Consider the following 72,089-nt stretch of genomic DNA (forward strand, 5'->3'; position numbering starts at 1 on the left):
TTTAAAGTAAGAATAACTATATTGTCACAGACAGGCTAGGAAGTGTGTGAGCCTGGGAACATATACCACTCTTTTTAAGCTCTGCATGTGTGTCTATTTCTTGCCCCAAACAACTGGTCACTAGTATTTCACCCTGAGATAGTGAGCCTTTGCTAAGCATGGAGCCACTGTGCCAGTCAGAGGTGAATTGATTCCTGTGGCTTATTTGCCCTTCTTTTGATTCCTCCTCTGGACAAACAGGGTGGCATTGGATATTCATTTTTTCTTATTCTGTAAACATTTCTGATAAAATTTTCATACTTAGGAAGTTATCTTTTCTCTTTTTTCATAATTTTATTTTTTTCATTTTTATTTAATTATGGGGGTGACTTGTTGACAAAAGTCTACAGGTTTAAGTGCACAATTCCACAACACATCATCTGTATACTGTATTGTGTGTTCACCACCCCAAGCTTTGGCAAGTTTTCTTAAAAGACTCCTGACAAACAAATAACAAAAGTATCCATTGTCATTACTATGCTATGCTAGATTTTATAATTTGCCTACTAGCATTTAATTAATTTCACTTACTTTCAAATAAAGAAAAGTGGTCAGCAAATTGCAGCCTGCAGGCCAAATGCTGGCAGTTTTTATAAATAAAATTTTATTAGAACTCAGCTCATTAGTTTATATATAACCTACGATTGCTTTTAGGCTACCATGGAAGATTGAATGGCCAGAAAGCCTAAAATATTATTTTAAGAAGTTAACCTACCCATGATCTAAGCTGACTAGTTACTTTCACTTTAAAAATGTCATTTCCTAGCAAAACCAAGGAACCAAGATTGGGGTGTAGGCAAATGCCTGTACTCACCACCTCCCACAGCCACATCAAAATTACAACTAAAATACAGAACAACCATCACTCAGAACCTCCTGAAAGCTGGCTGAATGGAAGTCCTACAACTAGAGAAGTAAATTAGAAAGCACACTGAGACTGGTAGGAGGGGCTAAGGCACGGAATGGGCTGGTCTGACACCCATGTGGGCCATTTTTTTCAAATCAGGAGGGATAGCTCAGCTGCAGAGGCCCCTCAGGAGGAACAAGGAGTCCCAGCCCCACACAAGGCCCAGGGTTCCAGAGCTGGGAAGAGAAGTCCGCATCATTATGGGCTGTAAAAATCAGCAGGGATTGGGGCTGAGGGACACAGAGACTTCTGGGGACTCAGGTGTCCCTCTTAAAGGGCTGGTCATGAACTTACTTGGACTCCATTCCTCTGGGTTCCAGCACTGGGGCAACAACTTCAAAGAAACCAGGGACAAACAGGGAGGAACTGGATTGTTTGGCATTAGTGCAAGAACTTGGGATTGGCTTTCTCCCAGACAGGGATGTTCCCAGGGCTCATTGCTCCTGTGTCGAGGCCTCCCCCATGCAGAACAGACTGGAAAACATATCTGAGTCTCCATCAGCCTGGCTTACCCTGTCCATTCAGCCCTGGTGACTCCCTGAGACCCTACCCTATCCATCTGCAGCCCCATCCAAGCTGTTTGTAGTAGTTTTCCCATATTAACGGCCTGTCCTGGCTCAGACTTCAGACTTCGCTAAAATCTCTCAAACAAACATCAGCTGGTGTCAGCATACCCCAAACTTAACAATAAAAGGCTCAAAACCCAGCACTAGCATCAGCCTACCTTGTTTCACAGCTGGGCCTTGCCTGGGAACTTCCAAGCACAAGTAGCAGCCATCTGTAGATCTCTCTGTAGCTCCTGCAAGGTGGCCCCAGGCAGTGGCTGACTTTACACCTCCCGGGAGGCCCCGGAGCCAGTACACCTGGTGGACAGCTTCAGACCATAGCAGATTACAACTCTACATATCCACAAGTAACACACTCAAGGGGCAGACTCAGTGAGCACCAAAGCCCCACTAAAGCAAGTCCTGCTCCATAGGGGTGTCTCCTGCACAACAGCCCTTCCGCTATAGCCAATTGGCCTGGAGGTCAATTCCTCCCAGTGATGCCAATAGCAATCAAGGCTCAACTACAACAAGACTATGCACACAGCCCACACAGGGGTGCACCAAGAGTACCCAACTCAGGTGACTTGGGAGGCTGAGTCACTGGGCCCTACAGGTCACCTACTACACAAGACCACTCTACCAATTCCAGGAGAAATAGCAGCTCTACCTAATACATAGAGACAAACACAGGGAAGCAGCCAAAATGTGTAGATAAGGAAACATGTCATAAATTAAAGAAATAGAAGAAAGCAAATTACTGGATACATAGTTCAAAACAGTGGTTATAAGGTTGCTCAAGGATGTGAATGAGAGCTTTAAGGTACTTAAATGAGTCTTTCAAGGATCTTAGTGAGAATTTCAACCATCATAACAGAATAGAGAGCCCAGAAAAGTAGAAGCAATTCAATGGAAAAAGAATAGCCTTTTAAAAAATGTGAACGGATAAACAACCTTTGGAACATCAATACAATAGAATATTATTCAATGACCAAAAGAATTGAGCTATCAAGACACAAAAAGACATGGCTGAATCTTAAATGAATATTGCTAAGTGAAAGAGGCCAGTCTGAAAAGGCTATACACACTGAATGATTTCAATGTCATTTTTTCCTCTTATTTCATTTTGGTAAACAGCATCTTTTGCATCTTAATGCCTCTTAATTGAGACTTCAATTTTAACATCTTACTTCAAATGTATATGAGTACTTATTCAGAGACTGAGAAATATCTAGCCATAAGAAACAATTCTAAATGAAAACCTACTAACTTTGTTAGTTCTCTAATTAGATTATAAGTTCCTCAAGTGCTGTAATCATATCTTCTACTCTTTAGTAACACACACACACACACACACACACACACACACACACACACACACTCACACATACACACACAGAAACATAACTTCTATTCCAAGACTGACTCAATAAACACTGGTAGCTTGCTGATGATTTATCTGTGTATATTTAATTCTATAAAAGTAATCAAGCATGAATCTGCGGTCAAAACACATCATTTGGAGCCAGAACTTGGACTGCCGAGTTTCCAGTTAAATCACTGGTTGGCCAGTTGCAAAGCTAACATCGGTTAGTACAACCATCGTCACCTAAAAAAAGATCCAGATTAGACAGTCAACCCCAAAGATCAATGGAATGACGCGTGTTGCATCCAGAGAAAACGGAACATCTAAATCACTATCAAAATGCAGCATGCAGGTAAAATGTTATTTTGTATCTGGTGATTTATTTGAATCTGTAAAATGAACAGCACTTTCAAATGGAAGTTCAGCCCCTCTAGAATTAGCAGGCACCAAACTTAAAATGCAGGTGAAATGCTTTTTTACTGACAAGCTCCCAAACCAGCTCAGTTCATACTGAGTGTGCAACAGGGGGAGCATGCCTAACATTTCCTTGGGTCAAAGGGAAATCCCACTGGTTCTGAATCATTTCTCCTTGGCCAGGGGTGAAGTTTTCCTTTTGTAACTCCTTCTTCACATAAGATGCTTCAAATCCCTCCCCCTCTTCCCAGGGGCTTGCTGGGATCCAGGACTGTGAGGTGACAGGCCGTGCACAGCGGTGGATGAATTGGTGGGTGCATTGGTGGGTCCTGGGACCAACCACTGGCTCCATCCCTTATCCTCACCAAGCCTGGCTTCTTCCCCACTTCAAACACCCCAACAGCTTTGTTCCTCTAGTTCAGTGGTTCTCAACCTTGGCTGCACATTAGAATCACCTGGGAATCTTTAAAATCCTGATTTCTGGGCCTTATCCTCCGGAAATTCTGTTTCTTTGTTATGGGGTGGGGCCACAACATTAGTAACAAAGAAACAGAATTTCCGGAGGATGAGGCCCAGAAATCAGGATTTTAAAAAGATTCCCAGGTGATTCTAATGTGCAGCCAAGGTTGAGAACCACTGTGTTAGGCAAAGTTAAGGTCACAATTGATGGCAAGGAAAGTAACTATAGGCTGACAGAAGCCATACCTGGTGTCCAGGCCAAAGTGGGGACTCACACCAGTGAGGTGCACTTCCCCTTTGGTCCTAAGAGAATGAATCGGAGCTGCCAGAGGCTGAGTATTGAAACTCAATCAGTCAGGACAGATGTGGCCTCTAGAATAGCTCCACAGATGTTCTGATATGGAGCCTGCTCTGAGAAAGTTTTAATCAGCATGAGTTTTAGAATCCTTGGTGGACTTTGAGTCTACGCTAAGAAGGCTAGCAAGGGACGTTTAGGCCAATCGTAGTCCCCCACTCTCACCTCATACTGCATAGAAACCTATTAAGACCTAATGCCATGTGGCTTTTTATAAATTGCTTTTGATTAAAATAATTGCTGTTGGGAAAAAATTCGTGTTTTATACCAGAAACTTTCATAACTGCCCCGTAATAAAGGTATATCCAATTTATACTATAAACCTTTCTTTTAGAGAGCCCTGTGTCCCTTTTGGGACAAATTATTTTTAAAAGGCTTATAATGAGTATATTTCTTTGTCTCAGTGGCATATGGACATGACGTAGTTTTATTTTTTTTCTGATTACTACTGTCAACCAAGCTCAATCCAATCTGCCCTTTGCATTCCTTAGTGGCATCCTAGGTAGATTTCAAAACTTTTCTGTTATTTCCTAGTATTAAAACTCAGTGCAATTGAAACTCCATTTACATATCACATTCTCTCCTCCCATTAGCACTGCTTGGAGTTTAGAGAGGAAGATGCCAAGGGAAGCTCTAGCTGCCTTCCCTCTCCTCCCTTCAAGGCCCACTCTCTCAGTATGTTGGCAAGAGGAGGCAGACAGAGGTGTCTGCAATTTAACTGGCCCTTGTGGTTCCTCTCCCATTGGCGGCTCGCTTCTTAGGGTAACACTAACAACCTATAGACACCCCCACATGATTGGTGTTCAGATACCTGCCCTCGAAGAGTCCCTGTGGGAGCTCTTGTTGGAGCTACTGGGCCTCTGCCCAGCACACTCCCTGACTCCGGAGATGTAGCTCTGGTCCTACCCCTGCCACCCCTCCCCCACAACCTCCACCATCAGAGGACCAGGCCGCAGCACCGTGGCCACTCATTCCCAGATATCCTGTCCTCCAGAGAAAGTTCTTTTAAGTGATACAAACCCAGCTACATCCCACCGTGTCTTCTGGGCCTATAGGAGACACATGTGTCCTCACCAGGACCAGCCCTCTCTCCGTCCCACCATCTCCCAGCCTCCTTTTCCTGCTCAGATGGGAGAAAATGGGATCTGTGAAGGGCAGATCAGCAAGTCATCCAGTTAGAGACCCAGGTTCCCATCTCCTCACTTCCGGTTTCTACAGGCCATTTTCCTGAAGCCTCCCCAAGTTGGGCTTTGGCATGAAGAAGGGACCACATATAACTCACCCCTCTCCCAGGGGGTGGGGAAGAAATCACTTCTCACCACAAATACTGCACACCCAGGGGTTCCCCCACCCCTCCTTCACTCCCTCTGTAGTTTTTCTGTATACACTTGGGGGTTGGGGGGTGGGGCAAGTAAGTACCTGAAGAAGGTGACTTCCAGGGGCCCCCATGAGTTGGTGGCTCTTGACACAAAGACGGGTAATTCCTGCCGGTTGTTTCAGCCGTGGGCCCTAGAGCCCGTTTTGAGATCACTCCACATCCTTTAGCAGGCGTCAACGGAAAAATGCACACGCTTTACAATATAAAACAAGAAAGGCAATATTTTCACCACAGAATCTGTCTGTCACGGGTGAGTGAGACTGCGTGTCTTTTTGCGTAGGCACAGAAATCCTCTCCTATCCAAAAACCAAGTCTCTCTCTTGTGAACCGGTCAGGAAGGGAGGACCATTCTCCAGCCGAGGAAACCAGCAGCTGCTTTCCTAATGGGGACCAGACCCACGAGGCTGCAGGACCCTCCGGTGCCTCCTGACACAGGAGCCCGGGGGATTCCATTTATTTCCCCTCAAGTCCCCACTTAACCCCAAAAGTCAGTCCAAAAGCTACTGACTGGAGGGCAAAACTGAAGGACATAAAACACAGACATGGAGAGAAAGCTAAGCAATAAAGAGAGTTGTGGGCAACAGAGTCGAGGTTATTCCCTTTGTGATTTTTGGGTAGACCCCTGAGTAGATGTGAATTTTATTTTACAACTTGACATAGAGAACGGACGATTAATGTATCCAGGGGGCCCTTCACAGTTCTGCACCCCCACACTTACTCAGTGACTTGATACCTTCACAGTCCCTTCTGTCTGTGAGGAAAGAGCTGGTTCCTGCCCCAGCTGCTGGAACTGAAGGCACACACTGGAGTAACCATACCCAGCAGATACAAAACATGCCGCCGCAGTGTCTGGCCATCATAAGAGCCACTGATTAAATCTTTTAAATCAAACCGATTTCAAAAGTGTTATATCTAGCAAAGTCTCCAGACATGGAAAGAAAAAATAATGCCCCAAAGATGATGGGTTCCAAGGGAGGAAATGCCCATAGCAGGCTGATGGGGGCAGGGAAGGGGAGGGGCGGGGCAGGCAGGAACAAAGGGAAGCAGCCAGCCTTGGGCTGAAACACTGGTGTATGGTCTGGAGGCTCTGTGTCCAAGGATATGGTCAACTGGAAGAAGTTCAAGACCAGAAGAGCAGGCCAATAGTCTTCTCCCAGCTTTGTGGTCAGAAGTAGAGCCCTCCTTGGGAGCAGGAGGCATGGAATACCAAGAGAAAAGAGTAGAAAAGATGTAAACTGATATTTTTTTCACCAGGGCCGGTGAGATGGCAGATTGATCCTACCAAGGACTAAAATTTTCTTGGCTTGATCTAGTATGTAACCTGAACAGGCCTAATAGATAACAGCCATGCTACCACAGGGTAACAATCCTGAAGCAGGTCTCTTTGGTTATGCCCATTTTACAGATGAGGAAACTGAGTCATGTGTCTTATCTAAGTTTACATAGTTTTTAAAGTGGAGCCAGGTTCAAACCAACAGATCCAGCGCCTGTGCATGTAACCACTTGGCTCTGCTGCCTCACATGAAGGAGAGCGGAGTTCCCACCCCAGGATTTCCCAAAGAATGTGTGAGGCTCCAGGGCAATGGAGAAAAGCTTGGAACGTGGTTAACCTCCTCCAATTAGCAGCAAAGGGCAGGGGGAGGAGACAGAGGAATAGGCAGGGAAGTTAGGAAATGACCTCCTTCACAGGCAACCATGGAAAGAACTGATTGACTCCCAGGGTTTTCAGGAAGAAAGGAGTCCGTTGCTTCCATATCACTGCAGTTCCCCCCAAAATCCTTGCTATTAACCCAGCTGTCAGAGCGAGCCCTTTGATAAACTACGGATTGGCTTGAGTCACCACCTAGTGGCTGAAACTGAAAATACTCGCAAAGGACGTCAGGGAGGGAGAATCAGAGGGAGGGAGGGAAACAGATCTGTCCAAGGCAGGAAGAGAAAACAGAAAGCAAACATTACCCACACCCCAAGCCTTTCTCTTCTCCCTGTAGCCTCTAGCAGCACATGAACATATGTCTTTATTTATGCAGGCTTGTTCAAGGTTATCAGGAACAAAGCAAGAGTTAGAATCCAGGAGACCTCAACTCCAGACCCCTGTCACTTTCTCTCCAATAGACTGAAAAATTGTGCCTCCTAAATCTTTTCCCAGAACTGAAAACCATGCTGGATATCTGGGCACCTTACTCAACATTGGGAATAACTCACAGGAGTTATTGGTGATAATGAAGGATTAGAAAAACAAAGAGAAAATAGAACAGTTTCCAAGGAGCTTATACAAAAATCTCAGAGTCATCAAGAGGAGGGCCGTAGCATGCACTGGCTTCAGGAGTTATCCTTGATGGTTATCCCTGAGGGACCTGATCCAGACCAAGGCAGCTGACCTGAGACTGAAATATGACACAATTCTGTGGAGGAGGGATGGGCAGGTAAGGTCAAGTCCCTTAACAGAACTCTGACCTAGGTCAGGCATGTGACAGCAGAGAGTTATGAGAAAGGGAACAGCTAGGAGGTGCAGCTTGAAGGCATGGGATGTAAGTCCAGCTGCCGGAATTCTGAGCAATGTTTTGTACACCTGAGGCTGTAAACTGGTCACGTCAGGTCAGGGTGGCTGGAGAGAGGGTTTGTGGTAGGAGCCAGCCCCAGGAAACAGGGCAGCTGTCTGGGCTTCCCCGTCTCACCTCTAGAGGCGATGGAGACATGCCAGGCATGGAAGAGATCAGACAGGAGACGGGTAAACAGACGAAAGTAGATTTGGGAAGCAGCCAGATGTAGTGATAGACCCTTGACCCTAAAGGAACCAGGATTTTTCCTAAGAATGTGCCTCCAGGTGTCCCTTTCTGTCCTTTGTCTTTATTACATCCACTCGGTAAGCACTCCCGCTCCTGCAAAACAGAGCATTCAGACCAGGGCAAAGAATGGTATTGCTCCTATTTTATTTTATTATTTTACTAGAGGCCCGATGCATGAAATTCGTGCAAGGGGCTCGGCCCTCCAGAAGGTTGTCTGGAAGGACATCTGGAAGGTCATTTGGCTGTCTGGTCTAATTAGCATATTATGCTTTAATTATTATAGACGTATTGATTTGAAAGAAAGAGAGAAACATCAATTTTTTTTGTTCCACTTATTTGTTATTCCACTTATATTCCCTCTGGGGCTCTAACCCAGAACCTTGGAATATCCAGACAATGCTCTAACCAACTGACTACCCAGCCAAGGCCAACATTGCTCCTATTTTAGCCTCAAGAATTCTGGTACTCAGATCCATCTGGACTGGATTTCAGTCCACTCCTTCATCTTTGGAGGAGTCTCCACGCTCAGGTCCCTAAAGCTCCAGTCTCCCCTGGCTCTGTTCTCTCTCGTCTAGTCTGGCTCACCTTTATTCCCCCTTTTCAGGGTTGGTTCTGTCCTTGGGGAAGTGCGGCTTCTTCACCTATTGCTCTGAGCTGAGCTCAGCGCTTAGACTCCCAGTGGTCAGATGGCCTCACTGGTCAGGGTCATCGCGTCAGGGGCCTCTCCACTGCATGTCAGGCCCCTGCCACAGCGGCCACACCACGGTCTCTCCTTCCTTCAGAGGCTCGGGCCACAGAGGAGCTGGTTCCCAGCACCATTCAGGGTGGAGGGGTCACTCCCAGATCTTCATCTCCTTGTCAGACAGAGCTGGTTGGCATCCCTGCGGTCAGTAAAGGAACGAGCCTTCCTCTGTAGCCGTGAATGGCATCCCCTACTTATGTGTTTTCCCCGTTGTGTTTGCTTGAAAAGCTAACCTGCGGTAACAAAGAGACCTTGAATTATAGTGGCTCAAAAATAAAGTTTCCTTCTTGCTCATGTGACAGTTCAGAAAAGTTACAAGCCGTTTGCTGGGCGGAGTCATTCAAGGTCTCGTCTATTTTACCTCCTCCCTGTGTTGTAGAGAACTCTCCTACGTTCAGTGGATATCTGAGCACTTACTATTTAAAAGCGGCTGGGTCACATTTCACGAGAGATGCAGTCTCCGCCTCCTCAGAGTCCTGATCTAATGGGAAGACAAACAAGGACACGAAGAAGTGTGTCCGGAGAAGAAAAACAAACTCAACAGAAGGTCTGTAGGGGTGAAAAGAGGGAGGCGTCACCTTCAATTCAAGGGCAACAGCAGAGCCTTCACAGAGGAAGTTGTATGTGACATGGAATTTGAAGGATAAATAAAATTGTAGTAGATAAAAAGAGGATAAAATGTTACCCGTGGAGAAAACAGTATGAACCAAAGCTTAGAAACAATAAAATGCGGAAAGTCTAGGGAGCAGTGAGCATAAGCACATAGTGTATTAGCAGAGCAAGGCTGGGGGGCGGGGAGGGAAGAGTCTCATTGTAGAGGAGGAATGTGTAACCAAGCCTTCAGGTGCGGGGGAGGGGGATGGCGGATCTTTTGGGGTTTCAAGTTGAAGAGTGAATGGTCCGAGCTCTGAATTTGCTGAGAGAGGTAGGCTAAAGGGGGAGGTTGGAGATGAAGGAACTAAAAGGAAACTACTACTCAGTCGGGAGGAGACAACCCTGTCTGCAACCAGGTTACAAGTCAGAGAAAGGAGCCGGGAGGGAAGCCCACCATGGGGACAACACAGATGAGATCTGACACCTGTTCGCATGTCGGCAGTGAACGGAGAAATACCACACAACTCAGAGCGGGCACGGTTCAGCTCTCAAAAAATGGTGCGGCTGAGCCACACATGCCAGTCATTCACTTACTCCCGCCTTCCCCACTGAGCCAGGAGCCCCCTAAGAGAATGGACTTGTAGTCGCCTCACACACAGTAGGGATCCATTTGAAGAACTGAATGAGAATGAATGTGTATTCCTTCCTCGAGGGAAAGGTTGGCAGCTTGGAAAAGTGAATACTCTGCCACACAAAATCAATGAGTTCTTTCTTATTTCGTGGATTCTGAGATACCCATGTTTTCACATCGCAGCATCTCTGAAACGGAGTGATCCCTGCATCCAAGCAGGAGTAACAGGAGTAACGGCTAGTTGTCACTGCCTGACAGGCAACTTGGTCGTAGCTGCTCATGCTGCCACCTCAGTTGAGGTTAGTGTAAGGCGACCAGGGAATTTAATCCTCCAAACCAAGACTCTTTGGAGAGTGAAAGGGGACACCAGCCAGACGGGATGCCATGACAAACGTGGGACTGTCCCATGCAGACGCGGGGAGGGGGCCACCTCAGCCATGCACCCACCTTGTAGGTACCACGTATTTTGGATCTAAATGTCATTCAAAGTGTCTTCAAGGAGAGGACACTGTGATGGCCTTGAGGGTCACACCTTGAGGGTCACACTGTCATGTCCACAAAAAGCATAGAAACTGCAATGGGACATGAATTGGATATTAGGAAAGCAAATATTCATTTTTGGAGAAATGCCCCCAATTCCATATTTTCTTACAAAGCAAAAATTAAGTAGATACTTCAAGTCCACAGAGATGTGTGACATTTGGGGGGTGGGGGGAATACATTGCAAAAACATATTTTTGATAAATATATTTACATGCCAAACAATGTGACTAAAAGCAGGAAAAATCATCACAGCCCTCAAAATGGAAGACAGAAATGTCAAACCAAGAGGTTCTGTGACCATTTCCTTCACCAGGACTGTTGTCATTGACCTTTTAAATGGCCACTTCTGCTTTCTTTCTCAATGGCACACAAAATCGTGGTGTGTTTTGCTATCCTTGGCGCTGTAACTTCGAAAGATACAATACCTTGTCCAGATAAATGCAAAGACCATCCTCATCATCGCAAACCAGGCTGTACCTGACAGTAAATGTCTGCCAGGGCCCTGTATCAAGGCCTCTCCCGTCCTCCCAAGGTGTGCTTCGGCCAACATCAGGCCCGGCTCCTGCCAGAAAGCGAGACTCTCTGAGTGGGCTTACCTGCCCCTCATGCCCAATAAAGGTGAAGGAAACCCCTAGGCAGATCAAATCTACTGTCGACTTCTTGATGTGTACCGTCAAGCTCTCCCCGTCAACAGTCACATTCAGGATGCCTAAGGATATAGGAAGCTTATGATCCTAAATCCTGGCATTTTGCTAATCAAGGACTCTAGTTAGGAAGAGGGTTTATTTCAGTCCTCCCACCAGTGCTTCCACCCCTCCCCACACCATAGTTAAGGGACTCAGAGCCTCTTCCACTAAAGAAAGGGCATGAGAGTCAGAGGTGGGGGTGGACGGGCATCCACCAGCTGCACCACCACATCCGCTCACTTAGCGATTTCCCTGATCCCTAAATTCTTTCCTAATGGGTGCTGGGAATGGGCTCATGAAACTGACTGGTATCCTTACGTGCAAGATTCAGGGTCCAAGACCCTCTTCAGGCCCTATGCACTGCTGCTCAGCAAATAAACCCATCTGCCTCCCCTGCCACAAAGAGCAATCTCATTGCTTCCTGGAGGGGCCAGTGGGTGTCACCGAAGGGTATGAGAAATCAAGTAAAATCCCCAAAGGCTTCCTTAGGCCATCTCACTCATCCTCTCCCAGGGCTAGGGGTCAGCCTACCCCAGCATGCCCTTCCAAAGGCAGCCCCCTGGGGCAGACTTCCAGGCCCCTCATCTGTAACTCCATCATCTGTGCCTGTGATACCAAACAAAATGTCATGGTGGAGCCTGGCCAGGTAACTCAGTTGGTTGCAGCATCATCCCACACACCAAAGGGTTGAGGGTTCAGTCCCGGATGGGGAGCATGTGGATCGATGTTTCTCTCTCACATCAATGTTTCTCTCTCTCTCCTGTCTTCTCTCTCTAAAATCAATAAAAATATCCTGGAGTGAGGAATTCTTTTAAAGTTTAAAAAAACAAAGTCATGGTGTACTTAATCATTTTTCCAGGGGTGGTGATCTAGAAGCTAGGTCTAGCATAGTGAATTTTCCCATGCAAATTAAGGAATATAGGCTGCCTAATCTCCAATGTTTTTTCCAGTGGAAACTCTGCATTATCGACATTTGATTCTTCACCTGAGTGTCCACATGTCAAAAGGCCAGAGTATTTGCAAAACAACTATTTTGGGATTCCAGGGAAAGCTTGTGGCCATGAGACTGGCTGCGTGTAGTAGAATCATAAGAAGTGGCCAGGACGCCTACTATCAATGCCAGACAGGCCCCTCCAAATGACAATTCGGCTGGTTTCAAGTGGCCACATCTGGCATCTTCCCTGCTCTTCACGGTGCCTCAGGGCAGCCTCTGGCTCTGTTCTTGAGCCATCTTCACCCTCGAATGGCAAACTCCGGTGGTCAAGGCCCTCCTCCCTGCTCAGTCTTCATCAGGATGACTATATTCCTCCCCACACACACTCCCCCAATGAACTATGAAGCTAATGGAAAGACCCAGAAACGTGCCACTCCCTCAAGGGTGCCTGAGCCACACTGATCTTCACATCTCTCCAGGTGTGGGGAGGACAGAAACTTCCAACTTCCATCTGCATGTGAGAATTCCACTGGGCCCACTGGGCATGTGCTTGTTTATGCCTAAAAGGAAAACAAGTGAGCAAGTTCTCTACTCACAACACTTCTGACACCGAGCTTGTGGGTTTTCTCACACCAAGCAATTCTCCAACTCTTGGCAGAACCTGCCTGTGTGTCCTCCAATTAAACTCAATTCTGACACTAACCACCCAGAGTTAGTGTAGACCCCACAGATTAAGGGCTCAGTCCCGTAAGACGTCCTCCCCACTTCACATGCCAATCACAAGTCCCAGGTTGTCCCATGTACTCTGACCACTCGGCTATAACTCAGGAGTTCCCATGACAACCTCCTCAGGTTCAATAATTTGCTAGAACTGTTCACAGAACCCAGAAAAAGAGTTTACTTGCTGTTAACTGATTTATTATAAGGGATTCCACCAGGACTAGCCAAATGGATGAGATGCATAAGGCAGGGGATACAGAGCTGCCATGCCCTCTCTGCATCTCTGTGTATTCACCAACCTTTAAGCTCTCTGGAGACTATAGGTTCGGAATTTTTATGGAGGCTTCACCTTATAGGTATGATGAGTTGTTAACTTACTCTCCAGTCCCTCTCCCCTCCTGGAAGATGGGAGGCAGGGCTAAAAGTTCCAAGTGGCTAACCTGCTGACCAGCCTCCATCCTGAAGCTACCCAGGAGCTGCCAAGTGTTACCTCATGAGAACAAAGACACTCAGTCTCCCAGGTCATTCCAAGGGATTGAAGAGCTCTATGGAAGTAGCTGGAATCAAAGACCAAATATTAGGGGGGAAAAGATGCTCCTAGCACTCTTAACGCTTAGGAAATTACAAGGGTTTTAGGAGCTCTGTGTCAAGAACCAAGAGCAGAAACCAATATCTATTTCTAAGTTTGTCACAATGTCATTCTTTTCTGATGTAAGAGGCAGCTCATGTGCTACTAGCACTTTGCTCCCCTACTTCCCAGTAGAATCCTCTCCCTTCCTCTTCTCCTTGTAGTAAGCTGTCCCTGAGCCCCTGTGCACCGTGCGAATGGAGCCTGGCATCGCCCAACCCACGGAGCCGCTTACTGCTCCCTTCAGCTCTCCCTCATAGAGAGGCCTCAGGAACAGAAAGCCCTGGCACAAAGGCAGGGTGGGGGAAGCAGAGGTGCCTGCTCCTGGGTCCCTCACACTCCCCTCCACAACCACCCCTCCCCTCCCCCATGTCTGCCAAGCTGTCAGGAGCTGCCAACCCACACAGCAGGTGCCCAGCCACGGAGAAGACGACACAGAAACTTTGTGGTTGGGAGTATCTGAGGGTTGTTCCTGATACAAGGGGAAGGAGATGAATACTAATCCTGCCTGTGCTCTGCGGGTTTGTGTTTACTCTACCCAAACCTGCCTTGTTTCCCCCTCAACATGCTGCCCAGGCCACCACTATCCCCACTGAGACCCAACAGCCCGCTTGACTGCACATGTGCCCTATTTCAGAACCCACCAGCTACTGAAGCCGAAGGGACAACACCCACCGCCAACCCACATCCTTCCAGCAACCACCAGCCACTCAAATCTGCAGAAAACGTGTTTCCTTGGCCTATGAAAACAACCTTTCCTGGGATTTTTGTAAATGTGTTTAGTTCTATGTAAACAATTCTGGAGTTCTATGCAAATGAAGCAAGTGTATGGAGGGTGTTTTCAGCACAAGCACACGGACCTTTTGCAAATCAATTCCTCAGCTTCCATGCATTTCAGCTCTTCTGATGACATTTAACATCTGCAATGCTGCTGCGGGGTGCTAGGCATTTCTGCATCAAACTTCCTCTAGAAAATCATTAGTCTTTGGGGTACAGGAACGGTCTACAGGGCAATGGTTACAAAGTCTTCAGTGTTGCATTCAGTTTGTGGAAATATGAAAGGGTTGTACTTAATAACATTTCTTTACAAGGAAAACTGGTGGGATGCCCTCGGCTCTGTTTTATCTGCCATGTACTGCTTATACCCGAAGACCGCTGTCGCTGCTGGGTTCTATGGCAGGGTTCAGCATGGCTGGCACTCACTGGGGACCCACTATGCTCACAGCCCCATAAGCACAGTCAAGTGCTGTGGGAATACAGAGAAGCAGAAAGAGACTATTTGGCTGGGGATGGTGGACGGATATGCAAACCACTGACCAGAATGGAAAGCAGCATGAAATCAGCGTCATTTCAAGTAAGAAACACCATGAAATGGTCCATCGAATCTACCCTGGTGCAAACTATGTGGAGAAGGCAGCATTAGTGGTGAATCTGGAAAACCACTGAGTTCTTAGATAGAGCCAGAGCAGGGGCCATCAACCCTCCGTATTTATTAATAATCACATGGGTGGCAGTTATTCCATTTCTGGGCATTTGTCACAAGAAACCCAAACCGCTAATTCCAGAGAATATCTACCCCCTTTGTTCATTGCAGCATTACTTATAATAGCCCAAGTGCCCATCAGTAGATGAGTGGGTAAAAAAGCCGTGGTACCTTCACACAATGGAATATTACTCAGATATAAAAAAAGAAGAAAATCTTAGCTTTTATGACAGCATGGATGCACCTGGAGATGGTTGTGCTAAGAGAAGTAAGCCAGTCGGAGAAAGACAAATACCATGTTTCACTTATATGTGGAATCCAATGAACAAACAGTAGCAAACAAAATATAAACAGACTCACAGATACAGAGAACAGACTGACAGCTATCAGAGGGGAAGAGGTTAGGGGGTCTTTGTAAAAAAAGTGAAGGCATTAAGCAAAAACAGCAGCACACAGACATAGACACAGACAACAGTATGGTGATTACCAGAGGGAAAAGGGGATGGGGGAAGAGACTAGAGGGTACAGGGGGAATAAATGGTGATGGAAGGAGACTTACTTGAGTGGTGAACACATAATATACAGATGATGTGTTATAGAATTGTACACCTGAAACCCATGTAATTTTATTAACCAATGTCATCCCAATAAATTCAATTAAAAAAGAATCACATGGGTGGGAAGGGCAGGGATTTCCTTTAGAAATGTAGCAACTATAAGAGATGTATTCTATCAGTCAGAGAAGTGCCTACACAAAGCTCTCAAATCTGCCTGTGCATTAGAGCACCCCAGAAACTCATCAAAACTGCAGATGTCTTTCCCAATGAGCAGAGGAGCAGGTCTCCAACATCTTGCTCTCAGAACCCCTTTACTTTCTTATAAATTATTGAGGACCCCAAAGAGCTTGGTTTTAATATGACTTATTAAAGTGTGAATAAATTAAAATAACTAATTAATTTAAATGCACTTATTACATTAGAAATTAAAACTAAGAAATTTTAAAATATTTATTAGTCATTTAAAATAACAATAATGCACCATTTACATATCCACAGAGATAATCTTATAATAAAAAAAATAACAGTGCTTTTCAAACTGAAAAAGTTACTGAAAAAGGTTGGCACTGTTTTACAAATTTGTGAATCTCCTGAATGTTTGGCTTTGTGGAAAACAGCTGGCTTCTCTGCTTCTCCAGTCAATCTGTTAGTCCATCACAAGTCAGATAACCTCTAGAGACCTCCCCTGTACATTCCTGAGATGATGAAAGAATAAAAGGCAAACTAATTTGTTAGGAAATTAGCTTGGACTTTGCAGATCTCCTGAATCAGTCTCTGGGACCTCTGGGTATCTCCGGAATGCACTTTGAGAAACAAGGTTCTCTAGATGTTATGGTCTGAAACGGGGTTGGGCATGTGACTCAGAGCCAGGTTGGAGGACCAGGAAGATGATACCCATCTGAAGTCCTAAAATGTCAAGTGTTACACAAATCCAGTCAGACTAGAAAGGGGTCCGGGAACTCACTCTGTTTAGGACCAGGAGGCAGAAGCAAAATTAGGTTAAACAGCAATTGTGGGTAAAGAATGAGAAAAATGTCAGAAAATACCTAAAACGTGACTTCTTTTCATTTTGCTATAGAGGCGTTCACAACACTGACTGTACATCAATATAGATCCCCTTTCCCCCATTTTCAAATCATTTTCACTTTTCTTTTTTTTAATATATTTTATTGATTTTTCACAGAGAGGAAGGGAGAGAGACAGAGAGCTAGAAACATCGATGAGAGAGAAACATCGATCAGCCGCCTCCCGCACATCTCCCACTGGGGATGTGCCCGCAACCAAGGTACATGCCCCTGACCGGAATCGAACCCGGGACCCCTCAGTCCATAGGTCGACGCTCCATCCACTGAGCCAAACCGGTTTCGGCCATTTTCACTTTTCAATTACAGTTGACATACATTATTATATTAGTTTCAGGTGTATACCCCCTTGACTGAACATTACATAACTTACTAAGTGATCAACCCCAAAAATGTCACACCCATCTGACATCATACATACTTATTACAATATTATTGACTATATTCCCTGTGCTGTGCCTATTTTGTAACTACCGATTTGTACTTCTTAATCTTTTCACCTTTTTCACCCCTCCCCCAACCCCCTCCCATCTGGCACCTGTCAAAATGTTCTCTGTAACCATGATCTGTTTCTGTTCTGCTGGTTCATTTATTTTGTTTTTTAAATGCAATTGTTGATAGGTATGTATTTATTGCCATTTTATTGTTCATAATTTTTTATCAAAACAATGCCCTCTTTTAAAATATCAGAAAGTGTGGCTTAAAATACAGCTATCTTGAGCCTCTCTTCAAAAGATTCTGAATTAGAACAGGATAGAGACTAAGCAAAGGTATTTCTAACCAGCTACACCAGTGGTTCTGCTATGGAGCATATATAAATATGTATTATATAGTTTATACATAATGAAAAGGCTAGTCAATTATATTAAAATGGCATTCATTTTTATTCTGATTCCCAAACAAAAACGTTTTCCTAGGATTCCGCCTATATCTGAAAGACACCCAGCTTTTAAAAATCATGTACCCATAATCTAAGTATTACAGGCACAATACCTACATTTTGAACAGGGAAATATGGGCTTTTCATACATTTTATTTTTGTAAAACCTAACTAAATTAAAGGGATAGAAAATGCCACTGCTATTCATAGACAAATAATGGATTCCTTGTTTACATAATAAACTTTTAAAAGCGTGGGCTCCTAATGGAAACTCATTGTTACTGAATAAAAATCCTCTTAGGGAGGAAAAAAGTACCTTCATATATAATCTACAGTGGGGATGCAAATTGCAGAGAAACAGACACCAAGGATTTGCATTTAATAAAATCTAAAGCAAGTCATTTCAGAAGCATCACTACCGTGTACAGAGGCCTTTCCTTCAGGACCTGGCTGAGCTTGTAGGAGGCCAGGACCTTTACCCACGAGAGCAGGCCGCTCGCTCACCAGAAACCCTGCATCCCGTCCAGAAGGGAATTCACCAGGACCATCAAGAATGGAAGGTGGTGAGTCAGCGTTGATTTTTACAATTTTTATAAAGCTTTTAATAATGCTTATGTTTATTTTTGGCATCATAAAGTCATAAATGAAGCTAAGAACAAGAAGAAATATCCTTAACCCTGGCTAGAATATGAAATATAAAAATATGAAAACATACATCAGACACCAACAATTTAGTACTCTTGGTAACATTTCATAATTCCAGTCACATATAATCCTTAATTGTTAGATTTCCTTTTGCTGCATAGAGTTTAGGTTGGCATTAATCTGAAAGATCAACTCTATTGAACATTATTTTTATAAAATGAGGACTTGGATATTAAAGCATTCTTTTTCAGTCTAGTGAAATTTTATGTTAAATGTAATGACTTCCAGTACACCCATTGTTATAAGGAAAGTGCAAGAGAAAGAGCCACATATATTCAGAACTTCAAATATCTTTTACTCATGCATCTTGCTTTGAGCTCTTAAGCTAAGGATGAAGGTCTTCCCACATACATGTAAGGGAGAACCTGAGCCGTTATTTCATGAATTCAAACTTTACACAAATCTTTCTCAGCTTGTTCACTCTGAAGACACGGATGTTAGTGTCAGCAGAGAGGAAAACCCAAATTTGAGATGAAAAAGTGAGCATTTTAAATGTCAATAATGACAGGAACTATTTCAAATATGCCTTGGGCAGTAGCTTGGAGGAAAAACTAATATTATTTTAAAGCACCACAGCTCTTCAAAGTCTGATCTCAAAAGATAAGGAGACAGCCAGAGCCACACAAGCTCCTAGGTCCTGCAGCATGGAATTGGTTATTGGCAGGAATGCTAAGTTTCTGGATCCAGCTATGAGGCTCTAAAGGTGCAGAGCAGGGCTGTTGGGGTATTGGGAGGGGGGGCTGTTGGGGTATTGGGAGGGGCTGTGGATAGGAGGGGCTGTGGATGGAGGCCTGCTACCTGGGCCAGCCAAACTGACAAAATCCTAACAGGTGAACTACTTTGGCTTCACTTCTTTAAAAGTTTTGGTCTTTATTTCAAAAGCAGTATATATTATTTTCTGCTCAATACTTGATATTTTGAACATTTCTAGAGAAGTTGCTGAATGTGCCTTTCCTTGTGTCCTCCTGGAGGTCCCCCATAATAAAACTAATATGATACCATTTCCCAGATCAGACATGGAAGCACAGACGCTGAGACTTTCGAAGGTGTAGACCTACCACTATTATTCCTGGGCAGGTATCTGTCTCCTGGTGAGGAGGTCTGCCCCTCAGCAAGGAAGGCAGAGCTGGGCTAGTGGCCTGAGAGGGCCCCACGGTGCCAGGGCTGCCCCTGAGCCAGGTGGTGCACTGACACACTGCCTTGCCACTGGATTGTCCGGACCTCATTCTCGGCACTTTCCTGACAGACAGAGAAATAAAACCAATGTGGATGCTGTCCACCAGTAACTTGTCACTTAGGATTTTTATGCTGCTCTGTCTTGAGTGAGAGTGTGCCTATGTTCTGTTCCTTGAGAGTATACAGTGCAGGGAGAATTTATTTATTATCTTTATTTTTAATCCTCACCTGAGGGTATTTTTATTGATTTTAGAGAGAAAGAAAGGGAGAAAGAGAGAAACATTGATGTGAGAGAAATATCAATTGGTTGCCTCCCATGTACGCCCCAACTTGGATGGAACCCAAAACCTAGGTATATGACCTGACCAAAAATCAAGCCCACCACCTTTTCTGTGTATGGGGTGACACTCCATGCAACTGGGTCACCTGGCCAAGGATCATCTATTATCTTAATTTTGGCATTGTCTAATGATGTAACTCAAAACATAAGTTACTATTTTCTAAAGTTATGAGATGAGTATTTGTTTTATTCTTTTTCTGTTTTGAACTATCTCTTTATTCCCTTATGTCTATAACAAGCATGCACTTAGAGACTCTAAAGTTTTGAAAGCAAGAAAAAGTATTCCAGAGAATGTCATAAAAAATAGGAAAATAAGGATGTACTTCAGATACCATAAATCAGTGGTCAGCAAACTGCGGCTCGCGAGCCACATGCAGCTCTTTGGCCCCTTGAGTGTGGCTCTTCCACAAAATACCATGTGCAGGCGCACACGTACAGTGCGATTGAAACTTCGTGGCCCATGCGCAAAAGTTGGTATTTTGTGGAAGAGCCACACTCAAGGGGCCAGAGAGCCGCATGTGGCTCGCGAGCCGCAGTTTGCAGACCACTGCCATAAATGTATTCTATATTTAATAACAAAAAAAGGTTTATGAATCACATACATTTAAAATATTAAACTCCAAAATACATGACTTTTACTTAATGCAGAAACTGTTTAATTTTCAAAAATAAGGTTAAGGTAACCGCACCATTATATCTACTATGGGCCAAATTATTCAGCAAAGTGAACGGGAATAAGGAGAGGGCATGATTGAGACAATTTGGTATATATATATATCAATATCACAATACCACAGTACAATTTTTTTCAAATTCTAAAGAACAAATAGATTCTTATTGATAAATTTGTGTTGTTTTCTCTCCGGAAACTTGTCTTTGTTTTATCAACAACTGATCTGAATGCAAGCTGGTACCTAGAGTATTTGAATAAAAACTCAAGTGTCTCCAGGTTTATACAGGTGTGTAGTCTTTAAATAGACACAAAACACAGGGAAAATAATGTTTGGGAGTAGGAATACTGGTAACATTTTAAACTCTAAATATCACTGCACTCCAAAAAAGGAGGGCAGGGAAGTTAAGCCACTCTGAGAATTCTCAAAAACGTGAAGACTATTCCAGATGATAGTTGAAAGAATGTGTACTAGGTCCCATGGCTTAGTTAAACTTTATTTTAATTCACCTTAGGTGCTGGGAAAAGGTTGGTCTTTGCTTTTTTGTGCCACTGCTTCAGAACATGGCTTATCCCCACGGCCGCTGTTTTCTCACAACCAGAGAAAGGGTGTCGTTGCCACCTCTCACAAAACTGCTCCCTGTGCGCTCAAAAAGGTCTGCACCTTTGCAAACCTTGTGGCCTTTCTGGGCCTTCATTTTCCTCAACTTCTCTAAAGCACTTTATTTGCTCCACAAGTTTTTATTGAGCACCTGCTAGTTATTTCTCTTTCTCTATGGGCCCTCTTTCTTTCATTTCTCTGATGCTATCCTGATGGTACATTACTCATATTTCTGATCCCCGCCCTCCACCCCCTGACCCCCTGCCTTCCCCTGAGAACCAGAACTGTAGCCTTTTCCCCATACTCAGCGCTTGGATTTCTATTCCTCTGTTGCTGCAAAGTCTTCCTTGGAGAACTTCATTTTCATAGCTTTCATTACCATACCTTTAATGATGTTTCTTAGATGTACAGTTCTAATTCTTGTCAAAGTTCCTGCCCTATATATTTTATTTTATTAAGCCACCACAATTACACTAGCTCTTTACCCTTTCTGCACATGCCTTGCTCCTTCCTGCCTCTTCTTTTGCTCATGTCATTCCTGATGTCTAAAATGCCTTTCTTCCTCCTCCCATCCCATCCACAACCTTCTAAATCAGTGGTTCTCAACCTGTGGGGTGCGACCCCTCTGGGGGTCGAATGACCCTTTCACAGGGATTGCCTAAGACCATCAGAAAACACATATATAATTACATATTGTTTTTGTGATTAATCACTATGCTTTAATTATGTTCAATTTGTAACAATGAAATTGGGGGTCACCACAACATGAGGAACTGTATTAAAGGGTCGCTGCATTAGGAAGGTTGAGAACCACTGGTCTAAATCCAACCCAAGTCCCACCCATCCCTTCCCACAAAAAAGTTTATCAACAATGCAGAGTGTACTCTTCCCCTACCTTTCACGTGTGAATGTCTTATTTCTCTCACTAAAATAGGATCTCTTTGAGGACATCTGTTATATGTTCTAAACTTATTTTGCATCCCCTGTGGCATATAGCCCCATCCAACAAGTCTGTGCCAACTGGAATGTAAGACTGATTGTTTTATGATAAAACTTCAGAAGTGTTGATCTGGTTGTTTACCATCCCATGAACTTTATCCCTCTATTCATTGCTATGTGGTTATTTGTTAAACTTATTTAGAATAGGTGTAATTCCCCTAGGCTTTTTGGCATACACATAAAGCATAAGTAGATCATTCAGCTTGAAATCAGCAATTAAAAAGCCTTCAGAAAAACAGTGAAGCCAAGACTCTGCAAACACACAAAGGATCCAGCCTGGACCTCTTCAGCTTCCACCTCCTCCTCGCAGACCTTAGTCCACACCTGCCATCTACCAGTCATCGACCTTTATGCTTAGCCAGGATGCCTCTGTTAGAGTTGGCCCCCACCTCCGCAGGAACCTTATCCAAAGTCCTTACTCTTATGTATGCCTGTGGTTCTCATCAGAATCACCAGGAAGACTCATTAAACAATGGATTTCTGGGCCCCCACCGCTAAAGTTTCTGATTCGTTCATCTGGAGGAGACCCTGAGAACCTGAATGTCCCAGCTTCTGGCTGATGCCCTTGCTGCTGGTGCAGAGACCACACTTGGAGGATTACTGGGTGTATTCTTACTTAGGTGCCGGGGTCCAACCCCAGCGGGTCCAGGGGTCCCCAAAGGCGTGGACGGAGTCGGCGAAGAAGGAAGGACACGGAGACAGGGTTCAGTTGATCAGCAACCTAGCCAGGATCTCTAGCCCGGATCTCCAGAGAGGTTCTGCTTCAGATCTCCAGCGAGGTTCTGTAGCCATGTTCCCTTGCTAGGTTCTCCAGCCAGGTTCTGTCCAGGCTCTCCAGTCAGGTTCAGTGTCCAGGTTCCAGTCAGGTTCTCCTGCCAATCTCTGTAGTCAGGTTCAGTCCAGGATCCCTTGCCATGTTCTCCCGCTAGGCTCTGTCTCTAGGCTCCGAGGCCAGTCCCTCTCCAGGATCCTCCGGCATGCTCTCTCCAGCGAAGTTCTTCTGTCTCTAGGCTCCGTGTAGGCTCTGTCTTCTTGATTCTGTTCTAAGTTCTGAGTGTTTCTGTCTTGTTACAACTGTATTTATACCAGTTGATTCAATCCTATCAATCTCTATTACAAAGGTTAGGGCGTTTCTTATCTCCATTCCAGGGAGAAAAGATTATGTAGTTTAAGCATGATTGTTCGTAGTTAAAGGGATTAATTACCTGCCTGGCACTTAGTTGAGGGGTTTTATTCCCTCCCTAACTTCAGGGGAAAATCCCTACCTGGGGATTCAACCTTTCTCGGAGAGGTGACTTTGGTTAAAACACAGCGCCAAGAAGGTGAGCAAACATATTAAGAACCGTATGCCATATATGCCAGGTCCCTTGAAACAGCAAGGATGGACCGGCTCCCGGCACTTAGGCTTGTCTATCTGACTTTGACCCCTGCCTTCTTGTGACATTTAGTACTTGAGTTGTTCTCCTACTCCAGGCTGCTTCAGGGACACTAGAGTAGAGGTGCCTTGGTCATTGAGCATACCACCCCTCCCCTTTCCTTACTCTAGTCTCAGAGGTTGAGAACCAACTTGTGCCCTTGACCCCAATTTCTTGCTTCTTTTTCAAAACATCCTTCCATCATTTTCTCCCTCTTTTCCTAAATCTTTAGTCCTTTCTTCTGTCCTACTTTAATATCCTCTAATCTCTGCCACCCATCTATAATAATAAAAGTGTCATATGCTAATTAGACTGGATGTCCTTCTGGACAACCTTCCGGAAGAAGCCGAGGCTGTGAGGGAAGCCCAGGTTGGGTCCCGGGTGCCTGCCGGCAGCCGGAGGGAAGCCTGGGTCCTGGCTGCCAGAGGGAAGCCAGTGCCAGCAGTCAGGGAAGGAAGGCCTACTCTTGCATGAATTTCGTGCATCGGGCCTCTAGTAAGTACATAAATAGATATAAAAACATAAACAAATGTCTCCTTGACCCTATAGTGTTCTCTAGTTATCATCCAATCTCTTGTTTCCCTTTCTCATTCAAACTTCAAAAAGTCATTTCCCTCCCTTTCTCTACCTCTTCTCTTGACATGATTACCTGTAAGGAGGAGAGTATTAGGAGATGAGGTTAGAGGTATCATGGAACAAGGTTCTAACTACCCTACTCTCCCAAAATTGCCATTGGGGAAGTCTAACACCAACCACTGCATTGAAAGGATGCCTTGCTGTCTCTATCTTCCTGGATCACTCTGTTGCACATCATACCTTTCCCTTCTTTCTTAAAATCTCCCCCCCTAAATTCTGTGATACCTTATTCCCTTGGTTTGACCTGGTTCTTCTCCAACCATTTCTTCTTCATTGGGTTTTCTCCTCCTCTGATAACCCTTCAAATGAGGATGTTCCACAGGACCATCTTTAAGCATCTATCTATCTATCTATCTATCTATCTATCTATCTATCTATCTTAGGCATTAGCAGTATTGTCCCCACTAGATGTTCATTGGACAGTAGTGCAACCCCAAGAAAAGGATGGTTCCATCTTTAACCATTTAGTCCAATGTTTTAGGAATTGGTGTTACGGGAGTTCCCAGGATATTGATCCTCTCAGCCCTTGGCAACAGCCTGGCCTGTTTATTCCCATATGCCAGACACATATTGTTTCTATGTGTGCCATCATGTGACTCTACCTTTTAAACACTCCCCCAAGAGATTTCATCCTCTTTCCCGGTTTCATTACCATCAACATCATGATGGCTCTGGGCCTTCTGTACTTAGAACAACCCCATGATGGAAACTTGAGAATCACCCTTGGATCTTCCCTCTCCTTTCCCTCCCACATACAAATAATTGCCAGATCTGTCTGCTGCTTGCCCTCCTATCTACCGCTGCTCAGACCCCATCACCTCTTGCCCAAATTATTCTACAAACCCCCTGCCTGATTTCCCTGTGGTTTTGTGATTCTTAAGTCCATTCTTCACACAGCTTCCAGAAAAGTCCATCTAAAATGCAAATCTAACCACAATACACCCATGCTTAAAAGCCTGCAATGGCTCCATGTTGAATAGGATGAAGGCCAAACTCCTTCATATACAAGAAACTTCATGACTGAGCCCTACTCATTTTAGTTCCCCAGGCTCACTTCTTGCCACATCATCCCTCACACACCTCTGTATTCTTGCCTCCAGGCCATTGCCCATGCTGTCTCCATGCCTGAATGTTCTTGCCCATTTTGCCATCACCACACACCCCTTACCTCAGCTCAGGTGTCACCTTGCCTTCCCTAACACCCTCCCACACTCACAAGGAAGTGACACATTCTGTGTTTATCTGAGTATCTTAAGCATATTTCTCTTGTTGTACTTAGCACATTTGCATTATAATTACTTTTTTAGTATTTTTCTCCTCGCACTTGATAGCATGTTCTTTTGCATCTCCTGTTCTGAAATGCTTGACACAGAAAATATTCAATAAATATTTAGGATCAACCAAGATGGCGGCATAGGTTAACGCCGGAGTTTGCTGCTTTGAACAACTACTTCAAAAGTGAAACCAAAAAACGGAAGGGACATCACCCAGAACCACAGGAACGCTGGCTGAGTGGAAGTCCTACAACTAGGAGGAAAGAGAAACGCATACGGACACTCAGAGGAGGCGCAGTGCTGAAGTCAAATTCTGAGGTGCGGAGTGCGCGCAGCTGGCTGGCGGCTGAGGGCGCGGTTGTTGTTTTCAATCGGGAGGGAGTCGCAGACTCTGAGCACCAGATCCAGGCGAGTCTTTAGGAGCCCAGACTCAAACGGGAGAAGCGGGACTGTCTGGCTTCGGTCAGAGCGAGTGCAGCTTTCTCTCCGAGCTTTGCAGCGGGTGCTGGGACCCAGAGAGGCAGAGCCCCTGGGGACAGGACTGAGAGCCGCCATAACTGCTCTCTCCGGCCCACCCTGTTGATCCTGTGCGACCTGCCCCGCCCAAGCCCTGCACAGAGGCATTTGCCGGATAGCCTCAGGCAAAGGCTAGATTAGCACCTCCCTAGAGGACAGAAGTTCTCTCACTGCTGACACAGCTGATTCTCATAGCCACTTGGCCTGGAGGTCAAACCCTCCCTGGAATTAGCTACAACAATCAAGATTTATCTATAAGACTGCGAACAAAGACCACTAGGGGGTGCACCAAGGAAGCATAACAAAATGCGGAGACAAAGAAACAGGACAAAATTGTCAATGGAAGATATAGAGTTCAGAACCACACTTTTAAGGTCTCTCAAGAACTGTTTAGAAGCTGCCGATAAACTTAATGAGATCTACACGAAAACTAATAAGACCCTCGATCTTATATTGGGGAACCAACTAGAAATTAAGCACACACGGACTGAAATAACTAATATTATACAGACGCCCGACAGCAGACCAGAGGAGCGCAAGAATCAAGTCAATGATTTGAAATGCGAGGAAGCAAAAAACATCCAACCGGAAAAGCAAAATGAAAAAAGAATCCAAAAGTGCGAGGATAGTGTAAGGAGCCTCTGGGACAGCTTCAAGCGTACCAACATCAGAATTATAGGGGTGCCAGAAGATGAGAGAGAGCAAGATATTGAAAACCTATTTGAAGAAATAATGACAGAAAACTTCCCCCACCTGGTGAAAGAAATGGACTTACAGGTCCAAGAAGCGCGGAGAACCCCAAACAAAAGGAATCCAAAGAGGACCACACCAAGACACATCATAATTAAAATGCCAAGAGCAAAAGATAAAGAGAGAATCTTAAAAACAGCAAGAGAAAGAAACTCAGTTACCTACAAGGGAATACCCATACGACTGTCAGCTGATTTCTCAACAGAAACTTTGCAGGCCAGAAGGGAGTGGCAAGAAATATTCAAAGTGATGAATACCAAGAACCTACAACCAAGATTACTTTATCCAGCAAAGCTATCATTCAGAACGGAAGGTCAGATAAAGAGCTTCACAGATAAGGAAAAGCTAAAGGAGTTCATCACCACCAAACCAGGATTATATGAAATGCTGAAAGGTATCCTTTAAGAAGAGGAAGAGGAAGAAAAAGGTAAAGATACAAATTATGAACAACAAATATGCATCTATCAACAAGTGAATCTAAGAATCAAGTGAATAAATAATCTGATGATCAGAATGAACTGTTGATTATAATAGAATCAGGGACATAGAAAGGGAATGGACTGACTATTCCTGGGGGGGAAAGGGGTGTGGGAGATGTGGGAAGAGACTGGACAAAAATCGTGCACCTATGGATGAGGACAGTGGGTGGGGAGTGAGGGCGGAGGGTGGGGTGGGAACTGGGAGGAGGGGAGTTATGGGGGGGAAAAAAAAGGAACAAATGTAATAATCTGAACAATACAGATTTAATTAAAAAAAAAATATATCACACTTGCCCTAGCTGGTTTGGCTCAGTGGATAGAGCGTCAGCCTGTGGACTGAAGGGTCCCAGGTTCGATTCCGGTCAAGGGCACATGCCCAGGTTGCAGGCTTGATTCCCCACATGGGGTGTACAGGAGGGAGCCAAGCAATGATTCTCTCTCATCATTGATGTTTCTATCTCTCCCTCTCTCTCTCCCTTCCTCTCTGAAATCAATAAAAAGATATTAAAAAGAAAAAAAAATATTTAATGAGTAAATACAGCCTTAGGCTTTTCTAAAAGACTAGAGGCCTGGTGCACAAAAATTTGTGCACTCGGAGGGGTCCCTCAGCCCGGCCTGTGCCCTCTCACAGTCAGGGACCCCTCGGAGGATGTCCACCTGCTGTCTTAGGCCCACTCCCTGGGTTATTGGGCCTAAGATGGCAGTCAGACATCCCTCTGGCAGCCCGGGAGCCCTCAGGGGATGTCCACTTGACAGTGGGGAGCAGGCCTAAGCTGCAGTTGGACATCCTTAGCGCTGCTGAGGAAGCGGGAGAGGCTCCCGCCATCACTGCTGTGCTGGCAGCCATCAGCCTGGCTTGTGGCTGAGCAGAGCTCCCCATGTGAGAGCACACTGACCAACAGGGGGCAGCTCCTGCATTGAGCATCTGCCCCCTGGTGGTCAGTGTGTGTCATAGTGCCCGGTCATTCCCAGTTGTTCTGCTGTTAGGGTCAATGTGCATATTACCCTTTTATTATATAGGATAAGTCATCACATATAATTCTAGGAACAACACTTATGTTCCTTTGAAAAAAATCATAAGGTCATTAATCTTTAAATTTGAGGCTGATTTGAAAGACATTCTTTAAGCCTCTTTAATTAAAAGATATATAGTCCCATCCATGCTGTTGCAAATGGTAAAAATTCTTTCTTTTTTACAGCAGTGTAGAATTCCATTGTGTAAATGTACCACAGTTTTCTAATCCACTCGTCTGCTGATGAGCACTTAGACTGTTTCCAAATCTTAGCTATTGTGAATTGTGCTGCTATGAACATAGGGGTGCATATATCCTTTCTGATTGGTGTTTCTGTTTTCCTGGGATACATTCCTAGAAGTGGGATCACTGGGTCAAATGAGAGTTCCATTTTTAATTTTTTGAGAAAACTCCATACTGTCTTCCATAGTGGCTGCACCAGTCTGCATTCCCACCAGCAGTGCAAGAGGGTTCCTTCTTCTCTGCATCCTCTCCAGCACTTGTTGTTTGTTGATTTGTTGATGATAGCCATCTTGACAGGTGTGAGATGGTACCTCATTGTTGTTTTGATTTGCATCTCTCGGATGAATAGTAACTTTGAGCATGTTTCCATATGTCTCTCCGCCTTTTGAATGTCCTCTTTTGAAAAGTGTCTATTTAGGTCCTTTGCCCATATTTCTATTGGATTGTTTATCTTCCTTTTGTTAAGTTGTATGAGTTCCCTGTAAATTTTGGAGATTAAACCCTTATCGGAGATAACATTGACAAATATATTCTGCCATGCAGTGGGCTTTCTTGTTGTTTTGGTTATGGTTTCTTTTGCTATACAGAAGCTTTTCATTTAGATGTAGTCCCATTTGTTTATTTTCTCCATTTGCAACAGCATGGATGGAACTAGAGTGAATTATGCTAAGCGAAATAAGTCAGTCAGAGAAAGATAAATATCACGTGATCTCACTCATTTGTGGAATATAATGAATAACATAAACTGATGAAGAGAACTAGAACCAGAGACATTGAAGCATTGAACAGACTGTCCAACCTATGAGGGAAGGCAGGGGATTAGGGGGTAAGAGATCAACCAAAGGACTTGTGTGCATGCCTATGAGCATAACCAATGGACACAGACAGTGGCGGGGGAGGGGGGGGCCTTGTGCTTGGGGGAAGGGGTGGCGGGGGAGAGGTCAATGGGGGGGAAAAGGAGACACATGTAATACTTTAAACAATAAAGAATTTTTAAAAAATATATATAGTCCAACTCCTGTCAAAATTAGACCCAAGGGACCTTTTAAATAACTTTGTTTTGCTGAGACCACATAGTGTGTGCTTTTATTTGTATTAAACAATATATGGTCTTGGAACCTATAGATTATTTCTTATTCATGAGGCCGAGAGATGGTGATTTCCCCAAGTCAGTGATTAGTATGTGGTTGTATAGCACTGACTCAGGTCAGCAGCCTTTGTACCAATGCATCGTTCTGCCCCTGGTTTGGGTTTGGTTTCCTCCTTCCTTCCTTTCATCTTCTTTGTGATGAGATTTTACTTAGAAGTCAAATATATGCTAGATTATTTACAAGTTCAACCAGATTGGAGAACATTTCTGGTTATATACCTAATGCATATATATGTTAGTATGTTCTGCCATATACACTGATGCTGAATTCTAAGCCAGCTGAAATTGCTGATAGACCAGCAACACCTCAATGAGTCAAAACCATCCAACCATCTACAGAACAACAATTTCAGAGTTAAAAAATGTCTTATAATTCCTCTAGTTAATCACCAATTAAGAGCTTAAATACTTCTTTCATCATCCAAGCAAAAGATTCTCCTGTCTTTGTTTGATCACCCTTAGTGACAAGGAACTCACTGTCCCCAAAAGCCATGTTCCCAATTTCATATCCTTGGGGTAATATTTTCTCAATAGCCTGTTATCGCTCTGTAATTTCATCAGGGTAAAATAGCAAATTTTCTGGTTGTTAGAGCTACAATCTAACCTCAGTCTGGATCCTGGCCACTAAGTCTGCTGATTAGTAGCTATGAGACCTTGACAAATCACTTTAGCCCCAGACCACAACTTCTTCATCTGTAAAATGGATCAAATGAAATAATGCATGTATCTTGTCCAGCACCATAATATGGTTGATCAGTACATGTGGTAAGTGCTCAATAAATATTCTTAAATAAATGAATGACACTTCCCTGATCCTTGGCTTAGTTTCAAAGCAGCAACTCTTCATGTTGTGTAACTATATTTTCAAAAATAAAAAAATACATAAATTAGTATAGTGAACAGAAACAAATGACTTTCTCTTTAATAATATAATCTTCCTGCCCTAGCCTGGTGTTTCTCAGTGTTTGGAGCATAGGTCTGCTCATCAGATGATTGTTGTTTTGATTCCCGGACAAGGACACATACCTGGGTTACAGGTTTGCCCAGTCTCTGATCAGGGTGTGTGTAGGAGGCAACCAATTGATGTGGCTTTCTCTCTCCTCCCTCCCTTCCACTCTCTCTAAAAATCAATGGGAATCCTATCCTGGGGTGAGGATTAACAACAACAACAAAAGAACATAATCTTCCTGAAACAGTCCAGTTGGTCTGCTCAGCCACAGCAGGTAGGAATGTGAGCCAGCAGGAATACTTTCCCTCTGTAATCTGAATCATGCAAATCCACCTTTGCACCATGCAGTAAGAAGCATCATTTCTAGTTGCATCCAATCCCTGATCTCGCTATTAAAGCATAAATTTTAAGTCTTCCTTACGTAGATCTTGGCAAACCAGAGTACAAATAAGAAGACACTTTGAAGAGTTGTTGTGTAGAAGTTGGAATGGTGTTTCTTTCACTTAATCAGAGCTTGGTTGGGTTTCCATTCAGGGCCAGGAGATGGGACTAGATGACCTCTGTGAAGCCTCTTCAAATTCAAGTCTATCATGCTAACAATAAAACAGTATTACAATTATAGCCTCTGACTACAGCCCTCTAGTTGTTAACCTGATTACTCCACCCACATTTGATTGTTACTATTCCATTTGCTTAAGTCCCAGGAGACTACAGCAAACGAGTATATCAAGGCGTGAGAGTGAAGCACACAGTCAAAGATCTGCTGGCAGAAAAACGATCCAAGCAGACAAGTAACTCAAGATTTAATGTAAGTCTCATACATGCTGAAGTCTTTGTGGGGGGGGGAGGGGGCAAGTCCTATATTAAGATTAGTTATCTCCCCTCTTCTTTTATTTACACAGCAACCTCTCACCTCTTGAGTCTGATATTTTCCATTGAAAATCTTTCCTTCTACTGGCACTTACAGTATAATTACTGTTATTAACACTATGGCACATCTGTCAAGCTATTCCAAGAGCTCTGTGCACTGTTTGGCTGACTACTACAGCTGGTGGCAGTGAGAGGAAACTGTGCTCTGCCTTTTCATCCCCCCGCCCAACCTGTCATGAATCAACAAAGGCTTAGTTGGTGAAAATAATCCCGTTATTCTAAGCCTGATAGAGACAACTTAGAAGAATCCTCTGTAACATGCAAAGTCAGATTCTAAAATCCTAGTAGGACTCAGCCATAAGAAAAGATGAAATACTGGTTTTTGCAACAACATAGATACATCTTGAGAATATCATGTTAATCTAAATAAGTCAAACAGAAAAAGTCAAGAACCATATGATTTCATTCATATGTGGGATATAAAACTGAAAGCAACAAGTCAACGAACAAACAAACAAAACTCATAGATACAGACAACAGTACGGTGGTTACCAGAGGGAATGGGGGTGAGAGTGTAATAAAGGATAAAGGGGATCAAACCGATGCTGACTGCAGAAGACCTGAGGTTGAATGGTGAACACACACGATAGTATACAGATGATGTATTATAGAATTGTACATTTGAAACTTATATAAGTTTATTAGCCAAGTCACCCCAATACATTTAATAAAAAGTTTAAAGAAAAATCCTAGTAGGAGACACGTTTAATTCTAACACCCTTATCTACCAACTGTGTCTTCATAAGTAGCTACACTCTGTGCCTAAAATGTTTAAGTAGTGGCACCAATTCTCAAAAAACAAAAAGTGATTCAAGAATGGAAACCGTATTTGGCTATTAAGACAGTATATAATCATTATCTATTAGGTAAAATACAACAACATAAATATCAGGATCTGTCAGGGATTGCTGGGTGCAGGGCACAGAACAGATGGCCAAGAATAACTGAGCAAGCATGGACAGCACCTCACCCAGGGGCTGGCACACAGTGGGCACTGGTCTCCCAGTGTGTCTGCTCTGAATGTCAGCACCATGTCCAACACTGCTCCAAAATCAAATTAAATGAGCAACCCCAGATTCTATTTCCTCCCATCCATATTTTCTGCCTCTTTCTTTTAAACCATCTCCTCTCCTCTAATTCAACAAATGGAGCTTAGCTGATAAAGAGAAATCTAAATAATTGGCTTCTTGTCTGCTCCTAGTGCAGTGTTTCTCATAGCGCCTGCTTAGAATCATCTGGGATATGTGGGGCGTGTGTTAAAATTATCCATACCAATCTAGAGGAGAGAGAGAGAGAGAGAGAGAGAGAGAGAGAGAGAGAGAGAGAGAGAGAGAGAGAGAGAGAGATTTCAGCATCTACTCTAAATGAACTACAGCTTCATGGAAGTACTGTAAATTGCTTGGCCACAACTCTAGCTAAAATTGTGCAACATGATGAAAGTTACAGGCATACTGTCAATTGAGAAGATAAAGATCACAGTGAAGATAACACCACAGTCAAGGAGCAGATATTGTATCTTCTCAGTGTGAGTGAGGAGGTAACTCACTCCTTGGAATTGTCATCAATCTATAATAATAAAAGTATAATATGCTAATTAGACCGGACAGCTGAATGACCTTCCAGATGTCATTCCAGACGTCCTTCTGGATGAAGCCATGGAGGCCAAGGCCAAGATGGTTGGGGACAATCGGGCAGGCAGGCAGAGGCAGTTAGGGGAGATCAGTCAGGCAGGCGAGTAGTTAGGGGTAATCAGGCAGGAAGAGCGGTTAAGGGTGATGAGGCAGGCAGGTGAGTGCTTAGGGGCGATGAGGCAGGCAGGCAGAGTGGATAGGGGAGATCAGGCAGGCAAGCAGGCAGGCAAACGGTTAGGAGCCAGCGGTAGGTCCAGGATTGCAAGAGGGTACAGGCTGGGCTGAGGGACCCCTCCCACCCACCCCCCAAGCACGAATTTAGTGCATTAGGCATCTAGTGTCAATATACAAATGATAAGGCCCTATACCCAACAGAGTTACAAAATAAAAACCAGATGATAATATATTTTTCTTTTAAAAATGACCTAACATGACTTCTTGTTCAATATCTATGACTATCAAATAGTGTTTTCTTTATTTGTTGATGTTACTTTTTAAGAGCTATAACAATATAAACATAATTAATAACAAGCTATATTATTTTATGGAAATGAAGATTCCTGGTCCTTTTACCATGTCTACTAACATAGAGTTATTTGGCTGCAGCCAAGAAATGGTCATTGTTAACAAATTCCTTGGGTGAATCTTTACATATCATATCTTGAGAACTTTACCATGGAGCAAAGAGTAAGCATTGAAGCCTCACACACCACAGCCATAGTTCTTATCTTTACCCAGATAAGAACTTGTTGAACTACTGCTAATTGGCCCAGTGACATTGAAAATGTTATAGTGAAAGTGGCTACAAGAAATGCATAATACATGGTCTGTGCCATTAAACACCAAATAGGCTGGTGGAAAGGAAAAATACTTATCCACTTAAAAATATACAAGACAATATAACAAAGCACTGGACTGAATGGTAAGACAAAAGACCAGGCAGTATGGCCATGTGATATGAAGACTATAACAATGTTTACATAAGGACTGTTTAAAGTACATTTCCTTATGTGTTATTTCATTTAATCTACACATTAATTCTGAGAGATTGAGATTTACATGGTTTCCCATTTTAGAGATTAAAAAGTTGAGCACAGGAGATGGGAATTGATTATTTTTATGCTACAGTTAGCAAGTGGCAAGTTTTCTGACTTCTAGTTCCATATTCCTTTTAAGGGAAAGATCAATGTGGAGAATAGAAAAATCTCTGACTCATGCTGTCTTTGTCCATTTCAGCTGCTATAACAGAATACCACAAAAGGAGTAGCTTAAACAGCAAACATTTCTCACAGTTTGAAGGCTGGAAGTCTAAATCAAGGCTGGAAGTCTACTCTTCCTGGGGGATAGACGTCTCCCTGTATTCTCACATGGGGCCTGGAGAGCCCTTGGGTCTCTTATGAAGGCACTACTCCCATTCCTGAGGGCTCTGTGTTCATGATCTAATCACCCCAAAGGCCTCACCTCCTAATATCATCTTATTGGGCATTAGGATTTCAACATATGAATTTGGGGAGGACATAAAATTTCAGGCCATAGTACATCAAACAAAGGTAATGAAAACTCAAGAAAACATATTTATGTAAAAAGAACTTCTAGGACTTGAAAATTTCAAACCAGCTCTAACTATGCACTTATTCTTTGGCATAAGTAGGGGCTGTATGAACTCAGCCTTAAGCTCATCTACTTATATAAAAACCCTGGGTAGTGTTCATCACGACCACCAGAACCAAGACCAAGTGGAAGGAAGTCAGTCCTGCAGGGGTTGTCTTGGCAACGGCTGCACCCTCACCCGAGCTGTTTCCCAGAGCTGTTTCTGGTGAGAGCGGGGTTTGAGGCAGGAACCCTCCCTTGGAGCATGGACCCACTGAATCCTGGGTTGCTTTGCCAAGGGCTGTGCCCTCCCCAGCTGTTTCCCAGAGCTGTTTGGGTTTAACATCAAGCCAGAAGCTGGACCAAGCAGAAGGAAGTCAGTCCTGCAGGGGTTGTCTTGGCAACAGCTACGCCCTCCCCTGAGCTGTTTCCTGGAGCTGTTTCTGCTGAGGGCGGGGTTTGAGGCAGGAACTCGCTCTCAGAGCGTGGATCCACTGAATCCTGAGTTGTTTTACCAAGGGCTGCGCACTCCCCAGCTGTTTCCCGTGTGGCCTGAGGGAAGAACCTACCCTCAGAGTACCAGGAGAGCCCAGCAGCAGTCAGTCCTGGGTTGCTGAGGTGGAGGCCATGGCGTGGTAGAACTCTGGGTCTGGCCTAACAGGGGGCATGGCCAACCTTCAAACCAGACCCTGACAGTAGAAAGGAGGGATCCCCAGTCCTCACAGAATCCACTGTTGGATAGCTTGCTGTCAGTGGCCTGCCAGCCAGGAACCCCATTCTCCTGCACCCCGGACCCTGATAGGAGGGAGGAGGGAGCCCCTTTCCTCACGGAATTGACAGGTGGCCAGTTTGCTAATTAATTCCCCTTTTTTAAAAAAAAGATATTTTATTGATTTTTTACAGAGAGGAAGGGAGAGGGATAGAGAGTTAGAAACATCGATGAGAGAGAAACATCCATCAGCTGCCTCCTGCACACTCCCCACTGGGGATGTGCCCACAACCAAGGTACATGCCCTTGACCGGAATCGAAACTGGGACCCTTGAGTCTGCAGGCTGATGAGCAATTAATTCCCTTTTAATGTGCATGAATTTCGTGCACTGGGCTACTAGTTTATATATATTCCCAATGTCTCAATGCTAGTATCTTATTCTTATCTTCACTTCAATGACCTTTCAAATTTGGATAGTTAAATGCGTATAAACTTGAAATGTGGTTATTTGAACTTTAGGTATCTTCATGTATTGATTTTATTGTCTACCTGCTCATTTTTCATCTTCTCCACCACTATTCTAGAACATCTGTATATCCCAAAAAGGATGCTGTATTCATTAATAATCCACTCTTGATGACCTATTTCTGACCCTGTTGCAAATGAAACCCAAGAGCAGGAATCATGGAGAATCACATTACTGGAAGGCATTTGGGGGCTCTAATTGCATGGGTTATACTAAGACTACCTCCTATTTCTCTTTCTAATGCACTAGGTGACAATGAGTCAGATATCTTGAATCATTTTAGATAGGGAAGCCATCCTTATGCATGTTCAAAATTTGTTCCTAACAAGATAGATTATAACCAGTCAAGGGCTAACTTAAGGAGACGGGAGATCCTATCATACATATTGTGTTAGGCCAGAAGTGGACCCCAAAATATCTTATGTCATATCCCTGGCATCTGTGAATGTTGCCTTATGGGGCAAAATAAGTGATTAAGTTAAGGATCTTGAAAGGTGAACCCTGGATTACCAGGTGGGCCCTAAATGCAATCACGTGTATTCTTGTAAGAATGAGTTTGAGAGAGACACACACACATGAAGGAGGAGACACACAGAAGAGACAGAGGCAGAGGTTGGAGTCATGCAGCTACAAGTCACAGAATGCAGGCAGCCATCAAAATCCGGACAAGGCAAAGAATGTGTTCTCCCCTAGAGGCCTATATGGAGGACAGCACTGCTGACACCTTCATTTGGACTTCTGGCCTCCAGAACTGTGAAAGAATACATTTCAATCTTTTTAAACCACCCAGTTTGTAGTAATTTTTTACCAGTAGCCCTAGGAAGCTAATACACATATATTATGGCACTGTGTCCCCTGTTAAGTATCTTTTAGAAGTTCAAATTGCTGCTCTGCTCTTCCAGCCAACGCTTTGATAAGTTTACGCAGGTTGTGTAGATCTGGCTTTACCACAATTTCCCTAAGAGCATCTGTTTGTGATACTATGAGATGTTTTTCACATCTTTACAGGAGGAATCAAAGGGGGAAAAATCCCTCCCATCAAAAAAAACCAAAAACTTTCACCAAAGACTGCACTTAAAACCACTCGCGTACACTGCAGCCACAATCGTGTGGTTTCACACTGTTACCAGGGATATCTGCTTTTAAATAAGGGCTTTTCTCTTTCTTTCTCAAATTTTTCTGTTATTCCTTACTAGACTGCTAGATCTTCTACCAGAATATTTAAAATATGAACCATTCACCAACATGTATGTATATGTGTGTGTGTGTGTATATATATATATATATATATATATATATATATATATATATATATATGAATTTTGATGTAGGTTTAGGTTGCATTTTTTTCAATTACACTATTTTCATTGAGATCCATAAAGGCTAATCACTGAGAGATTTTAATAATGTCACAAAATTCAGTGAACTCTCAGTTACTTATAGTAAAGAGGGAAAAGGAATAACAAGAAAAAGAAGCACTAAGGCTAATAACCACCACTTTTCATTTGGTTTGAAATTCAGTGAACAATTTCCAAGCTATTGAGTTTTCTAATCAAGTTTTTCTTAAAATATCATAAATATTCATTTAAAATCATTGGGTATACAACAGCTGGCATGAGGTGAAAATTCTTAAACTTGCTGAGTAGAAAATTAAAACCAGTTTGGAATTAAAATTATGTCATGGAAAGTGGGAATACAATGCAGTTGGGGGAGATTAAAATGTGCTTAGGGCCCAGGCAGCATGCTCAGTGGTTAGAGCATTGGCCCATGCACTGGAGGGTCTTGGGTTTGATTCCTGGCCACATACCTGGGTTGCTGGTTCAATCCCTGGCCCTAGTCGGGCCACATGCAAGATGCAACCAATCTATGTGTCTCTCTCACATTGATGTTTCTCTCTTCCTCTCTCTCTCTCTCTCTCTCTCTCTCTCTCTCTCTCTCTCTCTTTCTCTCTCTCTCTGTCTTTCTCTTTCTCCCTCACCCCCTTCCACTCTCTCTCTCTAAAAAAAAAAAAAATCAATGGAAAAAATATCCTCAGATGAGGATTAACAAAAAATAAAAATAAATGGGCCTGGGAATCATGGTCTGATGCTCAATTTTTATTTATATTTTGTTTGTTTATGGACACCCTAATAGCTCATTCTCTGCTCATTTATCAAATGCTATAGTGAGGAACAATAAGGAAATAGCTATGAAAGTTATTTTAACTTAATATTGTACATAAACATAAGGAAAAATAAGTGAAGATTTCTAGTTGTTTTGGAAGTTCTGAACTGAGGAAAATATTGAAGAGATATATCTCAAGTGGAAATATATTTATATTCTATCAACCTTGAATTATACACATTATACATTTACAGCCTAAAATTTAACTATCTCCACTTGACATGATTCTTTTATATCAGCCTCAAGTGTTTACTTTCCAAATCACAATTACTAATAATTACTTCCTTTTTCTATATTTTCCCAAATCCTTACATTTATATGAGCTACTAAAATCTCCACATCAAGAAAAAGGAACACTTGTGCACTGCTGGTGGGAATGCAGACTGGTGCAGCCACTATGGAAGACAGTATGGAGTTTCCTTAAAAAACTGAAAATGGAACTCCCATTTGACCCTGTGATCCCACTTCTAGGAATATATCCCAAGAAACCAGAAACACCAATCAGAAAGGATATATGCACCCCTATGTTCATAGCAGCACAATTCACCATAGCTAAGATCTGGAAACAGCTTAAGTGCCCATCAGTAGATGAATGGATTAGAAAACTGTGGTACATCTACACGATGGAATACTATGCTGCTGTAAAAAGGAAGGAACTCTTACCATTTGCAACGTCATGGATGGAACTGGAGAGCATTATGCTAAGTGAAATAAGCCAGTCAATAAAGGAAAAATACCACATGATCTCACTCATTCATGGACAATAGAGACCATTATAAACTTTTGAACAATAATAGATACAGAGGCAGAGCTGCCTCAAACAGATTGTCAAACTGCAGCGGGAAGGCCGGGGAGGGTTGGGAGGCAGGAGGTAGGGGGGTAAGAGATCAACTAAAGGACTTATATGCATGCATATAAGCATAAACAATGGACATAAGACACTGGGGGATAGGGGAGGCTAGGGGACTGTCTAGGGCGGGGGGATAAAATGGATACATATGTAATACCCTTTGTAATACTTTAAGCAATAAAAAAATATAAAAAAAATAAAATAAAAAAATAAATAAAATAAAATCTCCACATCAAGAACATATAAGATCTGGCCATATTGTCGGCTGGGCTCCTTGATTAAAATCTTTCCTATTTTTGGAAGGAAATCAATGCACACACAGAAAGAAGATGACAAGCATACACATTGGTGGGAAATTTGGAGGAACAGACGGCAAATGGGTGCCGTCTACTGCATTTATGGCCTAGAGTAACTGAAAGTGTTTGATCGTGTTGAGATAAACTCTAATTGTGGAACAGATGTGCATTGCCCAGCTCCATGCTTAATAACTGCCTGTCTTCCTATAGAGGTTTGTTTAGTTTAATGTCCAGCTGCTGTTTTATGGCACCAATCACAGGCACACTTCAGTCACCACCGAGTGTAAACATGGTGATGTGCGTATCTGTGATTTGCATTTGGACTTCTTGAGAAATGTAAAAAATAAAAACATACACAATTGGGACCTGTATATTGCAGCATCCCAAAGTTTCTTTGACTTCCCTAAAGCTTTGGAAAATGCATCCAAGACATGAGAAATTGCCCCTTGCTCCATCCGTTTGAACCACTCCTCTGGCTATCGGTGGTCTCAGGCAACTTTTCTCTTCTCTGAGCTTCTCTCTAAAAGTTGACAGTTGTGTCTCTCCCATTTCAGTATTCAATTTTAATACTCAAACTTTTAAGAGTTCATCCCATTTCTTTATCTTCTTTATTATTGTTATTCATGTTTCAAATGTTCCCGTTTCACTGTTTAGGATTTTAAATAGATCTGAGTCTCTGAGAACTAGCTCATAGCCAAGTTGAAGCATCTTTGAGCTGATGCTTGAGATCACTCATTTGTCTGGGAACCTACAGCACTCAGGGTGCCTGAAGTTCACCATCTATGACACAGACGGCATAGTTGGGGGCAGAGTTTGGGCTCGGGAGCCAGATGACCTGAATTCAGATCCCAGATCTGCCATTTGCCAACTGTACAATGACTTGATCTTGCTGTTGAAGGAAGGCAATATCTGCCTTGCAAGGTTATCATAAGAGTTATATTTAATTTTTGTTAAGGGCTTAGCACATGGTATGCGTTCAATTGATGCTTTTGCTATTAATTACTGCAAAGAACGTTAGAATTCAAAGTGATGTAAGATTGATTGACCTGAAGAGATGTACAGTCCAGCTGTGGGAGAAGGAATTATACATGAAAAAGACTTCTCAGAAGAAGATGAGCCTTGACCTAGGCTTTGAAAGAAGAAGATAGCTCAAGTGAGTGGTGAGGAGGGATGAAGTCCAAACAGAACACAGGTGGTCTAGACAGTGAGGCGGCACTCTGTCTGTGACATGAGGTGCATGGGCCAATTTGGTGTGCAGGATGAACTGAAAGAGAAGGTTGAGAGACCTGACCTGGTCCATGACCCTTCCAAATTCAGTGCTAGTCTTGCCTGCTAAGGTCTCCCAGAGTCTCCTACTCCCAGAGACTCCAGCCTATCTATCTGCTAAAATACCTACTACATTGCATTATGACTATTTGTTTAAACCCCTCCCCCCAAATGGCTAATGTCTTTCTATTTCTATTTGTTCCTTTTGGAGTCTCCAGCCAAAAGGAACGGCAGTGTGATAGAATGGTGAAGAGCTCGTATTTAGGACACAGACCGACTGAGGATCTGATTCTAATGTGTGAAAGTTGTCTAACTTCTATGGGCCTCAGTTTCCTCCTATGTCAATGGGGATAGTGATACCACCATAAAGTTGCCATGAAAATGAAATTAGATAATGTATACAAACCTCCTGGTATAGCTGTGACATGTTATAAGTGCTCAATAAATGGCCACTTTCATGGTGTTTACAGTCCCTGGAACATGGTAGCACTTGATAACATTACAGGGAAAGTCTGGTGCACACAGGTAGATACCCACAAGACTATGGCCAGCTCTGAATAGCAGTCTTGCAGTTAGATACTCCTGTTTCCATTACTATAGATTCTAACATCATATAGTAAGTCAGGCCATTAGGAAGGCCACTGGATGACTTTTTAGGTTGGAAAAATCAATTCACAGTGAGGAATGAAACAATAAGACAGTAAAAGCCACAGTTAGCACCTTTATTTTGTATTCAGACTCAGCAATTTCACCCTCGTCCATTCTGAAAGACAAGATGGCCAGAACCGAAGCTCCCGCTTGGTGCATTTCATTAATGTAAATCCACCCGCTCTCATTCTGCAGTTGCCAACATCCAAAGACTTAACCAGTCTTGGATAACAAAGTATTATACCTTCCAATCATGGAGTTTTCAGGAAATTCCAACTTCAAATGGCAAGAAGAAGAAAATAAAAGTCTTAACATTTTGGTCAGGATTTGCTACCAATTTGTTGACTTAAATAATGTTATTTTTTTGAACCTACATTTCCTCAATGACAAAAGATCTTATAATCTTACGAGTGGTATAGATGGGATGGAACTGGTACTTACAGTGTTTCCCCTCCTCCCCACTGGGTACAGCTCTTTCTCATCCTGACTTTATAGTTTTCCCTACCTCAGAACATATTCCATCCACTGGCACCCCTACCCCCAATCTCCAAGGCTAAGCTGAACCCCATTATTCTCCTAAGAGAGATAAATCCTGGGTCCCCTTCCATCACTTCAATTCTCTCTAAGGTAAAAAGAACATCAATAATAATAGTCATCATTTACTGCTGGGCTCCTAATCAGGACTTTACAAATATTTTCATTTATGCAGTTCTAAATACATCTCATTTATCAACAAGAAGCACAACTCTCTTGAGAGGACGACACTTCTGTTTTCAGATGTGGAAACTAAGCCTCATAGAAAGCAGTGAAGCTTAGATTTGGACCCAGGGTTTTTTGGACTCCAAGGTCTTTATTTTACCTAATGTGCTGCCTTCTTAAATTTATAGTTCTGACCCAAGGCAGGACTGGCTTTGGAATAGCCACTTTGCTTAGCTCCCATGCTCAGTGCTCACCTGATTCTTCACATTCCATTCATGACTCCGGCTCCCTCTCCACCTCATGTCTGTCTCCCTGCCCACCCTGTAGTGATTCTGCAGGCTGCTCAGATGATGCCACACCCAACTCAAATCAGAGCCAAAGCCTTTCATTCCTATGATACTCAGATATCTACATGCAAGTTCATAGTTCTGTCTAGAACTATTCTCTAGTGCCATCAGAACCTGCTTTCAAAATATAGTTCCTCTGTGTCATTCCCCACCACTGCTGGACCCCTAATCTCTTGGGCTTTCCATGGCACCTGGCCTTCTCTGTAAAATAGGAAAACATACCACACTGACCTTCTAGAAGCCTCTTTGCTATCCTCCTATAGATCTCTAGGGCCTACCTCACCCAACCCATTTGGCGCTGACCTTTTCTGCTATGCTTTTTAATGAGGGGAGATTTCTTTTCTGAGTATTGCCCAACTGACCCAGGAGACTCACTCTTGAGACTGGGTGTAAAATGCCACTTCTCCTACTGCAAAGGCAGAAAGCACATCAGTTTCCTCTGAGGATTGGAAGAGATCCCTGAGCCCACAGAGCTGATAGCTTTTACCTGCTGTCTCTGATGATCCGCCTCTTAGAGGCTCTCCCAACCTTTGTGGTACCCAGCATTCTCTCATAATTTTATACACTAACTGATCATGTGCATATTCTTAATAAATGCAATAGCCATGAAGGAAAGGGAGGGTAATATCTTTATGCTCTTCCCTTCTTATGAAAGTATGAGAAAAGATGAGGAGATGGGGACCACCAGTGGATTCCATTCTTAAGTACAAAGCCAACTTTTTGTATTCCATACAAAAGACATAATGAAAGCCTACATATATACTAATATCAAAATTTAATTTTAATCAAGCTATACCCTCCGAACCCTGCTAAAACTTGGTCAATGTATATATTGTGCTATTCTAATGGTGGTGCTAAACAACAATAAAAAGGCCGAAAGAAGCAGAATGTAAATAGCCTGATGTAAATAAACTAACTGATTATCCATGCCTTAAATGTAGGCAGTTGGCCATACATAAATTCAAGGGAGAAAGCACAGCCATTGCAGACATCCCTATACTATAAAAGCTAAGAACAGAGCACACACATGTTATATTCAATTTCTGGTTAGCAAGCATCCCAAAGCTCTGAGGACATGTGAGTACAAAAAATATCTGTACCACTGCTATCGTAAGAAATATTCATGCTCGCCTCTGATTTCTTAAAATTTACCATAAAAACCATTTATCATCTCTTCAAGACTCATAAACTAAACCCATGCTACAATGTTTTCCAGCGTTGGTGAGATTTTCATGCTTACCTGGGTACAGCAAATGGTCATTACATGGCCCAGGATGTCTTGCTGTGCTGGGTATTATTTCTCTTATGTGATTTTTCTTTTTCTTATTTTTAGCAGTGCCTTAACTCTTTGTGTTTAGTTACTAAATCTCTTAGGGAAATTATTATTTTTCGCTAATAAGTCCATTGCATTTGCCCTTCCTGCTTTTTTTTTCTGAATTGCCTGAGGAGGGATCCATTTATCTGTAACATTTGCAAGGCTATTGATAAAGGGAATCAATGTTTACCCTAGTACACCTTTTTGCTCATTCCCAGAGCACAGTGCTTTGCATATTGCTTGTTAACATTGCCAGCTTACTCCCTTCATGAACCTAGAAAGAACCTAAAACACACACACACACTCACAAAAACAAAACATTTTCTGAGCAGGCAATGCCTTATAAACTCAAAATGCCAATGTTTGAATACAGAGGTACGCATTATATCTGTGCTCTTCATTTGAATGGATGCTTTATCTAAGGCTTTCAGAGTGGCCCATTGTCTGATTTTAATTAGCCCACTATCCTGCCCTATTTAGAGAACTAAACCACATTTCCAGGGCTCTCTGTGCTCTCTACCCAACCACCTGCTCCTTCACAATTGCAGAAAATTTTTAAAATAATAACAAAGGCGAACCTTTTACAGGCAACTTATTTTTTCAGCTGTTCTGTTGGTTCTGTCATTTTTTTTAATGTCATGAAATTCAAAACATTTCCTGGTGGTGAATTCTTTTGCACAGCTCACAGAAATAGCCATGTTTTGCAGCACCAGAGCCACGGCAAGTCCGTTGGCGGGGCTGCAGTCTGCAGATTCAGTTCTGGCCAAAGCGTACAGGACCACCTACCATCATGCATCCCCGTGGTTCTTGTTCTAATCTAGCTACAGAAATGCAAAAAGCATCCAAAGGCACATGAAGGCCCAGGGATAAAAAAAAAAATGTGTTTCGTTTTGTAACTTAGGCAACAGAAATTACTTCCTCACGGAGACAGTCTGGGTATAATTTTGTGCCAAACAAGAGAGTTTTAACAGCAAAATTTCAAGAAGTTGTCAGAGAGTTGGAATTCTCTAACTGCATTAGCTTTCCAAAGGATATAAAATAGTTCATATACCAGATATTTCAGACATTTGGAATCATCGTTTTATTAGGAAATTGTGATTTATGATAAAGATATGAAACCTAAATTATATTTTTTTAGCTTTTATTAGCTAGTTGTTTTAATTACAAAAGTGATGCATGCTAAAATTTCAAACAGTAAAAAGTATAAACAGAAGTCTACAGACCCCCTACCCCTCATCCCCTCCTACTTCCCAGGGCTCACCACTCTGAGTTTCATGTGCAATCTTCCAGAATTTTGTTATGTTATCTATAATAACAAAAGTGTAATATGCTAATTAGACCGGATGTCCTTCCGGACATCCTTATGGATGACCTTCCAGACAAAGCTGGGGCTGTGAGGGAAGCCCGGGTCCTGGGTGCCAGAAGGAAGCCCATGCTGGCAGTTGGGGGAAGGAAGGCCTACTCTTGCACAAATTTTGTGCATCAGGCCTCTAGTTATATTATAAAGAAATTAAGTTGCTGCACCAACAAGTTAATGAAGATTGAAATCAATGTTAGATATTTACATGCACTATTACAAAAGGCATAAACTGAGGTTTTCACAGTAAATTCCTTTCCCCAAGAGAAAATGTAAATGTATTTTAGTCTTCATTTCATTCTATACATTTGGAAGCCTTAAGCAAATCACTTAAAACTCACCCCCGAACCATCCCTGACCTATCAGTTTCAGCCCCAGATTAAATTACTTTCACCATGTCCACACTGCTAAAAGCTTGTCAGGGACATTGCCTGCTCCCAAACAAAGACCAAGTTCCTTGACATGGATCAAAGGTTCTTTCTGGCCTAGCTCCTCCACCCCCCTGTAGCTTCTCCTCAGCTTTTCTGTCTGCACACTTCCTGCACACATTCTTATCTGGGACTTGCTGCCCACACGTTCGAGCCCCGCTCTGGTCCCCAGCTATAACACCACTTATTCTATCTGCTTATTCGTTTCCTTTCATCCTTCAAATCTGGACTCAAGTATAACCTGCAGTATGATGTGTTCAGTCACCTTCCCTCAACACAGCAGTCCACCTCCCTCCCTCCCTTCATTCTTACCTCCACCCAACCCCTCACCCCTATCTACACTAAATCATGGTTATAATCAATCTAGATTGGAATCCAGCCTGTGTCACTTACTAGCTTTGTGATCTTGGACAAGTTCATTATACTATTTAATAGTTTTCCAATATATAATCTGAGATGATAACTTACAACAATCTATTTCATTGGTTAATGGTACAGATTTAATGAGATAATGCATGTAAATTATCTAGGGTAGTGCAAGGCATGTAAAGCACACAAATGTTAGTTGTTACTATAAATGATTAAACACACATTAATATATGTAAAGTGTTTGACTCAGAGTCTAGCATGAAGTATTCATGAAATGCTAGTCCTTTCAACCCTCACTTTTATTTACGTATACTGTGCTCCTTATGAAATGACGTGCTCCCAAAGAACAGGGCCCATGCCTTATTCTTCTCTGTACTCCTGGAAATTACCACAATCCTGTTACGTAGTAGGCACACAATGCATTTTTATTTAATCAATTCAGTGAAACTTCTGCTCCTGGAAAGCCAACTTGCTTATACTCTCTTAAAGAATAGAAGGTGGGTGTGCTTTCCCACCTGTGGGCTTGGTTCACAAAATCCCTTGCGGCTGGGAGCTTCCTTTCTCCTGGCTGCATCCTCTCATCCTTCAGTGTCCAAATCCTCAGCCAGTTGATTTCTCCCTTTTCGACTTCTACAGTCTGTAGAGCATGGGCCATGCACCTGAACCATGATCTATTTTCTGGGTGTGTCTGTATCAGTTACCTGAGAACCCACTGGAACCTGAATAATTGATAATAATTATTCTGGTTTCTCACATTCCTGTGGGTGTGCTGGAAGTTTCTCTGCAGGTTCCCCTGGGCCTCTCTCATGCAGCTGTGTTTAGCTGAAGTCCAACAGGGCTCCTTCACATGTCTGGTATATGCTAGCTGTCAGCAGGAGTGCCTGGATTCACTTCCACGCTGTCACTCAACATCCAGGAGGCTGAAGTGACTTTCTTAAAAGGAAGTTAGAAGGCAGCACTTGAAACAACAAAGGTAGCTCAGGCCAGTGTGGCTCAGTGCCTAAAACATTGGCCAGTGCACCAAAGGGTCCCAGGTTCGATTCCTAGTCAAGGGCACATACCTGGGGTACCTGGTTTGCAGGTTCAATCCTCAGCCTTGGTCTGGGTGCGTGCAGGATGCAACCAATCGGTGTGTCTTCTCACATCAATGTCTCTCTCTGTCTCTCTTATCCCTTCCTCCCTTCTACTCTCTCTAAAAATCAATGGAAAACTATCCTCAAGTGAGGAATAAATAAATAATAAATAAATAAAGTGAGCAAAGATAAAAGCTGCAAATCCTCTTGAAGCCTAGATTCTCAATCTCATCCAACATCACCTCTGTCACATTCTGTTAGTAAAGCAAGTCACAAAACCAACCCAGGGTCAAAGGGGCAGGGTGGTAGACTTCACTTCGTGATGGAAGGAACTGCAAAGAAATTGTGGCCACATTTATTCTACCACAAATGGCTTGTGTCGCTGAGTGGAACCTCATCTAAGCTGTTGGGTTGCATTTTTCCCTGGCACCTGCAGCATTCAGCACTGTGCCTTGTACCTCAGAGGTGCCCAGTAACCATCTGTGGTTTGATGGAAGGGCTAGTGCAGGGAACCTGCTGGTCATGTCACTGAGAGATTGAGGGAGCAGTCAGAGAAACTGGTTTTAAATCCCAGTTTTGTAATTTACTAGATGGATGATTGGAGACACAATGACTTAACTTCTCTGTGCTTTCCTCTTTGTAAACCCCAGAGGACAATGACTACCTTATAATGAGATAACATTAAACACTGGACACATGACAGGTGCTTATAACTGTAGTTTCTATTCATTATGGAGCACTTTTCTAAGTTATGATTAAATTACTATATAACTCAAGATAAGTGGTCCAAAAATCAAAACCTGCTTCAAACTTTGCAAAACAGCAAGATTTATTAGAACAGACTTGGTATAGTTTAGTCACTGTGCATAAGCTTTCCCACCAATCAGAATGACCCAAGGTCTACTTCATACTTGTCACAATTGCTCAGGCATCTGATTCTCCCTGCCCATTTTCTTCTGGAGGAGGAAGGTATTTATACCTAACACAGGTACCCATCTAAAGGCTGACTGTCTTACATTAACTTTCCATTTATTTTAGAGTTGGAGGAAAATCATGACCTATGGTGGATCTACATTCAGATAGTAACATATGGTTTTAAAATGTTCAGTATGACATCATCAGTTCCACCTTTCTCCCAACCATCAATATAATGACAATGAGTAATTAAATATATAAACTGTACATTCCTTGAAACGGGATTTATTCACAAGTGGCTATGATTATTATTGGTTAAGCATTAATAGCACTATCTTCAAGTTTAAATCCACCTCTTTTTTATATATTTTATTGATTTTTTAAAAAGAGGCAGGGAGAGGGATAGAGAGTTTCAATGAGAGAAAAATATTGATCAACTGCCTCCTGCACAGCCCCCACTGGGGATGCGCCTGCAACCAAGGTACATGCCCTTGACCAGAATCAAACTGGACCCTTCAGTCCACAGGCTGACGCTCTATCCACTGAGCCAAACCAGTTAGGATGCACTATCTTCAAGTTTAAAGAAATACTTTCTAAACTTTATAGTTAGAACTTTAAAAATATGTTGTACAATAGTGTGAAATGTCTTATGCTAGTCAGAGATCTCTTCCTTTCAATGTGTTCCTTCTTCTAGGTTGGCACCTAAAAATATTATAGGGTCATAAAAATGGACTATAAATGTGCTCAAGGGGAAGTCTTATCACTTTACTACCTTGGTGACCTATTAGTTCAAATTAACTCATTTTCATGGGAGGGCTTTGGGGGCAGCTGTGAGACTGCTGTGTTAGCTACAGGAAGTTGCAGACTGGCAAATTTCATTCAAATATAAACCTCTAAATTTGGGTACCTGGCATTGCAAGATCCTGTTGTTTGCAATATGCAAAATAAAAATTATATGCCATCTCGTCTGGTCAAAAGATATGGACTCTTCGATATTAATGTTATTTCTAGAGGATTCACATGGTGAGTGGCAACATGATGAGTGTTATATCTTGAACAAGTAAGAAAGGAATATGAGTTCTCCTTTCACATGAGCAATGACAACTGGTGCTCCTGCTGAAGGCTCGTGTTTTAGGCTGTTCTTGCTCAACCTCTCACATCTGGGAATGGGATGGGGAAGTTCCAGCTCTGAAACCTGCTCAGTGAAATCCCTCCCAGGCCCATGCAGGCCCTTCAGGACCCTTCTATATCCTGCGAGATGGAGTGAAGTGACGCGTTATCGTTGCTTTTTATATTTATCCCTCTAAATATTTCCCAGGCCACCGTAGAGAGGGCAGCACTAACTATAGCTATAAAATAAATTTATGGAAATGTTTTATGTCATGATTTTGATGGCGGGTCACAAGAGTTTGTCAAATTTGTCACTCATCAAATTGGATACTTACAATTTGTCAATTTTACTATATGTAAATTATTCCTACATAAAGATGAACCTCCAAAAATAGAATATTCATTGAAAGATGAAGGAGATGATTGATTGATAGATAGATATCAGACAGGGAAGTATAAATACTACTTGATCATTTTGGTGAGCTTTTAGATAATTATATAATTAATCTCTCTTAGAGGCTCTCAACTCCTTAAAAACATTTTTAACTTTATGCTTCCCTATTTTTGTTTTTGAGCTATTAAAATGCTTAGAAGGCAAAAGGTTTTTATTTGATCCCACCCACTACCAGCACGACCTTCAAGGGAGCTTGGGTTATTCTCTCTGGGTTGTTGTGATAATTGGATGAAATAATGCATATGATACATTTGGCCGTGTCTTTAACAGTATGTTTATGAAATTACTACAAGTGGTAAAAAATGTTGAAAGTCATAGAAAAATAAAAGCTTTTGTGCTGTGTAAAAATCAGAAATATTTAGTTTTAACGTTTAGGGATTCCATTTTGTTTCAGGCAGATGGATGGTCTGGGGTGGGAGAGTTCACCCACATAAAACTAGATCCTTCATGAAACACAATTGACTGGCAGGAAGCAGTGGAAATCTCCAAAACTGGGTCTAGTGGTGGGTAGGGTTGCCATAGGAGGTTTGGGAAAGGTTTGGGCAGAAATTAAGACATTGAATGATGAGAAAATGATTACACCAAAATACAGGCTCCCCTGAGCACGGGTGTCCAAATTAGCTTTACACGTGAAGACTGGTCCGTGAGCTGTTGCCAAGTTTGAAAGGCTCAACCTGGGACTCCAGGATTAATTTGGGAAACCTGGAAGGGAGCTGGCTCCCAAGAAATGTAAACATAAATCTTTTGGAGGAAAGAAACCTCAATTTAGGACCCTGAATTTTCACAGATTCAGATTAACCAGATATGAGTTTCAATCAAAGATCCCCAAATGCTTAAAAAAAATACCACTAAGAATAAGAGTCAGCATAAACAATAAATTTAAATTCTCAGAACTTTCAGGTATTAGAATTACCAGATACAAAATATAGAATAACTTAATAAATAATGAACACTCAACAAAAGACTTAAAAATTACCAAGCATATAAATTCAAGTTGAATTTATAGAAATGAAAAAATATAATCATTAATACATTTTTATTTTTATAGTATATTTTAATTTTTTTAATATATTTTATTGATTTTAGAGAGGAAGGGAGAGGGAGAGAGTGATAGAAACATCAATGATGAGAGAGAATCGTTGATTGGCTGCCTCCTGCATATCTATTCCAGCAGAAAAATAACTATAAAGCTCTAGTTGTGAATAAAGCAATATTATATTTCAAATACAAGGGCCAAAGAAATAATATTTTCAGGTAAATAAAACTGAAACAGTTTATCACCAACACCACCTTCACAAAAGGAATGTTCTAAAGTTTTAGTTTAGAAGAAGGAAAAATGAATCTAGGGAAAAAGTCTGGAAGAAGAGCAAGCAGATAAAATGATGTAATTACAATGCCTAATTTGTATAAGTTTAATAAAAACAAACTAGCTAAGCCCAGCTGGCATGGCTCAGTGGTTGAGCATTGACCTATGAACTGGGAGAGGTCATGGTTCGATTCTCAGTCAGGGCACATGCCCGGGTTGGGGGCTCAATTCCCAGTGTGGGGCATGCAGGAGGCAGCTGATCAATGATTCTCTTTCATCACTGATGTTTCTCTCTCTCTCTCCCTCTCTCTCTCCTTTCCTCTCTGTAATCAATAAAAATATTTTTTTAAAAGCGACAATCAACAACAAAAACTAGCTAAAATGAAAGAAATTTGTACACATGTAAATTAAGAAAGCAATAGTAAGAGTTAATGTTCTAAGGCTCTTGTCTGTCGGTGAGAGGTTTAAGATATTCTTTGTAGTCTTTGATAAATATACAAGGTAACATTTTATGGGTAACCATAAAGAATTGAGATAGAGAGTTTAATTTCCACATCAGGGAGGGGCAAAATTACACAGGAAAAATGAACACAAGAGGCTTATTTTCATCATATAATAAATAACATAAACTACACTCAGATTGTAAAACCTTTGTAGAGTCCTCAGGTATTAAAATTCGGTTGGAGAGAATATGGTGCTGGGAATTCCACAGTAAGAATTAAACCTGGGCTGAAGGAGAAGAAGGGGTGTAAGAAGATCCTGAGGATTGGTGGTGGAGGGAAAGCTAGGAAAGCTTTTACAACAGAGAAGTCAAAATCTGAAGGGCCATGTCAGCATGGATGGAGCTTTATCCATGCTTTCCATAGAGTCTAGAGGCAGAGCCATGGCAGCTGGTGAAAGAATGGCTGACATATGCTGAGGAGACAATACTTACATCCATCAAACTGATGTACCCTTCCCCCTCAAAGACACCCCCCCTCCACCTTCACCCCCACCCCACACCCACTCCTCCCAGGCCTTCATCACACTATTGTCTGTGTCCATGGGTTATGCATATATACATATAAATTCCCCATTAATCACTCCCTCCCTCAACCCCCCACCTCCAGCAGATTTCTTTATCACTAGAAGCTAACTGCATGCAGTGTTAGCATGGAGAGGATTTCGCACTGAGTGAGTGGTTGGATAAGACTATCTATAAAAATCTCTTCCACACTTGAGAGTCTACAGGACTGTGAGGATCAGGGCCAAGAGCTCAGATCCATAGAACTGGATACTGAGGATTCAACTCTTACTAAACAGCTACATTTTCCATTTTACTTTGTCCCTGATCATCTTAAAGCCAGATTTGCATTTGTATATTTTAAGACTCTATACACCTGGAAACACTTCCCTTCAGAGGTTAGCTTAGGCACCACTTCCTCCAGGCTGTGTTCCTCACCCATCCCTAACTCCAGCTTAAGTGCCTTCCTCCCACATCTTCGCCAGACCATGACACCTCTCACACTGCAGCGAAGCATCTATTTAATCGTCCATCAGTCCTTGCATTGGTTTCCTAAGGCTCAAATAACAAAGCCACAAATGCGGTGGCTTAAAACAACAGAAATTTATCTAGTCACAGGCCTGGAGTCTGGAAGTCCAAAATGGAGGTTCCAGCAGGGCCCGCTTCCCCTGAAGGCTCTAGGGGAGCCTCCCTCCTTGCCTCTTCCTGGCTCTGGTGGTTGCTGGCAATTCTTGTGTTCCTTAGCTTGAGGGTGTATCACTCAAATGTCTGCCTCTGTCTTCAGGTGGCTTCTCCCTTCTGTGCCTGTGTCTCTTGCCTCTTCTTAAAACAGCGGTTCTCAACCTTCTGGACCTTTAAATACAGTTCCTCATGTTGTGACCCAACCATAAAATTATTTTCGTTGCTACTTCATAACTGTAATGTTGCTACTATTATGAATCGTAATGTAAATATCTGATAAGCAGGATGGTCTTAGGCGACCCCTGTGAAAGGGTCGTTCGACCGCCAAAGGGGTCGCGACCCACAGGTTGAGAACTGCTGTCTTAAAAGGACACCAGTCATGTTGGATTTAGGGCCCACCCTAATGCAGTATGATTTCATCTTACTTTAACTACTACATCTTCAAAGTTTCTATTTCCAAATCAGGTCATGTTCACAGGGACTGAGTGTTAGGACTTCAGTATATCTTTTGGGGGATATAATTCAACTGACAACATCCCCCAACCTCCCAAGCTCACTACCTGTGGTTTAGAGGACTGTGTATTTATGCCACATATTTTTATTGTGCTGACTATGAACCACACTCTGATCTGGGCACTGAAGACAAGTCACAGTCAGGGTCCCCACCCTCGGTGGCACTAGATTCTGCATAAAGGCAGATATTAAAATTGTGGCAATTCAATGTTGAAGCCAAATGACATGCAGGTAGGTAGAGATAGATGATAGATAGATGATAGATAGCTAGATAGATAGATAGATAGATAGATAGATAGATAGATAGATACTATACTTGATATAGATTTGATGAAGAATATTCATGCAAACAGTAAAGAGCAAAGGGTAGATTATTCCATTTCCTCTAGCCAGTGCTTTTTGGCATGATTACCAGCGTCTAAAACTTTGGCTTCTCTTTGTTCCCTGTAAAACTTTGTTCTCCGGTGCTTACATGCTTGGCCTCAGGTGACTCCCACCAATCTAACCCCCCTCAACAGTGCTCCTTAGCATCAGAAAACAAGGTTTGTAAAATGTATTCCTGATCTTTTTTCCTTAAATCCAAACGTGCTTCTAAAGAAGAAAACACTCGCTGTCTTTGCCTTCCAGGGCAGCGTCGGTTCCTCCCCGTCTCCGTTTGTCCAGGTGCCAGGTGAGTACTTGAGCTCAACGAGCAGTGCATCCATTCCCTTTTGAGTTTCAACGGGACACCTGGGCTCTGGTTCTTTTATAGCTGTCCAACGGCACGTTTTAAACGTTGCTTCCTTAAAATAGTTGTTTATAAAGTGTAAAATCAGTGAAGAGAGACCTAGTTCAGTCATTCCTGAATTTAGAATTCACGCTGTCTTGCAGGCAGCCTTTTGATCACCTGCCTAGCAGAAGCTTATTGAGCAAAAGCAATGGCATTTAGGCTCTTGCTACAATTTTAAAAGGTCTAAAATTCTGGCGCCATGATCTGATGGATTATGCACCTGCTTTAGCACACAAGGAGGGAGACCTGTGGGCAGATGGGAAACGAGCACATATTGAGTTCTCGCTATATGTCAGGCACTGAGTTAAGTGTCTGGTGTTCATTTAAATACATGTGTCTCATTAGATGCCCCTGTGAGGACCCAAAAGGGGCATTCTTGATAACAGTAGTGGGCACTCCATATATGCACACACACATTCTTTCCAGGTCCCAAACTCAGAAGTGCCGTCATGTTAATAATTTTAGGAACCTTCAGAGATGGATAGGGAAAGGAATAAGCAGAAGGTTCACACGTCTGAATGTCTCTATTGTGCTTCCCCATTCACATTTTATTGTTACTGAATTCTGCTCCTTTTTATATCAGAGAAACTTAGATAGCTTCTCTTACCACCTAAAATTATTCTTCCTCTTCTTAAGGAGAAAAAAAAATGCTTAACAGAGCAGAGTCTTTCTTTGTGCTTGTTTTTATTTGTGTACATAGCCTTAATTCTCTTCTCAGCCATAACCACTCCCTCGGATATAACTCTGTGGTGTGAAACAGAACCTTAGGTATTGATTCTAATTTTCATTTGCTCCAGTTTTCTTTTCCCCCTAGAGAAATGTGCTTATGAGAAAACCCCTAACTGTAGCTTTCAAATTCATGAGCAAATTAGAAGTTCGGAGCTATAGATCTTAAGATAAAAATGGAGTAAGTAGCATTGTGCTATACTTTTCTACAAGGGCTTCTGGATGAATGAGTAAGTTTACATGTCATTGTTGAACACAGTAATAAAATAATGTGTTTACAGAAAATGTATCAAAACATTAAGCTCTGCCCCCAGGGCACTCATAGGAAAGAGGTTGTAACTCAGGTGAGAGAATAGCGAGCATCACATGAAGTGCCACATCATGTGACAAGGCCTAGGTGCTGGGTGTGGGGTGACCTATGGCTGAGTCATGATACAAAGGGCAGTCTGACTTCTCTCCCTACAGAGGAGTGGGGAGCGTGGGCAGGGGCAAAGCTCAGAAGTGGTCGCTGTGGTTGGGGGGAGGTAGGCAAGTCAAGCATCTGCATCTTCCTCCCACTTCAGCCTGCAGGTGTCGGCCTTGTCTGATGAAAGCGCACCCACCGTGAGCAGGACAGTGTCACTGGCTGAGCCCGTGCCCTGAACATGTTCTCAGTGATCGTGTTTCCTGCTACAACTGAGGACAGCGTCAGAAAGTCCTTAGCAAACACCTCTTTTTCCTTCTGGGTCCATTGCACTCGCCTTAGCCTTACATATGACTCTTAGTTTCATCTTCTTCCCCCCGTTTTCCTCAGGGAAACTGTGTCAGGCACTCTTTCCAAGCGTGCAGTGCCCACATTATGGCCACAAGAGGGCAGCAAATAACACGAGTCTCCCCGAAGCCTGACAATTTTTTGTGGTCCTGCCCCTAACTTGACTGCATAAAAGCTATATCATTCCAAAGCAAGCCAGGTGGGTGTTAAAAGTCAGTCAGTAGCTCTAACTGGTTTGGCTCAAGAGTGCCCCCTGAGGACTGAAGGGTCCCAGGTTTGATTCCAGTCAAGGGCAAATGCCGTGGTTGCGGACTCCATCCCTAGTAGGGGGCCTGCCGGAGGCAGCCGATCAATGATTCTCTCTCATCGTTGATGTCTCTCTCTCTTTCTCCCTCTCTGAAATCAATAAAAATATATATAGACAAAGGATTAGAGGAAGAGTACAACCTGCCTGGGGATTGGGATGGGGTCAGAGTATCACCTTATCTAGAGACACTGAAGCTCAGATAAAATGCCAGAAGCAGGCTCTTGTGAGTGGCCCGGTGTATGTGAGGACAGAGCTCAGAAGCTGTGGGAAAGATGCCTCATCCCATAAAATGTCAACGCCAACTTATTCTCATCTCTTCAGGGCCAGCCCCTCCCTAGCTCAGTGCCTGACCCATAGAAGGTGCACAGCACATGCACACTGAGTGAGGGAACCATTAAATAGCTATTGCACCATCTGAAGTGAACTCAGCCAGGGCAGCAGAGAGAACTTTAGGTAAACATATCATTGTTGGGGCTGGACCAGATGAAAGAGGTGATGTGGCCACACTTAACACGTTGGAGACGTGTATGTATCTAAACGCGGCCTTGACGGGAGCGTGTGCTGGAGCATGTGCCACAGAGACGCCTTGACCCTCCCAGGAGGAAACGTGTGCCTGTGTGCTTTTCATTTGGCAGCAGGTTCACCGGTCATGTCCGGGTACTACGGCGTCCGAAGATCGTTCCTGTCCGACTCGGACTTCCACAGCACCAAGCAATTTGCCAACGATGCGTGCACCTCCAGCGGGGCCAGGCCCTTTCCCTGCGAGTCCTCAGCCGGGCAGAGCCACCCCGCCCTCCTAGACTCCTACTTCCCGGAGCCCTATGCGGACCACCGCCCGCCGGCCCTCACCCCCAGCGCGGGCCCTCTGTTCAGCGCCTCGCCCCTGCCGCCGCTCCTGCCACCGCCCTTCCCCAGCGACCCCACACACTTCGTGCTGGTGAGTATGCAGCTCTTTCACCTTAGGGGGTGACTGAGATCAGGGCTTGGCAACAGGACTGCAGCCACGTATGGTCGCCCTGGAGACCCCTGAGGCTGCCCTGCACCTGCCCCCAGAGATGCCAGGACAGACGCCCCCCAGGGTACTCTCTGAAGGGGCCTTCCTCAAAGACCTTCTCCACCCACGACAGCAGGAGGGTCTACCCTGCGGCCTGAGCCGGTTTGACTAACAAGATAGGTTTTATATCCATTTTGTTAATACGCCGCTGGCTTGGCCTGGTGTTCTCCCATCATTCCTCCAGCGCACGGGGAGGGCCTGCAGTTACACCTCAGACCAGGCACACGCATCCCACTGTGCTTCCCACCCCGACCCACCCCTCCCACAGCACTTCCACCCTCTAGAACCTTGTTCTCTCAGTCCTTCCAAAGGGGAGTTCGTACAGATCTGAACACCAACACCCTCCTTAGAGAAAACAGCCTTCAACCCCAAAGGAATGAATCGCTCTAAAAATGGGATTTTAGATAAAGCTTGGGGGGGCATGACTAAGTACCTACTCCAGCCAGGAACTTTCCTGTGCCTTTGTTCATTTACTCCTTGCAACATCCCAGGATATAGTTCTTAAAAGCCTCATTTCCCCTTAAATTACATTAAACAAAGTGAGTGCTCAGTCAGGAACCTAGTGTCAGGATGGAAAGACTGGATCTAGTTAAGTGTTGCAGAATGGAAAGATTGAACCTACTAAGTGTCACAGGATGGAAACATTGAACCTACTAAGTGTCACAGGATGGAAAGATTGAACCTACTAAGTGTCAGGATGGAAGATGATTGGACTCACAATCTTTCCATCCTGAGCCAATGCAATTCCCACCTCTTTGCTGGGCAAGACAGGTGGCCTTCCCGGCCCACTCAAACGCCCTTTAGTAGTTGAGAGGCCTACTCCTTCCAGGAGCTGCTGCCTGACTTCCCACTGTGGAAAGGGCTTTCTAGGACCCTGACTCAAAAAGAATGCAAGACATGGTGCATTGTAAACGTCAAACTGCGGTATAAATGTCCATTTTCTTATTCGCACATTTCACTCATTTAATGTGGTCTGGGAAAGGAATCTTCCTACACACAGGGAAACTAAAAACTTCACTGCTGTGTCAATCCCAGAGGGAAAAGCTGCCGGTCAGGAGGCTTCCAACAGGGAGGACACCAAACCCTCTCTGAGCAGCACCCCATGCTGGGGAGGAAGTCTGTCCACATCAGAGTCTCCTCTAATGACTAACCCTGGTGACCTTTCCATTCTCCTCAGAGAGACTCCTGGGAGCAGACAGTGCCGGATGGTCTCAGCCAGCTCGACCCTGTGCCCACCGACACCCTGCAGACCTTGCCACCCAGCACGAGTTGCCTGTCCCAGCTGGAGTCGGGGAGCACTGCCCAGCACCGGAGCCCCAGCTGGGGGCCTCCCCTGGCTGGAGCTCAGTCTTACTCGTTGCATGCACTGGAGGATCTGTACCACACACCAGGGTACCCCACCCCGCCCCCATATCCCTTCGCCCCCTTCACCACAGTGTCCAACGACCTACCACCCAAGGCAGTGCCCCTCTCACCAGACGAGGGGTCAGATGCCTCTGCCCTTCAGGACCCATCTTCATGGACCAAAGAGGACGGGAGCATGGTGTGGGGGTCATACGAGTGCCGCCGAGCTTACTGAGGGATGCACCGAAGAATCTCTCTGCTTTTCTTTAACTGGGGTTCTGTGTCTCACAGGTGGTTTTTGGTGTGGGAGTCACTCGGAACTGGATTTTCAAAATGGGCCACCATGCCCCTCTTGATTAGTGGACAATGGAATTTATTTGTAATATTCCCCAGGGGCCACATTCTAATGAGACAACCTGCCAGTGAGGTTTTGAGGAACTTTAGTAACCTGCTGCACTCTGAATCTTCTGTTGTCTTTGAGGTATCATTTCTGGCACTGATATTTTCCCCTTAAATTACATTAAAATTTTATGCAGATCACAAAACATGCTGAGTCTCCTGTTCAGTTTTTCTTAGTTATGAACTACGTGTGTTCTTTAGTAAAGAGAATTCATGGGATACAATGTAGATTAGGGCACATAAGACTAACTTCATTTTATGCCATGTGACTTTAAAGCACTCTCCTTACTGTGGCCTGCAAAGGCCCGGTGACAAATCTATCACCACACCGGAACGCTTCATTGTCATTAAAACAGGAAGGAGTCGGGAGACTGTGGCTTCATAAATATATACTTTTGACTTTTCCCTAAAGCACAGGGTGTCCAAAAATTAGGTCACTCCAAAAAAACAATAAAGGCCCAAACTTATTTTTGATCAATGGTTGCCATAATCCAGCTAGATATTGTCTCTCTGATAGAATAAACCTACAGTTATTAGAGTGGGTTAGTAGAATGGGCATTCTGTGATCAAATAAAACAAGTGCGTTGCAAAGAAAACACAGAGAGCAGGACTGCATGGTGGGCAAGAGACAGCAGACCACAGAACACCAGAGGCAAAGGCACTTGGAAGAGGGACATATTGTCAGGTGTGGGCCAGCATTACACACATCTCCCATGTGAAGGAAGACCTTGTTGGGAGCTCATTGGTTGGAACTGTACAACTCTTACTGCATATGAATGAAAAAACTGACATCTGAAGCAGCCGTCTGTCTCATGTACGTTTGATTGGTTTAAATTCTTTTGTCAATTAAGTTCCCAGAGTAAAGTCCACCAAGCAGTGTGCCCATCTCAATGCCTTGCAGACACTTGGACTCTGCAGTGCATGAATCAAGGCCCACAGGCTATACCCACGTTCTTCCTCTTACCTTCTTACCACCTTCCTTGATTCCCTTAACGAATTTTCTGACCCCTCTGGTTCCTCCTGACCCAATGCATTTTCCCTCCATCTTCTGGGGCCCCAATGTTCTCATTTTCCACTTGGTTGCCCAAAGCCCCTAAGGACTCTCCATCACACCCTGTGCCAGTGTCCCTAAGGTCTACCTCAGCGAGGCAGGAGTCCAGAAACTCAAATGGAGACATCAGTTAACACTTGGAAGTGAATAATGGATCTTCCTCCTTCTCCAGGCCTTCTAGAGTGTTTTATGGTGAAGCAAACACTCTCCTAATGCATAGAACACCCACTGCAATGCTTGGATAGAGATATTTTCTTTACCTCACACCCCTCAGCACCCTCCTGGGAGAGCGTCTCTTCAGGAGATCTGGGAGCAATGTGGTCCTCAGCGGCTGGGCTGCACTGTCCTGGTCCCTGCCCTGCTCCTGCACTCCTGCCTTCTTTTTCACCCCCTGGTCTTTACTTTGCTCCATATTTGCTCTCTGATGGATTGGAAGCAACTTTTACTGTGAGGGAGATTGCTTCTCTGTAAGTTCACTGAGTCCTGGTTTGCAGTATCCTAGGCAGAGCCATCTGTCATACAGCATCACTCATACCTGGACAGCAGGTCCCTGCATCAGAAAGAAGAGCTCTAGCCCTCCCTATAGACTTAGGGACCTTCATCAGGGTCTCAAAGTCATCTTTCTAGATTGGTTGTATAAAATTTATAATAATTACAGTCATCTGTTTACCATCTGTTACCAAGGGGCACACACAATAATGGCTGCGTAAATCATAAGTATACCCCCACAATATTTTTGCTTGAGTATAATGCCAAATGGTAGGCATGCTCACCTCTCTTAATTCACTGTGGTCCTTCTCACATATCATGTTCATCTCTTCACAACCAGAGTACGCATTGGCTCTCAGATAGGTACAGCTCAGGAACCAATGATGTCTACATTTTTCTTGAAGCATTCACGCCATTTTATTGCATTTAACAAAATTAACTTATAGAGAAGGAAACATACACAGGCCCATACTCTATCTAGAATCCATTTAAGTTGTCTAGTCTAATGGGGGTGGTGACAAGAAGTGGCTTTAATAATTCTACATGGTAAATAACTTTTAAGAATTCTATTTAGGGCCAGCCAGCGTGGTTCAGTGGTTGAACATCAATCTATGAACCAAGAGGACATGGTTTGATCCCCGGTCAGGGCACATGCCCAGGTTGTGGGCTCGATCCCCAATAGGGGGTGTGCAGGAGGCAGTCAATCCATGATTCTCTCTCACCATTGATGTTTCTATCTCTCTCTCTCTCCCCCTTCCTTTCTAAAATCAATAAAAATATTTTTTAAAGGAATTCTATTTGGCTTTACAGTGTGTTTCTATATTACATATACTTCAATTTGGTTCTTTCATTGTTGTAGGAATTTACAACACTTTCTTAAAAAGTGAAACCAAGCTATAAAATTATGTCAGGGAAATTAATTATATTTCCCTGTCCCATTTCCCATCTGAGTACTCTCCATTTCCCACTTCATTCCAGAGACCAGCTGCATCTTTTCATAATAATGAGCAGCACAATAAGAAAAAAAATGCACCTTCTCCCTCACTCTCCTCTCTTGAATCTGCTGTGCTCTCACTCACAGCCTTCCTGGGGAAGCCAGAGAAAATTAGAGAATTCGAGTTCACAACACCATCTCTTTCAGGTCCTTTAAGATGAAGCAGTGATGCCCTGGCCAGTGTGGCTCAGTTGGTTGGCATTGTCCCTTGCACTGAAAGGTTGCTGGTTTGATTCCCAGTCAGGGCACATGCCTGGGTTGTGGGCACAATCTCTGGTAGGGGGCATGCAGGAGGCAGCTGATCCATGATCCATGTTGAGCTCTGACATCGATGTTTCTCTCTATCTCTCCCTCTCCCTTCCTCTCTCTCTAAAGTCATCTATAATGATAAAAGCATAATATGCTAATTAGACTGGATGTCCTCCCAGATGACCTTCCGGATGACTTTCCGGATGAAGCTGGGGCTGTGAGGAAAGCCTGGGTCCTGGGTGCCAGAGGGAAGCTGGTGCTGGCAGCTGGGGGAAGGACGGCCTACTCTTACATGAATTTCATGCATTGGGCCTCTAGTTAATAATAGTAGTAAAAATATTAAGCAGAGATGGTGATGTCAAGTTCAAGCTACTTAAGAAAGTTTACTAGCTCTGGCCCATGATGCTAAGTGGTTAGAGTGTTGACCCATGCACCGAAGAGTCACAGGTTCAATTCCCAGTCAAGGGCACGTACCTGGGATGCAGGGTTCACTCTCCACCCCTGGTCAGGGCCCATTTAGGAGGCAACCAGTTGATGTGTCTCTCTCACATTGTTGTCTCTCTCTCCCTTCTATCTTGCCTCCCCCTCACTCTTTTTTCTCCCCTCCCTCTCTCCCTTCCACTCTCTCTGAAAAGCAATGGGAAAATATCCTCTGGTGAGGATTAACAAAGAAACAAATGAAATAACATAAATAAATACAATAAAAAAAGAAAGCTCACTAGATGATAAGATAAAAAATGTTGAATGCAAAATGTGCCTCTGCAAAATTTGCAATATAGACAAAATAAATCACTGAAAACAGACATTAATCATAGTAGTAGTTGAACGTATTTGTGTGTATCATAATGTTATATAAACCCTAAAAATGAGAGAAGAAAACCACATTTTAACCTTATTTATTTAATAAATGCTAAATGAGCATTATGACTTGCTACAGTTCATTTAATAACACAATATGATGCTACTCTAGTACTGAAGTACTAGAAGTATACTGTAAGAAATTCCACAAAGAGAGAAGAGTTACCCCAACAGTAAAAGATGCATTTACTTACAGACATACATAATACATATAAAAGATTACTAGTAGCTTTGTGACCAACTATTCAATATGCAAATCTAAGTAATACATTCATAAGGAGTAAAACATTAGTTATATATTTGAAGCACTAAAATAAAACAGAAACATATTCATAGATACAGGGAATAAACTGATGGTCACCTGGGGGTGGGGTGAGGAATAATGGGAGAAAAAGGGGAAGGAGACTGAGATACAAACTTCCAGTTATAAAATAAATAAGGCACAGGGGGTATAATTACAGCCCAGGGAAAATAATCAGTAATATTGTAATAACTCTGCACGGTGACAGGTGGTTACTAGACTTATTGGGTTGATCATATCATAAAGTATATAAATGTTGAATCACTATGTTGTACACCTGACACTAATATAATATTGTATGCCAACTATGCTTTAATAAAACTTAAATTAAAAATATAATTGAAATAATGATTGATGTCCTAGGTTTAAGTCACTTTACATGAGTGATTCTACCAACCACATGCCACATTCTTTCTTTAAGTTCTATTATTGGGTTCGGTATCAAGTCTCCTCTCTAATCAAAGCAACAGGACACTGTCCCTCTTTACACCATAATCAATAACTATTGAATCTAGAGCGTTTACATGCAAAATCTTCCACTCTAGCTAAACAGTATTTCTCTTGCTAGACTCGCCAAGGAGAGGACCCATGAGTGGCTCTCAGCACCTGGGTTAGTGCCCAGGATGTTGTAGCTGCTCAAGAAATCGTTGCTGCATTGGACTAAAATCATACTACAAAGGTGAATATCTAGTCCCTCATTCTGTGGGTGACCACTCCTCTTCACCACATTTAGCATTTCACATTAACAATATTCTCTGCAAATGCTGAGAGTAGGGACATTGGATTGAATGGTAATGCATTTTAAATAATTAATCTAGTATATTTAAATGCCTCTAAGAAGAAAAATTACTGAAGATTTGAAGTAGTACAGAAAAATTTTCATATATTCATTCTGTATCTACATGTATTGTAATGTTAAGAAGCCTTATAAATAAAAGCTATTCAGTGCTTGGTATTATCTACCATGTGATTAAAATGAATATGAAAAATAAATCAGGAACTTGAATAGCCCCAAATCAGACTAAGTAGTGAGAAAATCTTCTATAATTAACTGTAAATTATGATACCATGCTATCTTTGATATTAGATATAGAAGTGTCCTCAGATCATCACTATAATAAGATTTCTGGGTTTGCAATATGCAATATCATTGTCAGTAAATCACAAGCCAAGAGGAGAGAACTAAAAAATTTTACAAGTTCCAAAAGGGAAAAAATGTGGACAAAACAAATAATACCTAAGAATTAGCTCTGTTGCATTAGGAAAATAGATAGATGTCCCTAATAATCTTCTCCCTAACCAGATATCTTGAGTGGAATAATATAAAAGTTTAATGCTTAATAAATTAATTTGGTCATAAATAAAAGATCCCTCAACTATATTATTTCTTAACCTTCGTAGGTTTTTATCATGGTAATCTTTAGGTATGTTTTTGTATGACATATATTACATAATAAAAATGTTTAAGTAAAAGATGAATTTTCAAGCAGTGCCTGATGGCATTTTTCTTGTTAAATAATAAATTATTAAATGCTCACGGCCTATGGAAGCCTCGGAAAGAAAAGTTAAAACTTTGAATATGCTTTATAGGAAGAGAAGGACTTACCACAAGTCATTAAATAACACCTATCTAATCGTCTTCCTGGTTATTTTCATAAGGACCAAACATTCACTCTGGGCCCAGTAACTACTTATTTCCTCCATCTTTTTGGAACTTAATATTTCCCACAAGGTTTGGTAACAGTGTCCCGAAGTCAAAATGGAAAAAGAACTTTGCATTGATAGAGGTTAGAGCTGTAGTCAAATTTGGAGGGAATAAACCCCCTTTTCCTTGTACTGAAAGTCTTTTCATATTCATGTCTGAGTTCAGTCTCCTACTTTGTGGGGAAAATATAATGCTCTGCAGTGTTGTGTGCATATAAAATACAGTTAAAACAGTTAATTTGAAACTTTAAAGAGAAATGTATTCTATTCCCATTATTCTGCATGCTGAGTGACTTTAAGAAGGTCAATGAGAAGCAAAAGGGTTTCTTAGCTCAGTGACCCAGAGATCTGGAAATTCTATATGAAGAACTAGAGAAACGACAGATGGGGAGCCTCAAAAAAAAGCCTTGGATGGGGAGTGGGCATGATAACGTCTTCAGATTTAGCACTGGGCCTGGTCAGAGCAGATAATCAGTATATGCTTGTTGAATGTATGAATGAATGAATGAATGAATGAATGAATGAATGAATGAAGCAGTGAATGACCAAACAAAGCCCTGGTGAAGAAGCAGGAGGGTGGAAGTGGGAAAGAGTTAGCCCATGTTACTCACTCACAGAGCGGTTGATGACAGAAAGCAGGGCTTACTTATCTTTGCTTTCCTGGTACTCGATACCATGCCTGGTACATAGTTGGTGCTCAGTTAATACCTAATTGATTGTTGACTAGATCAATGATCATTATATTTAAAGCAATCTAATAGTAGGACAGGTTGCCTGATAAATAGCAAGCTTCCATTTCCTCACCACTCGTCTATGGGGGGCCAGCAGCCCAGCAAGCAATGGAGGGAGCCTGGGGCTGGATGACCACCAGCAGGGACGCTGGCAAAAGACTTAGTCCCTCAGTACCAAAAAGATCCCTTCCAACATCTAAACATCAGGACCCTGTGCTATATATTTAAGCAAGTGAACCTGTTGAAACTCCACACTATTTTTCAGCCTTGTATTAAGACCCTAAAATTATTATCAGGACACCTTAGAGGTGACCGACTGTGCCCCAGGGAGAGGGAAGAGTTCCCAGTCTGAGAAGCGCAAACTGCAATTAGCATAATTAACAGCTCACCCTCCCTTCTAGCCAGTATCTTCTTAGGGTTCTGGTGTCCTGGTTTACAGAATACTCTCTAGTCCAGTGGTCACCAACCGGTGGTCCGCAGAACACAGGTGGTCCGTGAGGTCTGAAAGGTTGGCGACTGCTGCTCTAGCCAGTCTGCTGCACTGCCTTAGTCTCCTCGCACACCGGTCAGTGAAACACACAGCACACCACAACACTTCCACATGCATACACGCACACATGTGCTTGCATGTCCTGTAGGCAGTATCTTTCCAACGTTCGTCCCTACGAATTAGTGGGCCATTAAACTACCTTAGTGACTCCCAACCAACATAGGCTTTTCATAAATAGAACGAAATGGAAAAGATGGGATGGAATAGAAGTGTTCAGTGTCTTGTGTACATAGGGGTACACTGTTCCATGAAAGGTTCGTTTTATAAATATGGAGGTATTGTTCGAGATATAGTAAGTGAACAAGCAAAATGGATTTCTCATTGTGGGCTGATGTCGAAGGTTTGAAAGCCTGTGCTGTAAAAGGTCGGGTAGAAGGGCTTCAGCCTCAGGCATATCCCAGTTTGAGTCCCAGTCCTGCCGTGTCTATGCTCAATAACCGTGGGCATGTTGCCCCTCTGTGCTTGTTCCCTCATTTGTGAGATGGTGAGACTATACAAGACAGTGTCTGGCATCCAATCGACACTCAATAGATGACAATTTTTAAAAAGGTCTCCTGTGAGGAACATCCAACTCTCTGGGGTCTCAAGGCAGACCTGGTGGCTCCTGGCTTCGTGGCAAGGGCAGGTCTAGAAGAGAGTTGCGGGACATGTCTAGAAAGGATTTTCCCTTATGCCCACAAGCCTGGTGTTTGGCTGTTGAATATGTGGGGTGGGGTCTGCCATTATAGAAACAGCAGAAACTAAAATCCTTTAATATTGGGCTAAAAAATGGGGACTTCTTTCCTCAAAATAGGGCCCAGGCCTGAGGAAACCCAGTTGTCTGAAGTTGCTGGGCAGCAACAGCCCAGGAACCTCTATCCCAGTAGCAGGTGCCAGCCCTCAAGCCCCCAAAACGCTGCCATCGCTCAGGCAGCAGCTTCCTGGCAAAAGGACAGAGCTCATCACTGTCCCTACAGATTCGGTGACTTCCAAGGAGCTCATCTCTCACCAGCGCTGCCTGCGTTCTCCGCAGGGCAACCAAACATCAGCATCAACTTCAGTGATGTTGCCAAGGGAACCTGTGGTCTCCTGCCAACCCTGTCCATCTCCACATGGAAGGAAAGGAGGAAGGAGACTGAGTCTGTAGAAGTGAGACAGCAGCCCAGGCGGCGTGGCTCAGTGGTTGAGCATCGATCTATGAATCAGGAGGTCCCAGGTTCGATTCCTGGACATGGCACACGCCCGGGTTGTGGGCTTCATCCCCAGTGGGGGGCCTGCAAGGGGAAGATAATCAATGATTCTCTCATCATTGATGTTTCTATCTCTCTCACCTTCTTCCTTCCTCTCTGAAATCAATAAAAATATATTATATATAAACAAACAAACAAAACAAAAAAAGAAGTGAGACAGCACCTCAGTACAGGGGACAACAGACACACACAGGGAGCCAGGGAGGAAAACAATCAATGCAGGCAAGAAATGGAGGAAAGCAGCCACAGGAAGAAAGACAAAATGATATTCAGGGGAGAAAATAAACAAACAGGCCAAACGACAAAGAGGAAGATTTTTAAAAGCAAACCAAAAAATAAGTGTGAAACAAAGAGGTAGATGACAAAAGAAATAATGGAAAAGCTATGAGGATGAAACCGTCCCGAATTCCCAGCTGTTTGCCATTCCTGGCAGGGTGGGGCAGGGCAGGACTGGAGATAGGAACTGAGGCTCTCAATTATTCTCCCCTGCTCCTGAGTCTGGTCTCCAGCCAGACTCCCGGCAGGGAAACTCAGGACACAGCGGTGGCCTGCGGAGAAAGAGGCTGCAGAAGCTGTTACAGATTCCAGCTGTTCTGTCCTCGGGTTCCCAGTGCCACCTCAGGTGTTCGCAGTCCTGGCCCCTCCCAGAGACAAGGTGTGAGCTGTCAAGCAATGCCTACCCATCACAGACTCCGGTGTGTTGTCACTCAGAGCGCCCTGGTCCCATTGCCTTATGCTCCACCCGGTATAGACACATTTGAGGGCATCTCAATGCCACTTTGGCATTTCAGAGAACTCAGGGGACACAGCAGAGACCCAGGCCCCTAGCCTGGCCTGGCCTCAAGGGACTCCCACCCTGCTTCTGTCTTCCAGTGCCTCCCCTCCCCTCAGGGGCTAGGAGAGGGCTGGGCCTGGCACTCTCTCCCTCCCTGAACCACAGCTGCCTTCAAGCTTCCCAGTCACACAGAAGAGGCACCGGAAGTGCTTGGAGAAGATGACCCAACACAGTCCCAGGTCATTTGTGAGGGGCTCGGGCCTGGACCACCTCCTTCCCACCTCTCACCCCAAAGTGTGAAGCTTGAGTCCATCATGTCCTTTCAGCTAAAATGAGCAGGAGCCAAGCGTATTGTCATTCCTAAACACTAGCTCCTGCAGCAAACCAGCAGGGATGCTCCAGAGGGAGGAAAAGGGGGAGAAGAGGGGACTTCACCATGAAGAAACCACCAGCCTCAGGAAATCTCCAGGCTGCCAGGCCATGGGCAGCCCAGCACGTTAAGGGGGAGCAAAGGGTGTTAACGGGCAGGCATTCTGGGCCGAAACCCCACTGTTTGGGGCCCAGCCAGAGAGCAGACAAAAGGGCCGGGAAGCCTGCACATGGCCAGGAGGGGTCAAAAGGAGCAGAGCGAAGGCCTCTGTTCGATCTCTGGCCTGCAAGCTGGGCCCAGAGTGACACCTTGCTATGCCACACCTACTGGCTGTCATGTTCATTCCCCGAAATGTAAGATTTCCCCCTTAAAATACAAATTTGGGATGTGGCGATCTGTCTGGCCGGCCAGTCTGGCTCAGGTGCACATGAAGGACAGCCTAAGTCACCCGGGGTTCCTGGAGCTGCCTTTGAGGCAGAAATACAGGGCATCTTTGAGCACTCCTGCTCTGTCTGGGGGAAGGTGGGCAAAATGCTCAAAATAGAGTAAAAGCAAGGGTCAGGACCCAAAGAGGTCTCATTCCCTGTTTCTCTGGACTCTCTGTTGGGTGCCTGTGTGCAGGATTTCTGCAGAAGATAGTCCATTTTGTTAAGCCTTTGAATATTCAAATTGAAAGTACCGCGCAATCATTGATTGTCAAATCATGGGTTTCTAGAGGTTTTAAATACTTGGCATGAGGGGGAAAAAACTCAAACCTATACCCGAAGGTATAAAACATTAATTCTGTTTGTCTTCTGCTCCAGGAACCTGGATGCAACTGAATGCTTTGTGAAACTTTAAAAATGTTGCATCTCTGCTTCTCTCCTTGCACAGGAGCCATCCTAGGCGCTGAGTCCCTGCAGCTGCTGCATCCAGCCACAGACCCAGCTCCTGCTGACCAGCATGTCGGGTAACTCGGCTGCTTCTCCGGGGTAGGGTCACGCGGGCCAGGGGCCTTTTTTCTGGGTGTATTTCCACCGCTTTTCCTGCACAGAACAGAGAGGCACAAAGTCAGAGCATACAAGGGTGTGCCGGGGATCCGGAGAGGGCACGGGCCACACTGTGGCCGCTCCCACTCGGCGCCTGCTCCCCAGAGCAGAGGCCCAGATGCCCAGTTAGCTGCTGCGGACGGCTGCGTACCCCGATCCCGGCCCCCCACCCGCCCTTCTATTTTGCCACAGTTGTGACCCGGGGACTTCGCGGCCCGGATTCTGCGCGCCCAAAAGCGGCGGCGGGGGGAGCTAGAGGCTCACGGTGAGCCCGGGACGGGAGCAGGGACGTGCGGGCGCACAGGGCTCAACTGCGGCGGCGGCCCCAGGGCGACCCCGAGCCGCGCCCGCAGCCCGCGGAGCCGCAAACACGGCGAGGAAATCGCGGGGGAGACCGGACGCAGGGCGGACGCGGCCCCCACGCCCTGCGGGCGGGGCGCGGATTCCCGGGGTCTGGGCGACCAGGAGCGCACCCTCCCTTCCTGGGGAGACCCCTAGCTCCCGGGACCTGACCTGGGGGCTGCCTGCCGACCCGTTGCGGTCTTCGCAACGACCAGGCGAGGCGCTGGCGACCTGGCACTGTCGCCCGGCGCCCGGGCTGGCCGCGCGGCCGCCGAGATCGCGGGGCCCGGCCCCTCCCCGGCGACTCCCGGGCGCTCGCTCCAAAGTGGAGGTCGGAGTCGGAGTCGCGCCCCGCTCCTGCGGCCACTCCCGGCCGGGAACGGTCCCCAGCCCGGCCTGCCCGGCCCGGCGCGACCTGACAGCCCGGCCCGACCTACTCACTGCGGCTCGGCGGGGCCGGGGCGGGGGCCGCGGCTGCCCGCTCCCGGCGCGCTGGGCTCCCTCCCGCCGCCCGCCGGCGCGCTCGGCTGGCCCCGCGGCCCGGGAGCTGTCCGCCCGGCCGGCCGCCCCGGGGGCGGCCCCTGCCGAGCTCGACCTCCCAGCCGAGTGCGCGATCGCTGGGATCCCCGCACCGCTTTCCCGGAACTCGCGCTGCGCGGGCTCGGCTCGGAGCCTCCGCGCGCGGCGGAGAAATGCCTGCCCCAGAGAGGGAGTGGGTGGGGAGAGCCGGGAGGAAGGGGAGCGCAGGAGCGGGACTTGAGGAGGGAGGAGGAGAAGATGGAGAGCGGGGAAGGCGGAGGAAGGGGGCGAGGGAGGGGAGGCAGAAGAAAATGATCGGTGGAAGGGAGGGACGGAGTTCCCAGCGCCTGAGCCCTTTACTGGGTTCAGACCGGCAGGTCCCGCGCCGGCCCAAGGACAAGGCTCGCTCAACCTGACAGCCGGCCCCGCTGGCTTCCAGACCAAGGGCACGTAGAGGTCGGAGCCTCCCCAGAAGCCACACCTGGCCTGGTGGAGAAGGAAGGGACTCAGATGGCGCACCGCTGGGTGCATCGGAGTGGGGTGGACTAGGTCGGGCCGCCACAGGTCACAGAGCATCCCTGCACCAGCGCCAGGTCCCTTTCTGGTCCATAATACCCTCTCCCAGGCCAGCGGGCTGGGCCCAGGTATCCCCAATTTAGCCAAGATGGTGAGCTCCCCTGGCCTGATCTCCACGTTCCTGCACAGAAAATCCTGTGTGCTATTGGTCTAGGCATAGGACCCAACCTGAGGTGGGCGGCCGAACGGATTTCCGTATGTTCCTGGCTCTCTTCCTTCACCCCTTCAAGTTTGACAATTAGAGTGGCTTTCCCACTTGTCTTTTAGCATTCTCTATGTGTTCTCCAACCCTAAAAACCTGGCCTCAGATGCCACGGTCTATAAAGAGGACCTCCAGACCCCAGCCCGACACCCAACCCCACACTTGACCACTGACTCAGTTGTCTTTCCCCAGAAAAACCGAAAGTGTATCAAGGTGTCCGTGTGAAGATCACGGTGAAGGAGCTGCTGCAGCAGAGAAGGGCTCACCAGGCAGCCTCGGGGGGAACCGTAAGCATAAACCCTTCACTTACTCCCAACTCTTCTTAGACCCCATTCAACCTGCATCTGGGAAGGTATAGAGGCCACCCCAGGCCCCAGGCACCACCCCCAGACCTGCCTTCCTCAGCTGGTCTCATAAATTTGGTGCCCGGGCTTCATCCTAGTTCACCACAGGAAGCCACAAAGAGCAGCTGTGGTCTGTCGAGGGGCTCAGGATTTGGGGAGCCCATCCCTCACTGACCCTAATTGAGTAGGAAGGGTTTGCTGACCCTGTGTAGGGAGAGGAGTAGCCAGCAGGTAAGTAGGTTGTTACTCTGGTAGGAAGACAGTGGATGTGCCCTCCCAAATGCAAAGAACATCTCTCCCATATCTCCCTTCAAGGATAGAATCCCTGTGGAACAGACCCCCTCCCTCCTCATTCTTCTGGAACCCAGCCTCTGAGCTCATTTATCTTTAATCAACAGTCACTAAAAGTTTCCAACAGAAAGGGGTCATGTCTCCTTAGGGGAGACAGCTTGGAATGTAGAACCACCTCATTAAGACGTAATTATCGCGAGATGAATCTGGACACTCAAGAGTCCCCTGCCACTTATATACATTCTAAGCAGATAGTCCTGCCAGGAGCTCTCAGGGCAATGGCAAACCCAAAGAAAGTAAGTCGGGTTATCCTCCAAGAAAGGGAACTTCGTCACTGAGCACCTTTGATTGTACAATTGCTTGTGGGTTGGTTTAGATGTGTGTGTAGGACCTGGCAGCTGGGACCCATATTGCCAGGATCAGCATTGCTGCTGTCTCCAGCTTATTGGCATCTGCCCCACAACAGGTGTTGTGCCTGGTACTCTCTGTGTGCCGCGCACAACTTCATGAAATGGGCTTTTGTGGGAAGAGGCAAATGATGTAGGGGTGGTGAGCACAGATTCTAGAGCCAGTGGACTGGGTTCAGATCTCAGTGCCTCTGTGGTGTGTATCCCCTGAACAAGTTATTCCGCCTCTCTTGCCTCAGTTTTCTCACCTTTAAACTGGAGGTACTAAGATTTTGTGAGGTTAAATGGGTTATTGCATATAAAGCACTTAGTGGAGAGCTTGTCATGGAGTAAGTGCTCAGTTAATGTTAGCTCTCACTATTATTTGTGAAAAGCAACTACAGTAAAATTACAACCAAAGCTTGAAAGCCAGCTTTCCAGTAATGTTGATCCGCCTTTGCTCAGAGTTTAGAGGTTCAGGTGTGAGCTTGCTGTGATATGGCACGTGGAGCACACATTTTAAATTTCCTGGCGAAGTTATTACCTCCATATGCAGAATTTCAGCTAACACAATAAAGCCTCCTTCTGCTTGTAGAGGACTTTACAGCGGTTCTTTTAAAGCATTGTTTGCACCCTCATTTCATTTAGTTCTTACAATAACCAGGGGAGGTAAGTAGATCAGGGATTTGTATGCCTCTATTACAGCTGAAATTCAAAGTCTTGCAGTCACTGATGACAGAGCTAAAAATAGAACCGAGGTCTTCTTATTCTTAAACACACACACACACACACACACACACACACACACACACACACACTTCCCACCTATTAGTTCCCTAAATTCATCTTTATGCAGATCCAGCTGTGCTGAGCAGGAGTCTGGCAACCTCAACCACCAACCCCTTCAATTCAGAAATAATTATAA

General features: G+C 44.2%; 2 protein-coding genes, 1 long non-coding RNA gene and 1 other non-coding gene across 4 annotated transcripts in view; 2 read left to right on the top strand and 2 right to left on the bottom strand.

The window, feature by feature from the left end:
• The first annotated feature begins 18,183 nt into the window (after positions 1 to 18,183).
• On the top strand, positions 18,184 to 58,280 carry POU2AF2 (POU class 2 homeobox associating factor 2). The gene is made up of 5 exons (XM_059710958.1): positions 18,184 to 18,292; positions 31,344 to 31,453; positions 53,453 to 53,495; positions 56,014 to 56,315; positions 57,610 to 58,280. Exons 1-5 carry the CDS (start codon positions 18,283 to 18,285, stop codon positions 58,009 to 58,011), a joined length of 867 nt encoding a protein of 288 aa, XP_059566941.1. The 5' UTR covers positions 18,184 to 18,282; the 3' UTR covers positions 58,012 to 58,280.
• LOC132242467 (U4atac minor spliceosomal RNA) lies at positions 24,523 to 24,720 on the bottom strand. Its single transcript, XR_009454652.1, has one exon. It is a non-coding gene; the product is annotated as a U4atac minor spliceosomal RNA (small nuclear RNA).
• Positions 58,281 to 67,177: 8,897 nt separating the features above from the next.
• Positions 67,178 to 72,089, top strand: part of POU2AF3 (POU class 2 homeobox associating factor 3) — a 10,808-nt gene continuing 5,896 nt past the window's right edge. The window contains exons 1-2 of the mRNA XM_059708025.1: positions 67,178 to 68,425; positions 70,336 to 70,430. Coding sequence (XP_059564008.1) covers positions 68,419 to 68,425; positions 70,336 to 70,430 — 102 coding nt within the window. The 5' untranslated portion in view covers positions 67,178 to 68,418. The remainder of the gene's footprint in view (positions 68,426 to 70,335; positions 70,431 to 72,089) is intronic.
• The window catches only part of LOC132240613 (uncharacterized), a 4,136-nt gene continuing 2,853 nt past the window's right edge, over positions 70,807 to 72,089 (bottom strand). The window contains exon 3 of the long non-coding RNA XR_009454360.1: positions 70,807 to 72,089. This exon is cut by the window's right edge and continues 208 nt beyond it. This is a non-coding gene — a long non-coding RNA (uncharacterized LOC132240613).

The sequence above is a fragment of the Myotis daubentonii genome, chromosome 9 (assembly GCF_963259705.1).
Source record: "Myotis daubentonii chromosome 9, mMyoDau2.1, whole genome shotgun sequence".
In the NCBI taxonomy this organism is placed as follows: Eukaryota; Metazoa; Chordata; class Mammalia; order Chiroptera; family Vespertilionidae; genus Myotis; species Myotis daubentonii.

Excerpts from the sequence above, each read along its gene's own strand:
- POU2AF2 (XM_059710958.1), top strand. Across the intron at positions 53,496-56,013 it reads TCCGTTTGTCCAGGTGCCAG|CAGGTTCACCGGTCATGTCC; the intron begins GTGAGTACTTGA and ends TTCATTTGGCAG. Across the intron at positions 56,316-57,609 it reads ACCCCACACACTTCGTGCTG|AGAGACTCCTGGGAGCAGAC; the intron begins GTGAGTATGCAG and ends CATTCTCCTCAG.